The sequence below is a fragment of the Chrysemys picta genome, chromosome 4 (assembly GCF_011386835.1).
Source record: "Chrysemys picta bellii isolate R12L10 chromosome 4, ASM1138683v2, whole genome shotgun sequence".
NCBI classification, from domain to species: domain Eukaryota; kingdom Metazoa; phylum Chordata; order Testudines; family Emydidae; genus Chrysemys; species Chrysemys picta.
The window spans coordinates 32,540,044-32,612,132 of NC_088794.1; the positions used below are offsets into that span (position 1 = coordinate 32,540,044).

General features: G+C 41.1%; 1 protein-coding gene across 4 annotated transcripts; it reads right to left on the reverse strand.

Annotated features, from left to right (window-relative positions):
* Window positions 1–4,134: 4,134 nt before the first annotated feature.
* On the reverse strand, window positions 4,135–57,116 carry KMT5B (lysine methyltransferase 5B). Of its 4 annotated transcripts, none has more exons than XM_005307298.5 (10): window positions 55,067–57,116; window positions 42,325–42,567; window positions 40,573–40,720; window positions 23,808–23,973; window positions 19,289–19,398; window positions 16,859–17,025; window positions 16,201–16,220; window positions 15,920–16,056; window positions 12,747–12,943; window positions 4,135–6,811 (listed from the first exon to the last, which is right to left on the reverse strand). In XM_005307298.5, exons 2-10 carry the CDS (start codon window positions 42,482–42,484, stop codon window positions 5,340–5,342), a joined length of 2,577 nt encoding a protein of 858 aa, XP_005307355.1. In that variant the 5' UTR covers window positions 42,485–42,567; window positions 55,067–57,116; the 3' UTR covers window positions 4,135–5,339. The 4 variants fall into 4 exon arrangements, with proteins under 4 accessions (XP_005307355.1, XP_042718088.1, XP_065448058.1 ...); XM_042862154.2 differs by lacking the exon at window positions 55,067–57,116 and adding an exon at window positions 54,927–54,999; XM_065591986.1 differs by lacking the exons at window positions 42,325–42,567; window positions 55,067–57,116 and adding an exon at window positions 41,374–41,510.
* Between the last annotated feature and the right edge of the window lie 14,973 nt (window positions 57,117–72,089).

The following is a 72,089-nucleotide window of genomic DNA, read 5'->3' on the forward strand; positions in this document are numbered from 1 at the left end:
AAGCAGATCAGCCTTGTTTCTCTCTCCATGTCAGGACACCTTCCCATTCCACTCTGCAAAGAGCTTTGGGGGAGCACTGCTTTGAAGTGGCTGACAGCACATGACCCTGGGCGACAATGAGCCCTTTTAACAGCTGCCTTCTCTAAGCCTTCAGTGCCTTCATGAGCAATTTATCTGCCAAGATCATCACTGCCTGTAGTAAATTTAGCAGTCTACTACACGATCCCTAGTGTTACCCAGGCTTCCCAAACCCTCATAGAGGATTTGAGAAGTGCTCCCATATACTCCCCATGGTATGAAGTGATAGCAATTGAGAGTCTGTCCATATTTTTTATGGGAAAATCTATAAAGGGCAAAGTTTTACAGAGTTGTATTATTTATCTTTTGCTATCTGCTAATCCCTTAAATCTAACAATGTTTATGAGTTTATCATTCTTTATCAGTGACTTCAGCTGGGGTATCCTTCTACACCTGCAAGACTCACCATGGTAAGGAAGAAAAAAAGTGGACAACAGAAGACATGTTTGCAGAACTGCTCAAGACTTCCAGTTCCGGAGTCTGACACCTGGGAATGGAGGGACCATATGCTGGAGGAAACACAGAAGGACCAAGAGGAATACCAAGACAACACGCCCCTCCTCCTACAACAAAGATGCTCCAAAATATTATGGAGCAGAACATCAAAAGGACTAAATCACAGCAGCCACTCCACAGCATGGACAATTCCTTCTTCCAGGGAGTAGGACCATGCACCATCCCCATCAGCTTCTTTAGGGCACCAGCATTCTCAGCAGCAGCTTCCCTTCCACTATACCCGTGGACAATAAGGAGAACTGTTCTGAATACACCTACATTGACCTGTGACGCAGCCCAGATGTCAGCAGTTATTACGGAGCAATTATTATTGTATAATAAAAGTTCAACTTTATGAAAACCATGATTTTCTTTGTCTTACAATACAGAGATTTAGTCCCCCACATCAGCAGCCCTTCATCCATGAACAATTCATGAACCAGCTAACTACTGTATGTGCAATAAAGTAACACTGTCTGGCTATAGCAGTGGTTCCCAAACTTTAACAACCCGTGAACCCCTTTCACTAAAATGTCAAGTCTCACAACCCCCCTCTTAAAAATGAATATTTCCAGGGATTTTCTCCTTTACCCGAGTATAAATTATAAAAGCAGTGACCTTGGAAATATAAAATTTGTTTTTATGACATGCTTATTACACACTATTTATTACTCAATCATTATTTATCATTACAGTATTTTTATTACATTATGAAAATGGCAACACTCTTCCAAGACCTCACTTTTGCAGATTGTATCACTTTGAATAAGCCTGTTATAAGACAAGGCTCCTATGTTTCATCAAGGAGTATCAGATGTGAAACAGCATGAAGGTATTTAAGAAACCAACTCAGAGTTCATCCTACACAAGCATTCAGGCCTCGAGCAGTCCAGGCAAACAATACACGTTACAACAAAGTTTAAACTTGTTCTTCATAATAATTTTAAAAACAATACTGGCTGCCTATTTAATTTTAAAAACAGCAAAAAATATCCACCTCCCTTTCTTATAAGGAATCTTGAAGTTTAAATCTCCTCAGTGTGATAGATATGTTTGCTTTGATCTGCTTAGCTCTTGGAAGTCCAGGGGCTCCGGGCTGCTGGCCCCGTGCTGCCCAGGGTCCCTAGGGACAGCTCTGTCCACCATTAGGGAATTTCTCCCCCCCCCCCCCGAGAACCCCCTGTAGCATTTCACAAACCCGTTTGGGAACCACTGGGCTATAGCAAACTCTCAAAATGTGCTCTTTAGGCTTTCCTCAACTGTACAGCACCTTGGTGGGCTCTAGTAACTGGCTTGGTATCATGCTGCATGAAACCAGCAAGCAGCCTGTCCACCTCCACCCTAGTGGAGGCATTTCCCTTCTGACCTCACAGATATTATGCAAAACGCAACATGCAGCAACAACAGTAAGAATATTTGGCTCGCTGAGATTGGTATCCACTAGCCCTTTGGTACACCACTGGCATACTCCATGGTCATCCTGCACCTTCTCAGGAGATAGTTAAATCTTTCATTGTTGCAGTCCAGGTTCCTCATGAGACATAGAAGGGTAGGCTGGGTCCCTGATAATCACAACCCCACCAAACTGAATATGCTGGTCTGGGAAATGTGTCCCTGCTTGCAGTTTTTTCAAAAGTCTGCCTTCCTGAAGATGTGAGCATCATGCACCTTTCCTGACCATTCAATGTTAATGTCAGTAAGACATCCAGGGTGATCCACCAATGCTTGCATAAGTATGGGAAAGTATCCCTTTTCTCTTTATGTATATGGAGACAAGGTGGGGAGGGGAAGGATCATCCATTTAATTGAATCCATTTATTTCCTTCACATTGCCAGTCTCACAATCCTGTGCAGCAGGACATACTGAATGCCTGGCACATCTGGATGATAGCCACCTCAACGTAGATCTTCCCCACACCAAACTGACTGCCCATCAGCCAACAATATTTATTGGAAATCACTGGAAGCTTTCAATCTGTTATCTCCACTGTCATTCATTCATTCGTTATGTCTACGTACTCTTCATTATTCAGTTTCTCTAATGCATGGTTGGCTGCTGTGGCATTGTTTCCTTTTTATGGAACCATAGCAATTATCCTGCCCCTAAAACAGGCAACAGAACTCTGTGGATCTGTTCAGCATCCATGCTTCTGATGGTGAATTGGCAGAGAGATTGAAACCCAGCACAAAAAAGTAAATTATGGGATGGACCATTGGAAATTTGACCCCAAACTCCACAATTCCTGAGAAGAGTGATGTCCCACAATACCCACCCACATTTTTCCACAAGGTAATGTGCTGGATGGCAGTGCAGGGGACACTGGGAAGACTACCCCCACTGCTGCATGTCTTTTGCCTATACAATCTGATGCTGTGTGAGGACACAATGCACCAGCAAAGGCAGCCAAGCGTCAACACACCGTGCCAAAGTAGTTATATTGGTAGCTGTATGCCAACAAAACTTTTGCCAGTAAAACTTTTTAGTGTAGACAAACCCTTAGTAATCCCATTTTTACAATAACCTTACCATAATGATACAATAATCTTATTCTCATACAATGTTAAAATGTGAATGCAAAATAGTTCATTGTAGCTGACCCATTAGTCAATACAGTACTTACCACAGAGTTTACTACGCAGTCTCAGGAACCAGGAATCCAATGTCTTAGCTACTGGAGGCTGGGCATTACATAAGACATATCCACTTCTGTGATTCTATTATCTGTTCCACTTAACACACTGCCTGATCATTTATCTCCTGGAGAGTTTAAATTCTAAAACATGGCAGGGAGGAGAGAGTATGCAGCAAATACTCATGAAGGGCTAAATATTAATCTGGGCTAATGTCTAACTCTCCTTTGAGAATAGAAGAAGCTGATATTCTACTGTTTCATTTGCAATCTACTGAAAATAAATTATGACTCCAAACTATTTTGAAGAGTTAATTTGAAAAGATTTTGTTTTCCTGAAGACTGGAAGCTAGCTAAAACCAGCTACAGCATGATCATCTACTGTGCAAATTTACTCACCCGCCTCTGCTAGTGCCCCTAAAATTGTGATCTGCAGCCACCTTGTCACTCCAGCTGGCTTTTCTATGCAGACACTAGAATGTGTCTTTAACGGGAACATTCCACGCATCTTCAATATGTCGGTTACATGGATTAAGTTGATCCATTAAATATGTACTTATAATCTATTCTGATTTCCCCATGTCTCTAGAAACTAAAGCGCCCTAACAAAGTACATTTGTCAGAATCTTCATCCACTGTTTGGTAAAACTTGTATGACACAGAACATACAAAAATCTGCCACTTAACTCAAATTGAAGACATTTAAAAAGATCTATGTGCTAAAATAAATAGTTCATCTGTTAAAATTTATATATAATTTCCATTTCCTCCCTCCCTCCCCCCACAAGGGCTGTTCCTCTTCCTAATGGCCTTATATAAAAAACTAAACCCTGAAACTTTTCACTGATTTTTTTTGTTTTACTGTTATAACATATCCAGACTGAAATCTTAAAATATAAACTAAATAAAAGCAAAGAATTCCCATTGATGCAGAGTTTAAAACTAGGTTTATAATTTCCTATTTTATTGGCATGAATGTAATTCTAAACTTAAAAACCCTTCTGGTAAGTTCTCAATTTCTTATGACAAAATTTCTCACAACACACAAGTATTTACAACATATACATATTTTTTCAGTCCTTTACACTGGATTTCAAAAAGACAAACATTTGTATAGGTTACCACAGAACAAAAGCTGTGACTTAGGTTTTTTTAATTTCATAAAACTATCATAAGTTAAAGTGAATAGATTTCTTTAAATTCCTTGTAGCATTTTACAAGTGCAACAGAAAACTATGAAGAACCAATTTAGGATAGCTGCAGTTCATTGGATAAATGTTGCCTGTTGTAATCACATTGTTTCACAGCAAATTCTTGAAAAAATAAGCACCAATCATTCTTGCAAAGAACAATTTTTATCTAAAAGTATTGAAAAGTGTTAAATACAAGGTGTTTAATTTACATAACAAGCAATAAATACACCATATCCAAACTTTTATTCTGCATACTGCTACCCTTGTACATATAATGTACTAAAAAGTCAGCAAACTGTCAACACCTTTTTATTTCTTTTTTCTCTTTTTTTAAAGAAATCAATTTGACTTCCAACCAACGGTTTGCTACTATAACAAAGGCCACAAACAGTACGTCTGGGACAGCATACAGTGTTAAAACTGACAAACTTCAAGGGGGAAAAACATCTAGCAAATAAATTGAAAAGCCGTAGATCATTGCTGGTGATATTAACATATACTAGAAAACTTTAATATGCTGCTACTATGATTTTTTTAAATTATTGTTTAGTCAGATATTGTAAGAGCAAACTAATGCCCTTATAGGTTAAAAATAATTGTGTAGCCACATTGTGTTCTCATTGTCCTGCATGGAAAGTTTTGATGTAATTTTATAATTTTGCTTGAGCCTTTATTTTACAACAGAGCATTACCTCTTATTCTAACTCAGAATTGCACATAAGGAGGCTATTAAAAAGTACAATAAAAATCTGCACAAATCAGACTTAAGAAGAGTCAGTATTCTGTACACTTTCTACAATAGTATGTTGATAAGTGAATAAACAATAAAGAAGTGCTGTTACTAAAATTTTCAGAAAGTTCTTCGGTTGAGGAATAATTGAATGGAATTTTTTTGTTTGTTTGTTTAAAAATGGACATCTTGGTCAGTTGAAGACCTATAAGCTTATGCATTGAGCCTCAAAGACTGATCTTCTCTTCTTCTAGAAGAAATATCAATGTCTATTGAATCCTTGCCAACTATAAGCCTTAATCGCTTAGCTGGAGGAAGAGGAATAAAATCATCTTCAAATTCATCATCATAGTCCTCCTCCTCCTCCTCTTCCTCTTCTGATGAAGATTCATCTGCAGTTTCCTCTTCATACTGACTGTAATCATCCACTTCCATTCTTGACTCCAAGAGAGAGAGAGTATCACTACAACACATGCCATTTTCATGAAGGTCCTCAGAATATGTCCCTCTGTTTTCTTCCTCTCGTTTTAGTTGTATCTTTAATTTTGTTGAACTGTTGCCTGATCCTGAGTTAAATCCATTATTTAGCTTTGCTACATACAAGTTATTGTCTTTTTCATGGTCTTTACTTAATTTGATGCTTATTTTTGAAGAGTTTATTCCATCATTTTCTTGGTCGTTTGCCTTGCTGCTGCTATCATGACGCCTACGCAGGGTCAGTTTGGGAATCCCAGAACTATTTTCTAGGATTAATTGCGCATCATACCTTGTGATTCGTCTTTTCTTTTTACTTTTAGCAGTTCTAAAGCTGTCCTTTGCTTTGAAATTGTCAGATGTAACAATGGAGCAGCCACCAGACATAGGAATACTATCCTTATATCCAAGGGCCGTATCCACTACATTACTCCTTTCTCCATGTTCTGAATGAGAACTAATCAAATTTGGTACTTCATCTTTGCCAGGTGGATTATGTGTAGGATCAGCTTCTTCTATATTTGCAGATGATTTCACAAGTTTTCCTTGTCGTGATTTCTTTCTGGACATGCCCATATCATGCTTCTGATATCTAACCTCCCCTTTATGTGATGTTCCATGAATCAGTTCATTTTCATGTATCACATGAGACTGATGTTGTAAGATATCAGATCGAGTTCCCGTCAAGTTGTTTCTATAGGTATCCAACATATTTGGTTCAAGCTTTATATCAGAGGTCTCCTTCAAATTCATCCTTGTTCTCATTGACCTCCTGGTTATGTATGTGCAGGGTGATATTTCACCATGCTCATGAGCACCTTTCACAGAATTCAGTTTATATTCTCTTGCTGCATGTCTTGTTAAGCATCCACTAGAGACTGCAACTTTAGCTGGTCCCTCTATTTCTTTATCCTTTTTAATAGGTAAATTTTTATATAGAACTACTTTAGGCTCTTTGAGAACTAAATTTTCCATTTCAAGCTTTCTAGAGGCATTCTTTTGCTCTAGCCTTTTGCACTGATTTCTCAACTTTATCTTTGAAAGTAAAGGCTTTGCAGGCTTTTTCAGTCTCTTTGGTACCCTGGAATTATTTATATGAGTTAGTTTAGATGAGGTAGAATTTGATGACGCTGGAATTCTTGACATAGACTGTCTTGTTAATGCTCTACTCTTGCTGTTCTTTTTTACACCAATTGAAGATTTTCTGTTAGCTGCAAAATAAAAATAAAAAGTTAATTATTTTTTAAAGACAAGTTAATTATCTGGCCTTTTGCAAGTATTGTCTAACTTTTTACTTAAGAATTAGGAACACTTAATATTAATATAAATTTACAAAAATCAGATTTAAGTCAATGTAACATCATATAGTTTTCGAGCAGAAGAGAAGTGATTCAGACCCAAGGTACTGCCTTACAGTTACCAAAATACATCTGAATTCCAAATTCTGGTGACCCTACACCTAAAGAGATTATTTGTAGAGAGTTTCTTGATGGCTTTATAGAAATAATCTGTGCATGTCAGTGTCAAGTTTTGCTCTACATTCTCCAAGCACAGGAGAGGAGCAAAGCTCTTTGTCTTCCCCCACCCTTTTGCTAGGGAGCTCAAATGACCACCTTTTCTTTCAGTCGTTTTGGCTCTCATCTTCTCAGGTGCCACACTGTCTGTATCCTATACTTGGGTGAGCGTGAAGGGATCTGTCTGCCTAAGGATAACATTTCTAAAGCACTGTATTTACACATATTCTATGATGGCGGACACCACAGTTTTCTGGACTCAGCATATTTCCTGCCTTTTCTTTGTACTTTGATTTTCATAACAGGGAGCAATTTAAGGAAGTTAACAGGAACAGTGCTGCTATGACATCCCAGTAGCAAGTGGGAGCAAGATGGAACCTAAATGTTTTAAGCAATTTGATGTCTGCTTGCTAGTCAAGTCAAACTATTTAGCAATTTATGTCTCACTTTTAGAAAATAAAGGTAGATATGAATGCTTACTGTTACAAGAAGAGGATCTTTCTAGTACTTCACTGAATAAAAATTCTTCTGAATTTCTTTTGAGATTATCAGCTGTCTGCATTTACTTCAGACTAAACTGAATTGACCAGTCACTTTACTGATAGCAACAAGGTATATTATTGTCAAATTCTAGAATAGGATTAATGGTTTCTGGAGATATGAGAAACTGTGTCTAAAGAAAAACGACCATCGGTCTACATAATATAGATTCAAGTTATCTATTAATTTGAACACCATTTTTCCTACATAACGGTCTGTGAATGTGTAATTCCATGGGCAAGTTAGTGATTGAATCTTCTTTATCTTTCTATTTGATTAATGAAAATCTACAGATTCATAAATTTCAATGGCATCACCCTCTGCAGCATTGCTGGGGATATTCACTGTTCCAACTCCCAACTCTATATCCTCCAGTTGGTGGAAATGTTGATAATACAACAGTGTCAAAAATGGATTGAGTTGGGTGTCATTTGAAAGCATTTTCTTCCATGAGCACAATGGTACCAAACATGACAAATCTAGAACAATTATGTAGCGATCTATAACAGGAAATGTTTAAAAATAACTTTTTAAAAAAATGACAGGTTTCAGAGTAACAGCTGTGTTAGTCTGTATCCACAAAAAGAACAGGAGTACTTGTGGTACCTTAGAGACTAACGAATTTATTTAAGCATAAGCTTTCGTGGGCTACAGCCCACTTCATCAGATGCATAGAATGGAACATATAGTTGCCATACCTGCTGATAATAGCTTATCTTAATTAATTAGCCTCTTAGAGTTGGTATGGCAACTTCCACCTTTTCATGTTCTCTGTATTTATATACATCTTCTTACTATATGTTCCATTCTATGCATCTGATGAAATGGGCTGTAGCCCACGAAAGCTTATGCTCAAATCAATTTGTTAGTCTAAGGTGCCACAAGTACTCCTGTTTTTGAAAAAAATGTACATTAATACAGGCATGTCAAACATGCAGTGCTCACAAAGTTAAATTGTGGCCTTTGACTGATTGTAATGTGCTATCAGTTAATGCTCAGAACAGGATACCTGATTAATTTTGTTAATGTTACAGATTCTGATAAATGGAAAGTGTGCTTCAAGGTGTTTTACCATCATCAGCCAAACAAACAACAACAACAAAATGGTTTAGAGGTACTGATTATCAGCTCTGTTCGTTATGCCAAAAGACTTATAATGAGGCATTGGTTAAGACATCAGCATCCAGTCAGAAATTGCTGGAATCCATCTGCAGACAGTATGCACATAAATACGTAACACCACATTAGATCATTTTTAGGTATCAGTGGCGAGACAAAGAGTACTGACTGGTAACTGAACTTTTGGAGAATACCATCATGGAAAACCTGGTTAAACACAATGCTCGATGGCACCTTACATGCAATAAGAAGTGCATTCATAAACTGAATTTGGCAAGGTTGGAGAGGAAGTACATCAAGCACCAGAAAAAAGTTGAAAATGCCTGGACAAGTGTCAGCTGTAGGCAAGACTCGCCTTATACTGGGTATCATGGCATGCGTTTCGAGAAGAACACCTGTCAGTTCTGCAGTAAACCAGATGCCCAAAGGCATCTAGTGAGAACAGTTTCAGTTTTAGCATGAGAAACTATGAAGCAGTCACTCATAGCAAGAACATTGCATGGAAAGTAAAGTGGATTCACTGACCCAAGAGAGACCATGCAAATAACACTGCATAATCACATTAAGAGCTACACCAAGAATGCACTGTACACTTATATTCTGTGTTGTAATTGAATTCAATATATTTGAAAAATGTAGAAAAATATTTATAATAAATTTAAATTGCTATTCTATTTTGTTTAATGGTACAATTAAAACGGCGACTGATTTTTTTAAAATCTTGTGATTATTTTTTTAATCGTTTGACAGCCATAAAATATACATCTGAGGAACTGAATCAAAAATGTGTCGTGACACTATACATGGGCCTTTACAGTCCTGTTCAACAGCTAATAATGTCCCATGAGGATCTCTGTGGGCAGTGGATTCTATGTCCTGACAAAATACACATGTTCTTCACAGTGATATGTGCAATCGGTTCCTTTGCTGATTTCACTGGTATTCCTAAGATCTGGGTGATTTTGTATTGTGACAGTACTATGAACCAAAATCTTGCAGGGAAAAAGCAGTAATGCGCTATAGATGAATATACCCAAACACTTATTGTCCTTCAAAAATTCTACTTAGATGTCTTCTTTGAAAAGCATACTAATGTGTTTGAAGTTGATTTCCAAAGGGTACAGGATTTGCAAGACCAGTTCCACACACCCAACGTATATTCTGCTCTCAACGACCTATTGTGCGGGATGAAAAGCTGCAATATCACAGATCAAACCATTTGATCAGCTGAATAGATGACAAAGCCAACTTTCAGGTTGGTGTGGTGATACATGAAGATGGTTGAGTCTTCGCTGCTCTTTATTTGATTTGTCAAGACTGCTAATTGGAATTTGCACCTAGCAGCGCTGGAAGACTTCATGAAATACTTCTTTGCTTTAGATTTATCCAACTATTCTGCGATGATTGCCTGGTACCTCGCTGAAAGAAGAAGCTTAAAAAAGTCTGACCCCAACATATGGGATAAATTTCAAAAAGGAAATTGAGCGATAAAAAGGTCACCAGTTCCCTTCTGTGCACTTGGTTCAGACAAAGCTCTAGAACACAAAAACAGCAATGAAAGTAACTGGGGAGTTGGTGGGCATAACAAAGCATCCAAGTGCTCTTTCCCAGTTTTTCCTGACAACACCAGAATGCCATCGAATTTCTAACAAAACATTAAGCATGTCTGGGATGACTTCCCCAGAAGTGACCAAGCAACATCTAGACTCATTAGGTGCTGTTAAATGCCAAGAAAGGGCAATTTTAAAGCTACAGGAGAGCTTACTCACATTGGCAACCCATTCACATATGATGAACTGGAGCTCATTAATATCATGATGAAGGCAGTCTTCAGTGATGAGATCTCAGCGTGATGTTGATCTATGTGAGACTTTGGGAAAGTACAAGTTCTCCAGTGTACTACAACAGATATTCAAATGTGATGTAACAACACACACGTGCCAGGTGAAAAGCAAATTAATGCACATGGTCTTCCTAAGTAATCACCTACTGACATGACCGATACCTCATGAGAGCAGAGGCCTTTCAGTGTAGCAATCAGATGGTATGGTTGAGGTACAAACTCTTGACAAACAGAAATAATTAATACCTGCCAAGATTTGGCTGAACACTTCCATTATGAGGCTAGAGAAAAGACTGGACCTATGACAAAAATCTACCTCATGTCTGACAGGTACGCAGAGGAATAATTTAAAAATATTACCATAAAGAAAAGACTCCATGATATTGCACTTATCCAATACAAAATCACTGACTCTGTAAACATCTCCAATGTCACAATGAAGAAGCTCATACTCACACGAAGGATGGGGCCAACTACATACCTTGCAGGAAAAATGCTGCAGAATGCAAAGAATTACTCAAAGAATTTCTTTGTCACATGGCGTAATGAAGCTGCTTCCTTGCACTGTTCAGTGGAGTTTCTCTGTCGTTCCCATGAGGAGGCTGACACTAAAATTATCTTGCATGCCATCAATGCCAGAGAGAGATACTACTAAACTCCAAATTTTGGCACAAGACAGCTGTTCTAATGCTCTCTGAGACACAGTACCCAAGACTTCTGCAGGATTCTGTAAGATTCTGTTTCTGCGCTTGCTGTTCAGGAACAGAATCACTGCATGTCCCTTAGAGATGTGTTTCTATCACTCAGCCCATTAAAAGCCACTGTACTGCCAGGTTTCCACAAATGTTCAGGATGTGACACTGCTGGAAAGGTATTTGATTCAGGTACTTCAAATACCTTCAAATACTCTCTCCTCGCTCTGAAAGAACTCGAAATGACTGAGACAGCCACAGATGAGGTCATAAATGCACTGGAGATGTTCATATGCCGAGTTTACCACTTGAAGACCAACATTACAACACTTGCAGAGCCACGTTGGTGGATGTTTTCCAAAAAACAGACAAATGGAGAAAAATTGCCACCAACAAGGGGTGCATTTATACCTGCTAATAGGAGGGCAAATCAAGCAATGGAATGGCTCTGGGATGATCAAGCTTATCCAAAACTGCCCAACCCTATCGTGCATGGATGAGTCGAAGGATGGACTGAAATGCTCCCAAATCAATCATTCAGCTACTCAAATGCTTGTGTGTAAAGACCAGATGCTCGTCACCCTGCAAATGTTTGGCTAGCAACCTGCCTTATATGGAAGTGTGTGAGTTCAGCACGGATGAGGATCAGTATGACATGTCCAACAGCTGTGCCCTAGATGGAGATGACACTGATGATGCCTTTGATGAATAAATGTTTTCAGTTCAACATGTCAAGGCTAGCTTCCCTAGGATTATCACAGATCAATGCATCCCTGTGTTACAGTATCAAAATGTCCACTAACTGAAGGACCTGGGAGACGGGGATGGGATAGACGCGGAACAAGTCCCCACTGTCTCGTCACTCTCTGCGGCACCACTTAAATTATGATTCTGTAGATTTTTATGAATCAAATGACACCCCCTCCTTACCATTCTATCACTAACTTGCCCAACTAATCAGATTTTACTACATTATGCTTAGATAATACTTAATCCTGTCTTGAGTGCAGGAGACTAGACTAGAAGACCTCTCAAGGTTCCTTCCAATCCTACGATTCTATGCTCCCAGACTAATAATGTGGATTTCTTTACCCGCTTGAATTTCTCTTACTCATGATCACTCATATTTCCTGAAATATTCTACTGTGTATGTGGTATTTTGAAACTGAGTAAATACATACAGGCATACTGAGACATTTTATACTGTGGTATGGTTTGAAACAGGAGACCTATAGAAAATTCTGGGTACAAATACAATCTTTATTTCTTAATCTTTAGTTTATATATATATTATTATATATAATGAACTATATATTATATAATGAAAAGCCTAGATGTTATTGTGTCTCATCAATATAAGACTGAATTCCACTGAAGTGAGAATTTTCTAATATTATGAAAACAAAGCCTTTTATAAAAAAGTTTTCCCTTTGCTTACTTGCATTAGCTTTTTCCTGAGTGGTATCTGCATCAGTGTTAGAGCTGACAGACTGGCTGTCTGAGTTTTTGCTGCTGTCACCCAACTTTTTAAGCCTGTTTAAACGTTTATCTGTTTCTCTCAGTCCATATTTGCTATTGATCACAGGAGTAGGTGCTGGAAGTCCCACTCTTGATTTAAAAGCACCAGTTCCACGTCTATAAAAGAGAACAATACATATTAACAACTCTATATAGTAGTAAGGCTCTGTTTGATGGCATATAACATTTGAATCCCAGGTATATTTAGAGAAGGTAAGTTGATGCAACTGTTGCCAGTTTTTTGGTATTTTGTGGGCCATTCTGCTATTGATACTGTAAAGAATTTGTATGCATATTTCACTTCCAATTAGGGATGAAAAGAAACTGGCATCTAATTACTGAGAGAATAGATACTTGTCTTTTGCAATTACATTTTCCTTTTTTAAAGAGAGTAATTATCTACAAAAAACCTGTTTCAATACCATTTGCATAATCCAACTTTTATAGAATGATAATTAAGTACAGAAGTTCAAATGGTATTTGCTATTAATTCTGTTATGAAAATTTCAATGAGAATTAACATTTCCCCCTCACATCTGCCTTAAAAATAAATAAATAAATAAATAAAAAAGGACAACTGCGATTGTAGCATTTGTTATTTTCAAAGTGATGTCAGGAACAGTTACTAAGTAGATAACGATGGTATTTTCGTAATTATGATTGTCCCTTTCACACTTGTATTTTTCTTCCCTGTAGATGGATACAAACTCAATTGATTTGTTCATCATTAAACCCTTACTGTTGGCCAAGCAGAGATTGTCCCAAGAAGTCTAGAAGGGGATGGAGATTTACCAGAGCCTTCAGGCTTCCTACTTTAGGTCTCATGTCACCATCACTGTCCATGCAGCAGAAAACTGGTAGACTCCCTTTTGTACCCTTACGTGATCAGAGAGGTCGCTTTTCAGAGTTAGAAGACAACCTCACTTGGGGATCCAGTGTAACAGTTGTGTCAAACAAATCATAACAATTAAGAGTACAAGAGACAACAGAGATGAAAAATAAAACCTTGGTCTCTCATGCATTGTTGTGCTAAACACTAGGCCAACCCAATGCTTTTTAGTTAAATTAACTGGTGCTACTTTGATAGGGAATATTAAGTGTCCTATTAAATTCTGCAAATCAGAGAGACTGACTGAGCTTTTGGGGTCAGTTGCTCTGCCACCTGATGGAACTGTGCCTGAGAAAGATACAATTTTTCTTTTGCTCTGCAGTTATAAGAGTGCAACTTACAGACCCCACTTCCCTGGTTATCTACTCCGGCCAGCATAAAGGATTTTGAGCGGAGCTTCTTCCCATTCTCCACTCATCTGCTCACATGTGGAAACAAAGGAAGAAGCCACTATGATCAGAGCAGCAACCTGAGCAGCCAATACCAAGCTAAACAGGAGAGCAAGGGCAGAGTGCATCTGAAGAAGAATTAGGGACAATCCAGATCTAAATTTATATGCACTTCCCAGCATCTTGGTTTACATGTCAAAACCAATTCAATAGCTTCTTAGCAAAAAGGTTAAAAGGAAACTAAATTCCACCAAAGCAACAGAACCCTCTGTTGCTTTTTATAAATTCCACCAGACCTTCCAAACATTTAATAATTTAAACTTAGATACTTACCATTTCCAAAAAACTAGAAGATTACTATTATTATGCAATTTATTTATTATAAAGAGGTAAAGATTCAGATAGTGCAAGTAACCAATATTCCTTGGAGTCCCTCAAATCATTACGAACAAACAGTACCTTTCTCATTCATATATAAAACTTTTACACAGACACATGCACACACCCATATGAGTGTGCACTCTCCTGTATACACATGGAGTGTGCATATATGTATACACACAGACATGCACACAAAAATGTGTAGAGCTTACAAGATCAGTGTAGTTTTTCCAACAGTTTATCCAAAAAGGCTCTTAAAGGATATGTCTACATGGCAGCCGCGGTTTGAAAGGCAACTTGTGCAGATGTACTTGCTCTAGCTGTACTCTAACTATCTCACTAAAAACAGAGAGAATGCAGAGGCACGGAATTATGACCAGCTGCATAAGTGAGTGAGAGAGAGAGAGAGAGAGAGAGAGTGTGTGCGCGCGCGGGGCGGGGAGGAGAGGGGAAGGGAAGGGAGGGAATGGGTGTCAGATGGGCTCCTGCAGCCGGTGCCATGGCATCCTCACTTCTATTTTTCCTGACCTAGAGTACAGATAGTGCAGTTATGTCTGCACACTGCCATTCAACTCCCCAGCTGCAATACAGATATATGCCCCTGCAACACTTCCCCTAACTCCCCCCCCAAAAATAAATCTAGATAAAGTTCCCAAGAGGGTACTGGAGCGGTCTCTCCTATGTCCAGAATTTTTTATTTATTTATTTTTTAAATGGAAATTTCATTAAGGTAGAAGACAAAATGAAGACAAAGGGGAGATCTCTTGAAATTCTCTAGATAGATGCAATAAGAAGTTCAGCAGGGACAGTGTAGATAAAAAATAAAAAATAAAAATGCAGCCAACTTGCCTCTGTTACTATGAAATGAACTGGTGTAAACAGCAGTAGCACCGAATCAGATGTCTATGTTTAAAATATACAAATTCTAACAACTATACAGACTGTGAGAGGTACTACTCCCATTCTCACCAAAAAGCAAGACATTTGAGTAACAAAAACTGAGTGAATGAAACGGTCTTACAGGGTTGTCCCCCATTTTCAATGATATCCCTGAAAATGAGGACAATAGTTTAAAAAAAGAGTTGTGAGAATTCTCGTAATATTAGATGGCTAGGAGGTTGCGAATGCTGTTTTTCTGTCCAACACATGCACATTTTAGTATCCAATAAATTTCTGAAGTCTGCACTGTTCTATCTTTTGGGTGGGGGTGGAGTGGGAGGAACTGAGCTATTAAGAAATTTTGGAAAATATGGTGATAAAAATTGGAAATTAAAAACATTTTAAAAAGGTAACATTTTAAGAACATGATTATACTATATACCTACAACTCTTGAATAGCACTTGCCCTTCAGCTTCACAACATGCATGTAATGTGGGCATCCAATATGCCCACATGCCTTCTTATAGCTTATTGTTTACATTGTCAGCACATACCTTTCACAGGTGTAACATTCGCAGTATTCATTATTTTCTCCAAAAAAACCATCCCCGTAGTAACAAGAAATTTCTTCACCAGGTTCAATATCCCTTAGAGCTTTCACACATGCTGTATCTCGACCAGTTGATACAAACTAAAAGAAAACAGATAACCATTAAGGTTAATTTGGTTGTTTGAATACAAAACAAGTATACATATATTTGATGGGCATGCTTTGGGCAGGATTTGGTGGTTTGCTCCCCCCCCTTTATTTATTTATTTTAAGTTTCATGCTTACCTTACAGTTAGGTCTGCAATCTGAAAAAGGTCCAAAAGATAAAGTCAATTAACTGTTGATAAGACCTGAAACATGAATAGTTATAGATATCTAAAGTAAGGTTTTGCTCTGACTTCAACATCTGCTAGAATCTCAACTAAATACTTGAGGATATATGTTATTAAACAAGAATGATTTATATACAAGTGGACATCTTAAACAGCTTTAATACAGTTTGGTTTCTAAGCTCTTTATGTTAGGAAGATTGAAAAAAAAAACCTCCCCATGGAAATGCACATCTCTTACATGCCTGTGCCCAACTCTGAGGAGATTCTCTGAACATTGTCATGCAGTAGGGATTTGGGGAGGGTTGAAATCTGCAGTTATGCAGATTCAGCAGCCATTCCCCTGTACGTATGCTTGGGAAAAGTGGGGGGTTGGGGGGTGGCCCTTCCCATAGCTTCCAATTAATTTCCCAGTGCACAGCTCAGCAGCTGACCAGGATTTAGGCCTTAAACTAATAAAGTATTCCAGATTATGTTAATTTTATCTCAGATACATAATTCAGAGTGAATCCAAGCAGCATTTCCACTTTGAGGCTGCATGGCATAGCTTACACACAGGAACATTTAAATGGAGTACCTTTTGTCATCTTATACTTCCTATCCTTGTTGCTTACCGTGGTTGATAAATGCAGCGGGACCAAGCCATAGCTGAGCACAGTTTTTCCGTGTGGAATACATGACACTAAAGTCATTCTCTCCGTGTCTGAGCAGCATGTTCTCTTCTATTTCTGATAGTTCAGCAATACAACCCACCAGTAGTTCTATTTTGTCATTTCGTTTCCTAAGTGTTAAAAAATTAAAGACAGAAGTTCCAACAATTACAAAACAAGTAACAAAAACATTCCAAAATCTTTCTTCACCAAAAAATAGTTTTAAAAGATAGAAAATGTTTTTAAAACTGTTTAAAAAACTTTTTTTTTTCCTGTGAAAACCTTAGTTCAGGGATCTGTGTCCCCTGCAAGAGTTAATTCTTTACACATTAGTAGTGTCAATTAACACAAGAAAATCTGAGACTTGAACTCAAGTCCTAGCAGTTAAATCAGAAAAAAAAAATTAAAACTTATCTTAATATATTTGTAATTTTTAAATTTATTCACGCAATCTGTCAGCAATTGTGGATCTTAAACTATTGTCAGTATTTAATTTTAAAGCATTTCTGTTCACATCTAAAAGATTACATTCCTAAACATTTTTAAGGAGGTGTTTATCTTTGCTGAATAGGGATGGATTAGTCAGATGCTTAAAACAAATGCTAAGTGTAAGTGCTTTGCTGAATAATGGCACTTAAAATGCGTAAATTATGTAGATATAAAATATTATACATTCATTTTAGACATATAAAATGTTGTATGTGCTTATGATTTACAAACAAAAAACTGGAAGTGACAAATAAGTGGGGACAGCATCAGGGTACTGTAGAAAAGGTTCTGGGGCCAAAGCCTGGAGCAGAGTTACAGGGGAAGGATCCTTGCTCAGGTCAATGGATTTTGACATAAGCTCAACTGGCACTGTTTCTGCACTCTTCCCAATGTTAGAAAAGGCAACAGCAAAAGGTTGATGCTGAAGCATATACAGTCCTCAGCATGGAGGAGAGCAATACTAAGGCTTCATCTATGCTTGTCTGCCTATTCTGCACTGAAAAGTTAATGGGAGATAGACTGAAAGTTGGTGCCCTGTCCTCCCCAACTTTGTAGATAATAAGCGGGAGTGAGGGAACCTTACTGGCACTCTGTCTCTCTTGATTCTTCCACTTTTCCCTCTGGAGAGGAAATGTAGCTTGCTGGATGCTGAATTGGAGTCTCATGCCTGCTTAACAGGACTCAGTAGAGAGAAGCTCTCCACTAACTCATGTGAGACAGGGATTCAGATGCTACCTTTGCCCTCTATGGTGAGAGGGTCTTTAGAGTCAAGATGCTCCTTGAAATTGCCAGTGCTAGAGCTCTGGAAAAAGACTCAGTTGACCGGGACCTTGAAGATGATGGTGTTATCTAGCACTCATCTATAAAACCAGTAGATACAGAAAATCCTGATACCCTTATGCATGATATACAGCCATTCTGCCAATCAGTCTTCAGTTATTAGAGGCTTCTCAATGTAGACATACTGGACATACCCCATGGCAATGAACTCTACCAACCTAGACAGAAACCAGGGACTTTGATACCCCACTGTTGGGCACAGAGTCTCTACTAGCAAGCTGTTCTTTGGAGTGGACAGTTCCAGATGCTCTTCAACCAGATTCTGTTGACCCAAATGAATCTGGGAAATTTAAATCCACTTATGCCAGGCACAGAGCCACTCTGGAAACAAGATCTCTGAATCTGAGTAGCCACTCAACGTAGACCGTGCTGAATACCCTGTACCAGTGTTGGGTCCGAAGAGCTTCTCCCACCGTAACAGGGGTTTGAGGTAGTCCTCCTGCCTTTGCAGGTCTGGACGATACCTGGAATGGCAGAGGTGCTAAAACAACTTTTAATTTAAAAAACACAACAACAAAAAACTTGACTACCCAACTAAATAATCAAAAATATCTCCCAAAAGGAGAGTCTGCATATACCAGGCATGCTTGTCTTACAAACTGGAATATGCAGAAGCCATCCCTCAAAGGAGAAGCTCATTTTTCCAATTGTAAAAAAATGTTACCTCATTTTTTTCCCTGACACAGCTACAGCAAATCTGGCTATGGCTGAATCTTGACATGGGCATGTTCCTCACTGAAGACTAATGCTTTTTTTTTTTTTTTAATTAAATTAATTGACAGGATAGGATTATTTCAAAATTGTGTATAGAACATGTGGCAACACAAAACATTAAATCTACAAAGTTTACACTTTGATGCATGACAAGTACGTGTGATTAATTTATTGTGTGGTGATTGGTTTAAATAACCTGCAAGCTCTGAAAAACTGCAAACTTAAATTTCCACAATTACTGGCTGTAGTTTTAACTCCAACTCTTTTATTACATGTACATAGTTTTTACATTTAATTTTTTTTTTAAATGGGGATATAAACAATGACTTAATTTACAGTTACAATGCTTACCACTCTTTTGTTGCAACAATTTTGGCTCCATTCTGCTCTGAAGAATATCTATTGCAAGGCAATATCTCAAATCCGCTGTCAGTTGCAAACATTCGTAAATAAATAAATACCTGAAAGGGAATGACAAAGACGACAGAGTACTGCTGTATTAAGTGCACACAAAAAAAAGTAATGAAAACTTCTGTATCTTAGGAGTCAAAAATGTCCCTTTACAGTATTTGTTGCCTTTAGTTTGTGAACATTCTGGATTACGGATTTTAACTGCACATATTACCATAGAGAGGTTTATTTATTTAATCCACCCGAGTTTGAAAGATTTGTAGATACACATAAATACCCTCCACACACTTTAGTGTCTTAATTAAATATATAAGAGTACCTCAGGCTGCAACAAAGACAAATTGGAAGGATAAAGTTCAATTTTTATTAGGAACTTCTTATGGGAGTCAAAACTCCTTAGTTCTTAAGGGGAACAGACAGCTATGTTTAGCCTTTGAGAACAGCCTCGTTGTTTCTTTAAGGGAGAGTTCAGCTTTTTGGTCAACAGGCCAGATAGAGATACTACCCACAAGAGAACAAGACGACTAGCTACTGGATTTTTTGATTCCTGGGTCAGTTCTATGGGAGATGTTCGATTTGTCAGTTTTATCCAAAGGAAGCTTGTATAGCTTGTCGGACACTCTGGGAAAGGAGAATTTGTAATATGGCTCCTTCCATGCTTTACTATTTTTCCCAGATTTTGAGGACAGGAAACAATTCCATCTTTTTGGTTTTAACCCAAAAATATTTCCCTCTCTCTGGTCAGAACTTTCTCCTCCTTGGCTTCCTTAGTCTCCCTAATCTAGTTTAGGCAGCACTTTGACATCTGTCACAATGAGGTGTCCAATGAGATTTCTCAAGAGGCAGCAATGGCTTCTTTTTCCAAGAAAGAGACATTCAATTGTTTGCCCTACCTCTTTGTATTCTGCAATTTGGTTTGCAAGAGGATACAGGTGGAAATCCTCCAGAGAATGCAAGGAAGGGAGCAACACCAGGAACTCCCAAAATGGTCTTGTCTAACCAATTACACAGGTCTACAATTTTTGAGAAGTCGCCTGCTTCAGAGATAAAATGTGCTATTTATTATGTATTTTGATGTGCTGAATTCAAATATGACAATTAAAACAATTGATTGGCTACTATTTCTAAGATATTTAAGTTTTTACATTTTATGTCTATGTATACTGTGTAGATAGAGTTTTAATCATAAATTGTAAACCTAGGTCTTTTCATGTGTTTATGGTTGCTTTACATGATATTTCACCTGTCCTGTTTATGTAACACTTTAAAAATCAGCAAAAGGGATATATAAATAAAATTTATTATGAAACAAAAGGCAAAAAACTATTATGTACATAGTTAGTCCTATTCAGTGTCTACTCGGCGCTTCTTCGCTGGTCTCTTGCATTCATTAAATGGAGCATCTCTTGTCACCGTCCAGCAATAGTCTGCAAGCATTAATGGGCTCCATTTGCCCTGATAGCGTTTCTCCATTGTTGCAATGTCCTGGTGAAATCGCTCGCCGTGCTCGTCGCTCACTGCTCTGCAACTCGGTGGAAAAAAATCTAGGTGAGTGCAAAAAATGTATCTTTAGTGACATGTTGCAACCAAGGCTTTTGTATGCCTTGAGGAGGTTATCCACCAACAACCTGTAGTTGTCTGCCTTGTTGTTTCCGAGAAAATGTATTGCCACTAACTGGAAGGCTTTCCATGCCGTCTTTTCCTTGTCACACAGTGCATGGTCAAATGCATCATCTCGAAGAAGTTCACGAATCTGAGGACCAACAAAGACACCTTCCTTTATCTTAGCTTCACTTAACCTTGGAAATTTTCCACGGAGATACTTGAAAGCTGCTTGTGTTTTGTCAATGGCCCTGACAAAGTTCTTCATCAGACCCAGCTTGATGTGTAAGGGTGGTAACAAAATCTTCCTTGATTCAACAAGTGGTGGATGCTGAACACTTTCCCTCCCAGGCTCCAATGACTGTCAGAGTGGCCAATCTTTCTTGATGTAGTGGGAATCTCTTGCACGACTATCCCATTCGCAGAGAAAACAGCAGTACTTTGTGTATCCAGTCTGCAGACCAAGCAAGAGAGCAACAACCTTCAAATCGCCACAAAGCTGCCACTGATGTTGGTCATAGTTTATGCACCTCAAAAGTTGTTTCATGTTGTCATAGGTTTCCTTCATATGGACTGCATGACCAACTGGAATTGATGGCAAAACATTGCCATTATGCAGTAAAACAGCTTTAAGACTCGTCTTCGATGAGTCAATGAACAGTCTCCACTCATCTGGATCGTGAACGATGTTGAGGGCTGCCATCACACCATCGATGTTGTTGCAGGCTACAAGATCACCTTCCATGAAGAAGAATGGGACAAGATCCTTTTGACGGTCACGGAACATGGAAACCCTAACATCACCTGCCAGGAGATTCCACTGCTCTGCCTTACTCTTGGGTAGTTCCAAATCCCTGACAAGGTCATTCAGTTCACCTTGTGTTATGAGGTGTGGTTCAGAGGAGGAGGATGGGAGAAAATGTGGGTCCTGTGACATAGATGGTTCAGGACCAGAAGTTTCATCCTCTTCCTCTTCCTCGTCTGACTCAAGTGAGAATGATTCTGGTGCATCAGGAACCGGCAGTCCTTCTCCGTGGGATACTGGGCGTATAGCTGATGGAATTTTTGGATAATGCACAGTCCACTTTTTCTTCTTTGACATACCTTTCCCAACTGGAGGCACCATGCAGAAGTAACCATTGCTTGTATGATCTGTTGGCTCTCTCCAAATCATTGGCACTGCAAAAGGCACAGATTTCCTTTTCCTGTTCAACCACTGGCGAAGATTTGTTGCACAAGTGTTGCAGCATGTGTGTGGGGCCCACCTCTTGTCCTGATCTCCAATTTTGCAGCCAAAATAAAGGTGATAGGCTTTCTTAACCATAGTGGTTATACTGCGCTTTTGTGATGCAAAAGTCACTTCACCACAAACATAGCAGAAGTTATCTGCACTGTTCACACAAGTACGAGACATCTCTGCTCACTTTGGCGAAACAGAAATGTGCCCCTTTGCAAAAATCAAACACTGACAAATAAGAGAGCACGACACTGTATGATTTCTAGAACTGATATAGGGCAATTTGTTCAGCAGAGTGATGTAAGCATCATTATGATTGCATCATCCATGACTTCTAGGAATAACATGATGCAATTCATATCATGTATGATGCAATACCAGCTTCAGATTGCATCATTCATTGTTTTGCCTAAAAAGCAAGTACTGTCCAAACCCAGTCATAGATTTATTCATAGATCCAGTCAAAGACGTATTTTAGTCATTTCTGGTTTAAATTGAGATCCCTTCCCTTTATAACTCACTTATCCTCCGCCATTCCCAAGTCAAGGGTCGTATATACTGACCCAATAGCATATCTTGAAAACTAGAGCCAATCAACAATTTTAAGCATCATTTTCGTTCTCAGTGACCCAGAATTAGTAAAGTTTGACTACATTTATTTCAGAAGCATTTGGGCTGTAGAGCAGTGTTATAAGACTTTAGGATAAAACTCCGGGCCTCCAGAAAAGGAATGCAAAGACCTCTGGCCATGAGACCTGGGGGCTTTAACTTCCTGAAATACCTCTTCAGGGTGAGGACCAGTCACTGATTCTCTATCTGCCTAAGCAAGGGGAGCAGAGGGAAGCACCGTTCTTGCGTCTTTGGAATCTGATCAGCTATGCCCAACCTGGTTGTAAGGAAGGCAGGGCAAGGGCTGCATTACTCCATTATCACTCGACTAAACTGAAGTGCTGGGAAACTGAACTTCACCAGCAGAGGCTTGAGGAAATTCAGGGCGGGAAGTCTGAAAGAATATAAGCTGATATGTCTGAGTAGCACTTGAAGCACTAGGCTGCCAAACAAAGATTGTATTAACACAATCTGTCTGAGAACAGGAAAAAAAACAAAACTTTAAAACCAAGAAGAACCCCCTATCAATTCACGAAGAAGTAAGAGGGGCAATCTTAGAACTTGCCAATGAAAAGAGTCACGTACAACAACATTGGAAGCATTTTCTCTCCCTTGACAGTCCTCCATTAGGAGCAGGAATGTCTGACTTGAATGGGGGGAGAAAACAAAATGATGGCCTTTGACAGACCCAATTACAAAAGGAGACCACACACAGCAGGAAAAGCTTGACATCTAGGTATGTCTGCCTATGTGTGATTGCAGCAAAAGGAAATTCATGTGTACTTTTATTTCTGGGCAAGTTCATTAGATAATCTTATTTTACTTTTTTGAAGTTTGGGTTTTAAAAATCTAAAGATGAAAATGGGTAGAAAGGTAAGGCTACACAGTGGCTTTATTTTCTTTACTTCTCCTGTTCCCTCACTTAAGTAATATTCAAAATACTCCTTAAAAGGCTACGAAAGCATATGAAATACATATAAGTAATCTGAAAACAATTATAAATAAACCTACATGTTCCTTGAACAACCTTTCCTGCATTTTGTTCTTGTTAAGAAAATAGTGCCGGGCCCAGTCACCTGACGTCAAGGACTTGAAGGCTTTTTCTAAGTGCTCATCTTTCTTAAAACGTTCAATCACCTCTTTCAACTCTTCCTGCCTTCCTTTTATAGGTCGAAACCTGAAATAAAAATAAAACCACTCTAAATCAACTGTTATTCATCCTTATTTAATCCTTTCACATATCTCATTCCATTGCTGACAAGAAATTTTGCAATAGGATTATTCAACTCTTAGCATCAAGGGGGCTACATATCATGTAGTCATGGTTAGGTCCCTCATTCCCAGAGCTCTGAAGCAGCTTAATGGGAACTTTAACAAATGTTTAATATGGAGAAAATTATAGTTTCCTAACTATACAGCAGATCTGGCTGAGGAAATTTAGATCCTGTAACGAAAAAACGTTATCATTGGTCATTCAGGGAGCAATGATCAAACAGGAAATATGATTTTAATGCTTTCATATCCCTTCCCTTGCTACCAAACAAAACAAATGCAAAAAAATCCAACAAAACCAACCAACCACCATAACCCTTCTCCTCCCTCCCCCCATAATATTAACACTAGGAGAACTACCTAGGATTTTGGTTTGTTATTGTATAATTTCATCCCTCTTTCTCCATCTTCAGATCTACCACTAAGAGTAATGGGATGTGAACTGAAGTTAACACAAGAAATACAATCAGTTATTCTAAAGGCACAAATGGAAGAACACAATTACTTCAATACTTGGTTTGAGGATGGAGATTACCTTAACCCAAACTTAGTGTTAACTGGTGCCTAAAGAAAATATGTAGTATATTGACTCTATAAAGCCCACTATAAATCCTACACCTTATTTTGCTACTAAGTGGTGAATTCTCTACCTAATGGTATCCAGCCCTTTATCCATCCCTTTTTTTAGAAAGCAATAATGCACATTTCTATGGCTTTATGACTACACTTGCACACACATGAAGAATAAATCTCACAGGAGATTATATATTAAAAAAAAGTATCCCACTCCAATGATTTTCAAGATTTTACTTTGACCTAAGCTATGGCGTGTCCACCCTTAGAGAAAAAGTCTTTCCAAAGAAAGGGAATAAAGGAAACTGATTAGCCAAATCACTAAAACACTGAATCTGAAAACCAATGTTAAACAGGAAACTAGGATAGCTTTCCCCCTAAATATTGAGGATTATAAGAAAAAGAAAGGCATACACCAAAGAGCAGTGGTTCCCAAACTTGTTCTGCCGCTTGTGCAGGGAAAGCCCCTGGCAGGCCGGGCTGGGTTGTTTACCTGCTGCGTCCGCAGGTTCGGCTGATCGCAGCTCCCACTGACTGCGGTTCGCTGCTGGAAGCGGCGCGGGCGGCAGGTTCAGCCGCCCGCGGCTCCCACTGGCTGCAGTTCGCTGCTCCAGGCCAATGGGAGCTGCTGGAAGCGGCAGCCAGCCCGCGTCGCTTCCAGCAGCTCCCATTGGCCTGGAGCAGCGAACCGCAGCCAGTGGGAGCCGCGATCGGCCGAACCTGCGGACGCGGCAAGTAAACAACCCAGCCCGGCCCGCCAGGGGCTTTCCCTGCACAAGTGGCGGAACAAGTTTGGGAACTACTGCCAAAGAGAAATTCCTGGTGATAGAAAAGGCATTTTCCTCTGTATTGGCTACAGGAGGCTGGGACTGTAAATGTCCAAGCAATACAAATGTTATCCTTAGTAGCAAGTAGAAAACATCAAAGTTCATGCAGTCTCTGTAAGTGATTTCTGACAACCAATATGCCATGCAGCCCAAATTTTTGAGTACCTGGTATATGTCAGGGGACTGTTCCCACAGAGGCCACAAGAAAAAAATTCTTTTGCAGGTTTTTTGCCTCTAAATATCTATTTGTTTATATAAGACATCTCTGTTGCATAAGCGATCTATTAACAACTGTTGACTGAACCATACCCCTATGGGGCAGAGGACTTTCCCTATAGGCCAGCTAGAGGACATAGATATCTTATTTGAGGCTCATGGTTGTTTCAGAGTCTTCAATGGGGACCTACTATACTTATTTTTGGTTTAGCTACCACTCAAACGGCATATTTCACGTCAAACAAGAAAAACCGTACTCTGAGAAAACTCTTGGAGCTAATTTGGGTTAAAACATCACCAAGGCTAGGTGAGACCATAACATCCCATTAATTCTTTGAGGTGGGTCACTGAATTACTTGCACACTTCATTTGTGTCAAATAAATAAATAAATAAAATAAAAATGAAATGCTGCCAATCATGTATTCTCCAAGTATGCTTTACTGCCCATTTGCTACTTGCCTCAGAACAGAAGACATCAAGATGCTCTCCTCTACGGTACAATTAATGAAAAAAGTTAAATCAAAATCAAACAAATAATAGCTTGAATCACTTTCTGCCTCAGGAAAAAAACAACCACCATTCTTGTGTCCTTGATACAAGTGGGAGGCAGAAGAGGAAGACTTCATGTTAGTAATGGCACTTCTGCTGGTACTGGAAACAACCAAACCCTCATGGTTCTTTTATACTAGTGTGCTTTTCACTGGGTCTCCATTTTGTGCTCTCTTGAAACATACTGATCTTTTTGTAGTATCCAAAAGATCCAAAGCCCAGAGATTCTCACTGAGCAGAGAACTTGGCAAATGACCTTTTGTAAGAGAAGACACATCAGACTGACTAGCTTTGTAATGGTTGGGATGAAGTCTGATAAGGTGGCAAGATTTAGGTAAATACAGATGCTCTCCTACAAAAAAAAAATCAAATTATGCCATTTTTGGTTTATTGTGCCAAAATTCTGGAGATGGACCTCTCATACAAGGAATAGCTCCAAACGGGGGTCGGGGGGGGGAGAGAGGAGGAGGAGGCAGCTGTCTCTTGAACAAGCTCTGAAGAGAGACCTCAATTTGGAAGAACGATGTAATCAGACTACTGAGGATATGCTTTTGCTCATTTTGTACACTAGGAAATTCTCCCTCAATACACATCTCACACAGAAGATGTTAAAAGGATAATTCATTCCAGTACTCCCAAGATGCAAAAAGGGGACTACACCTGGATTTAATAACCATACTTAACTGAGCCTTCTCAGATACAAGCATCAAACCATTCCAAATGGAGGATCCTAAATTGAAACAGCCTCTAATGTTAGAGTAGGACTTCTTGCTTGTTTTCTGCTTCATCTTTCCATTGTCTGATCAATTTCCTCAGTAAGCAGTGAACTACGCTTACTTGACCAAAACTAGGAAGGACACCTAGCAATCACATTACATGAAACACTGTACAGCAACAGTTTGTGTACACCTTTAGTTGCAATGGATATGGCAGTATCTTATCTGGTTTTCCCTGTGAATTAGTCCTCAACTTTTATTGTTGAGCTGACTAAACGGCTTTAGCACCTTTATGGTTATTTAAACCAAAAACATAGTTCCCCTCACAAGAGGCATCTGTAGAATTGAGGACTACAGATAGAAGGGAAAATCATGAGTACTTACCTTAAAATTCTGTTTCTATGAAGATGACATCATGCAGGAGTCTCAGTCTTAGATCTCCAACATGAGTTATGGAGGGAAAATCCCCTAGTTCTTAGGATTTTTGGTCCTCTGAGGCACTTATAGACCAGTTCAAAGACACTGCCTTACTAATTATGCTTCAATGCCCTGGAGGCTCCAGAACATTCCAGCCAGTTCCTTTTAAGAGAAGGAAGCAAGTAGTCCCCTAAACTCCAAATTGATAAAGCCAAACAATTCATTTACTCATATGCTTTTTAAAAAATAAATATATATCAAATAATACCAAAAGTCAACCAGATAGGAAATGGAGGAAAGAGTGCCCATAGGGCAAATGCACAAGACATCCTCTCAATATTTAAAAACTCAAATTCAGAGGGGAAGCGGGTGGCTAGGTGAGTGAGAAGCCTGCATAATATATTTAGAGAAGCAGCATAATTTTCCCTTCTCTGAAGATACTATCAATGTAAGATTTTCACTTTTGGGGAGTAAATAGTTTGAGGGAAGTCCCAATACTCATGAAATAATTAAATACTATAATAGGCAAAGCAAACAAGGAAAAATCCAAATCAGTAAGTGAGAATGTGACTATAAAAAAGTCACAATGAAGTCTGATTTCTTGTAATTGGGAACATATTTAAAAAAAAAAAAAAAAAAAAAAAAAAAAAAAAAAAAAGGCAAGCCCTATAAGCAAAGAGTTTGGGCTCTTCATACTACAAAAAACAGACTGAAGTTGTAGTTCCATCCTCAAGATCAAATCCGCTCAAAAATACTTGAAAATTTATGGATATATGTAAAGCAACCACATGATCCTATGCCCAGGACTGAAAATCTTCCTATAGTAGGCAATGGGAAGTATTCTGTTTAGGACTGGTATCAATTGAAATACTGTCTTCAAGACACAAGACAGCTTCCCAGACAGTCTTTTAACATGTTGCTCTAGCGACAGCATTACCGAGGAAATAAGAGGTAAAAAACAGAAAACTGATTGCATTTCCAAGGCTTTTCATCTGCTCCAAGAACCCCCCAGAGAGTCTTAAGTTAAGGGCTTGGAGAAGGGCCACTTTTCTGGGTTGAGCATGCAGGTGTTGGGGAAAAGTTAAACAAAACAAACACACCACACGGGAAGTCTCACAAAAATAAAACACAACCCATCTGGGTTAGGAAATGTTGTATGAGTCCATAGCAGCACCCTTTATTGTAAAATCTGCTATAAGGTGAGTCAATCCCTAGTGTATGAAGCATACTAATTCTAGGAGCTGAAGTCACTCCCATGTGGAAAGTGATCTTGTACACAAGGCACCTTAGCTCACAAATACAGAGTTAATCAAAGAAGCCTTCAACAGTTCTGTCTGAAACATAAAAGGGTGCCTTTTAACGCTGAATTTGAAGTGTCGAGATCTGATAGTTGTCTCATGATAGGCTGACAAACATACAGTGCCAAATTAAACTAGGATAAGTATAGGAAATTATATTCCAACAAGTGGAGCTATTTAAAAAGGAGTCTATGTGCAATTAAAAAGTCACCATAGATGGCCGAAATCTCTTTGTAGCCTCCTTCTGAGATGTTGGGAGTAGGGAGACCTGCTTGAGGACATCACATACTTAAAACTGTATCTTGAATGTAATTAACTGTCAGTGAGTGTGCATATCACTTGGCTTTGATGCATCTGTTTCCTCCTGGGATGGGTTTGGATTTTGAATATTATAATGCCACCCAATGAGACCAGCACTGGATGTGCAGAGAGTCTTATAAGAGACTCCATCTTGGTGTGCACAGAGAGAACTCTGGCACTTGCTAATCAAAGCAAGAAAACTTATTCTAACCTCATCTCAAGGAAAGGAAGGAAGGATAGCAGACAGACAGTGACACCAAACATTGGGTCCAGATGCAAAAAAGGGAAACAAAAACCTCAAGCTTCCAGGAACCATGGGAACAAGAGGGAGAACAAGTATGTTTTATAGTCCAAGAGGTCCCCACAGATCTGAAATTCCCTATGACATCCTGACTCCACAGGCAGACTAGGAGTCTCATCTAGGGTGCTGACAAGTATTCATATTGTAGTGAAATGCCCATACCTCCTCTGTGATCATAAGTAGCAGAGAGAGACAGTGTTCTACTGAAGTAAGAACCTGGGATTTTGATTTGCCAAGGAAATTTCCCCAGTAGGTCTGTAAAAAGTGTTCTTCAATTAAATAGGGGTGCATTAAGGAATCCAAAGGTCTTGAAACTCAGAGCCTCCCAAAAGGACGAGTGGGGAAAAAAAAAAAATAGAAATCCTGAAACAGATCAGAGAAATATCATGCTGTGCATAGTCTCCAAAATCTGAAAATGGAAGTAGGGCTTTTGAGGTGCTGCACGCCTGTAAAACCATAATGCACAGAACCTGTACATTTGGGTAAACTCCAAAAGATTTGCTGGTTCGAAAGCTATATCAAGGCCTCCCGAAGCACATGGAGAATCTTTTCAGGATGGTGACAAGACTCAGATGATAGTAAACAGTGCACAGTCATGATCCCCATGGATACACTGAGGGATTCTGGTTCCAGCAATATGAATCCATGATATTATAGAGATAAACTGGGTGAGAGAATATCTTTTATTGGACCAACTTCTATAGGTGAGAGAGACAAGCTTTTGAGCTTACACAGAGCTCTTCTTCAGGTCTGGGAAATATACTCAGAGTGTCACAGCTAAATAGAAGGTGAAACAGATTGTTTAGCAGAGTGAACATATATTTCAAGGAATCATTCAAGGTGAAGTGACCAGTTAACACCACTCCAGTCAGAGGGAAAAACCAACACGGCTACAACAGCACTGCATACAATGCATGACATTATGGCATGTGGCACTGACTTCAATGGTGCCAACATGACGGAATTTCTAAACACATTCTGTAAAAGCCTATGGCCCAAGAATGTTCACAGACCAATTGCGTAGGTACTGTCAGAACATGGTGATGTAAACATCATCATCTAGGAGTTGAGAAAACTGCCAAGAGTCCTGGACTCCAAAGTGCTGATGAAAGGCACCAACACACTCAGAGATGTTCTTCCACACATACCCTAAAGGTGCTGATTTGCCTCAAGGTACTGCTGCTTCAAATACGCCAAGGAATCCTAGAGGTATAGTCCTCCTTAAAACAGCCTGAGATCGTCATACTTGAGAGGAACCAAGGGTCTTCACAAGTAGTGTTTTGACTTAGCACTGGGTCACATGACAGTTTTCAACCAGCACTTTCTGCCAGTCCAAACAGCATCAGTAAGAGCCTGAACTCCACACCTCAGGTGTTCTCTCTCTCTCTCTCAATGGCACTTTCTGCTAGAACCCAGATTTCATCCATTGGAAATAGCAGATTGAGAATTCCCCAATAATGCCGAAATCTGAATTTAAAAGAACCTAAAAAGAAAATCTTAACATACATAAAAACGTGAGCTAAAGGAGAAAACTTTACTGATTCAAAAAGTAAGTGACTAGCTCAAAGCTAGATAACAGAAAAAGATACCCAGCTTCTAAATAGAGGCTGCAGGGCGAACCAGAGCTGTGCTGGTTAGAACTTTAGGGCAGCTCCTGCAATAAGCTCCTTTGCCAGCTTTAGTCAGGGGAGAGGGGGAGAAAAAACAAAATGGAATGTTCTGGGTCCTTTGAGGCACATGATGTTGAAGCCTGCTGATTAAGACAGTCCCCTTGAGACAATCTACAACTGCCTCAAAGGGCCAAAAATCTCATGAGCTAAGGAGATTCCTGCATGACTCATGCTGGAGCCAAGAGAGCTAAGAATGAAAATTCTGCATTGATAACATCTTTAAAGAAAGTCATTTCCCTTCTTTTGATGTGCTGGAGAATAGTAATATTTCAAATTACCCTGTATAGTAAGTAGTTTTTTCTCATCAATGAGATCCCACAATAGCTGAGGCTGTTGGAATATGAGATCTAGCTAGATGATTGTCTTGTCCCAGTTTGGCCCTTATAACTGAGAAGGCCTTATTAAGTAAGGCTGTCAAGAGAACAGCTACAGAGAACCAAAGCTCTCTCTCTCTCTCTGAAGTTTCTCTTACCTCGGGGTTACTTAAAGAATCTTGAAAGTCCAAGGTATAAAGCCAAGGGTCAGTGAGATGCTTGCCTATAAAGGAAGTTAAAGGAGAGGTTCTGGTAAGTTCAGGAGTACAGTACCTTGATTAATTCAGTCACTGAGAGCAGTGAGTTTGAACAAAAAGGGTAAAATGATCCTGCAAGAGATACAGAATGATGCTCCATATAGTGCACATATCTGACATGCTGCACCGGTGAATGAGGAAGTTATAAAATGCTACAGCTGCTTCTTAAACTTAGACTAAGGAAAATGAAGAGAAAGACACGTTGGAGGTTACCAAAAATTGCATCCCAAAAGGTCTTTGCTTGAATGACAGGCACTTTATTCAGAAGATAGTTTGCTTTGGTGGACGTGAAAACAGAATCTTATATTACATCAGTAGCACTATAGCATGAATATAAAGACAAACAGTGTAAGGCTCTGGAGCATTGAAGACAATGCCACACAATGAATACAAAAAATTCAGTTCCAAATATAACCAAACAGGAAATGTTTTTTAATTTACTTTTAAAATACATATGAAATAAAAAGTAATATAATGCATGGTCTTCACACAGACAATATTTGTAAACTTTATAGTTTACAAAAGCTAGTGGGTACTACTTTGGGTTTTTTTTTTTTTAAATCAAGTCTATTTCTGCACTTAATCTTCAATGCTGTCATTAAGAAAAGCCAGCTTCTTAACCTGTATGCCAAAACAAAAACTATATCTTCAATGGATAACAAGGGGGAAACACCCCAATAATGTAGTCAGTTTCAGTTCAAGAAACCTATTGCAAAATTAAAACTCAAACTTATATGTCCAATCTTTAAATGTGTCTAAAATTTAAGCAGAAAAAGACCCTCAGCAACATCATTTCATTGATCAGGGCAGCAAGTAAATGTTTTTCTGTTTTGGCTAAGATATTCAGAAGTTATTTCTCTTCCTCCTAACCTCCATCTCCACTTCATAAATACAGTTTATCATTTCATTCTACTGTTATCACTCCAGTCCAGCTACTGTGTGGAGGTTCTTTTGAAGTTGCTATACTCCACTGAAATTCAATTGAATGTTGTGATGTACCACTTATATAGGACAGCCTGGGGAAACATTTTACCCAATGCACCCGATACCTTAGACAGCAGCAAATTAGTTAAATCCAAAACAGCCATGTCGTCTTGCAGAAGAAAAAAACCCCAATAAAGTCATGGAACTTATTGTTAGCAAGATAAAACTAAAGAATCAAAAAATTGGACAATGCACAGATTTTAGACCACAGTGGTTTTTCAAAATGAAATAAAGTTAACTTTCAGTATCTAGATATTTCTAGGAATCTGGGTCTCAAGAATGCAGATAAACTTTGACATGAAACAGTAAACTGCTCTATAAAGGGGCTACTTACCGATTGTAAACACATGTTTTCCAATACATTACCGCCACAGAGCCACAACTTAGGAAATGTGTGCTTAATTACATGACCATAGAATCATATTTAGCAAGCCTTCGCAGTTTGAGCACGTGCGCAAATTCCATCACATTCTAGGTTTCACTAGTCAAGGGTATAAATATGCCAGCCCTCTAGTGGTTCCTGGAATTCCTCTACTTATAGAAGCCTTATTTAGAGTTGGGCTTTGAAGTAGAGGGGAGATTCAGTGTGGTTCTGTGGAGGCAATGAATTTATAGAACAAGATTTACTGCTGGTAGCCCATCCACTTTGCTTCTCTATGCTGCTATCTCCATAGAACCCTGCTGTATGAAACATTAACAAGCAGTGAATTCCTTGAGGAGGTGGGAGCTGAGGTGCTCTGCAGAGTTAAACAACAACTGAAGCACTGCTCTCCTGAAATCAGGATGTGTTCTTTATGCAATGATGAGAGAATGTGTGGGTGTGAGGTGAAGTCCACATAACAGCCCTAAAGATTTCAGATAAGGGCTTGCTGTGGAGCTATACCATTTGGAAAGCCAGCTACCTAGCCCCGTAAATCCAGGAGGAGATCTTCAGATGCAATGAGCATCAGCTAGTTCATAACATTACTAAACGCAGTCTTATCCATTTAGAAAATCTGACCTCTAGCTTTTTCTCCAATGGACAAAAATTGTTTCACTTTCCAAATATCTTAGTTCTACCTAAAGTGGTAGATGACAGCTCTCCGCATCCAGGATGTGACTCACTTCCCCAGGAACACCATGGAGCTTTGGGAAAGATAGGCAGCAATACCGACAGACTGAGAAGACAGTCTAATACCATTAATGTGAAAATTTGGGATGAGACTTAAAAACTGCCTTGTCTTTGTTGAATGCTGTAGAACAGAGGTTCTCAAACTGGGGGTCAGGACCCCTCAGGGGTCACGAGGTTATTACATGGGGGGTTGCGAGCTGTCATCCTCCACCCCAAACCCCGCTTTGCCTCCAGCATTTATAATGGTATTAAATATATAAAAATGTGTCTTTAATTTATAAGGGGGGGGGGGTCGCACTCAGAGGCTTGCTGTGCGAAAGGGGTCACCAGTACAAAAGTTTGAGAACCATTGCAGTAGAAGGTGGGTTGACTGCCAAGGCTTGTAACTTCATGAAGCTCATGGCCAAGGAAGAGGCCACCGGAAATGATACCTTCAGTGAGAGGCGGTATAGTGAGCAAGAATCCAGATGAATGGGCCCTTCTACAGGTTTGATTAACCCCAAAGTCAAGTCTCCCATATCAGTTAGGTTTCACAATGGGAGGATACTAGTTTGTAAGACCCTTTAAAAAAATGTTTCACAAAATACCATGGACCATAAGCAGACCTTAGCCATAGCTAAAAATAGGATAGCCTTTACAGCAAAGAGAAAGCCCAATATAACTGGACCCAGACAAACCTCTTAAACTGGCTCAATTGGCAGCATAACACTTCCTACCACATGGCTTTTTGGACTCCAGTAGGGCAACAAGAAGACATCTTGACCTAGAAACCCATCAACAATATTGCCAAGTGAAACCACTTGAGGTCTGGGTGAGCTACCCTACCATTCAGCTGGGACAAAAAATCTTCACTCTGGAGAAGTGACTAGACGACTTCTGGACAGGGCCAACCTGACATGCCTGAGATCAATGATCCTGTTGAACCTTCCCCAGTATTTTGGGGAAAAGAAAAAAAACCAAAAGGAGTAGAGGAGTCTTCTTTCTTATTACAAAAGGCAGAACACCTGATATGCATTGTGATCTCAAGTAGCATTTCAGACACTTGTCTTGGCATACAACAAGGAAGCCCATATCTGGACGACCACCAGAATCTGAGTGATCTCTTATGCAGATCTGTACGATGCCAACTCAGATTGTCAAGTGAGGTATTGTTTGTGCTAGCCAGATGCAGAGCAGAGTGTCCCCGTTTGTTTCAGATGCACCACTCTCACAGACGGATTGCCTCCTGACTCAGAGGTGACACAGCACTACCCTTTCTAGTTCAGAAGAGTACAGCCCAGATTAAAGGCTACAGTTATCTCAACAGCAGGCGAAGAGAAGGGGACCCCCTTCAAGACACTCTCTAGCAGTGTGCTCCATCAAGAGTCTGCTGAGGGAGAAGGATATCAAGCTGAGAACACTTGTTCTGTACAGATTCCATCACCCTTGCAAGGAGCACATCTGCAGCAACACAAAAGAAGTGACAACATGCAGGTGACCCTCAGGCTGAACATTTTCAAATAAAAATCCCATTGACTGTTTTGGGCTGGATTTAGCTGGGTCTACTGTCTAGATCGGATCTCTGATATTCTGAGAATCAAGCTAGAGCCCTTGCAGAATCTACTGTATCCCCTACAAAGCTTAGAGCCTAAGTTGAGACCAAGATTTATTTACTTTCAGATAAATAGAGAGAAAGCAATCCCCCTACCCGCCCCATAGTAGAAGCTACCCTGCTGTACAACTGAGCTCCTATGAGCCAGACAAGCAATAAATACATCTGCACGTCTCAACAAAGCAGGTCAGTTACAACCACTATCAAGCACTTGGTGAATACACAAGGAGTTGCTGCCAGCCCAAAGCTCAACACCTTATACTAGTAGTGCTTGTTGCCTGCCATGAATCTAAAGTACTTCTTATGTCTTCCTTATTGAGACAGGGAAACGAGAATCTTGAAAGCCAAGGCCCCTGAACTAGTCCTGAGAGTTGATGATAGGAATTATGCTCCCTAACAAAACCATGTGGAATCTGGATTTCCTTAGGTATTATTCAATCTGCAAGTGGCCAGAACAGGGTGCAGGCTACTAAGTCTTTCAGAAAGTGAAAAATATCAGGAGAAAGGTTTTGGCACCACATCTACAGAGCTCCCATTTTCAACAGAGAGTCAACACTACTTTTTCCAGCAGTGTGTGAGAAGGATGTCTAAAAAGGGTACGGAACAGAGCTTGGGTTTTGGCATGGTTTCAAACTAAAGGTGCATCCCTGTTTGACCATGTGTAAGATTCAGTCTGAAGAAATGGCTTGCCCACCTCCCCCAAAAAAGGAACAGTTACCAAACAAGAGTAAAAGAGGGAAAAGGGTGAAAAATCTAAGTCTTACAACTGGTTATTAGTCCCATCCTCAGATACTGCCTAGATGCATTGCATACTGCTGCAGCGTAGAGGAGAAAGCTTTTCCTCCTCCAACGGGGATGGAAAGACTTCCAAGACTGTCTGGGCCCTGTGCCAGGCAGCTCCAGAAGAGTACTCTCGAAACTGCAACATTTGGAACCAGAAGGCACCTTTTAGGAGCCAAGTGATTCAAATTTAGAAACCTGGCTGTGGGTCTGGTGGCCTTCAGTTTCTTTAAGGCCTCATCAGTCCCTTAGAAGAGTGAATCCATTATGTTGCCTTCAGCCTGTGCCAAAAGTTCAAAATTCCACAGCCAGAAAGATCTTCCGCAAGAAAGACTGGCATGGTCAAAACCAAACAGCTTCACTGGATATGTCAAAAGGGATCCTAAGCAAATGCCTACATAGACTTATGGGTCCTCAAAGACCTTGAGGAACTCCTTTTTTGTCCATTAGAATAAATTGGGCCTAAAAGGCCATCCTAAACTATAATTAGGACTTACATAGGGGCATAACAGCCTGGCAGCAAGAGGCCTTGAGCATCAGGACTGCAGAGAAATAACCTATTAGGCATACCTAACTTCTGGATGTTTTGTTTCCCGGGGTAAATGCCATTTTCCCAGCTTCCGATTTATCATTTGCAACCAAAACCACAAGTGAGCGTGTGGAAGAATATTGAGAGATTAGCTCAAATTCCTCCCTAGCTCTTGGTCCAAAGCATGTGATTTCCTAGAAACCAAGGCAGCCAAGACAGACTGGTTGCAGACCTCTTCAGCCAGTTCCAGCAGACTTTAATTGATAGAGAAGACTACTTTCTCTTGGAGATTCAAGATGTTAAAATAATGTGTTATTTCTGTGCAAAGTCACTAAATGGATCTCCAGAGCGATCAGTCCATCAAGTCCTCAGTAACACCAGGGCCTTCAGAGGAAAGGAGAAAGTGGGTAAGAGCCTCGTCAGAGGATGTGGTAGAAAAATAACCTCAGGACTGGCCTTCCAGTTTCTCTTTTAGAAGCATTTGACATCATCAAGCAGAACTACTAATTGTGAGGGCTGAGGTAAGGGAACCCAGACAAGACTGCCTTCTACAAAGAAAATGACCTGTTTCATCATCACTCCCTGGAGAAATCACTAACTCAGGAGGCAGAGGATCAAAGGCCTAAAAGCCCTAAGATGCACAATACCCATATGGAGAAAAGCCTAGGTAAGATTTAAACTCTGAAGCTGCCTAAGATGACATTTAATGCTCCACAGATGCTCCAGTACAGAAAACTAGGCTCCTTTTTACATAGCGTTGCAGTAGAAAGTGGAAAAGAAACCTGTTTTTCTTGGTTTCAAGAAGTTCAAATCACCAAAATTAGATTCAGTAAGAACTGTGATCCAATGGATTTGAAAGTGATACCAGCTTGCTCCAGAAACATGGCTTTCATAGCATCAAGGTCCTATTTGCAAAGCTCTAGGAAACGCTGAGGTACAGAGAAAATCTCACTTAAACCATTTTGATAGACCCTGAAGGTGAAGTAGTAGGAGCTTGGTACTATGATAATTTGAGTCTCCAATATCCCATCTATTGGAGTATTCAAAGGGCACTGACTTCTGGTGCTTTAGTCAGATGGATCCATCTTGCCATAGATGACCAGTCCACCTGCTTCTATTCTTCTTGTGATCCCAGTATAGGTGACTTCTCCAAATTCTAGGAGTCTGGTGGGATGCTTACCAGAGCACCCCTTTATCTTATAATATTTCCTCTTCAAAACACCAACCAACTACTATTCAAAGGGATTTGGTGATTCACATGGCACATGTGGGGCTCTGAGGAGGCATGGTCATGAGAATACTGCATTAACGTGATTAAAGTTTCTAACTAAATCCAGGCATATTATTTCAGATGTCATATTCTTTCACTAATGTTTCAGAGACAATAATAAAATCACCAGTAACATACAATACAAAATTCACCACACTTATTTTCTATTTGACAGCAGTAGCTCAGTCAACAGTAGGTGGAGGAGGGCAAAAAGAGGAAAGGGAAAATGTTAATTTAAATGTTTTACTAAGAATTTTAAAGAGGTCTTGTCTTGCCCTGCCTAATGATTTCTGTGCAAATAACAAATCCTTAAAGAACCTTTAACTGCTAAATCAGACCCACAGAGAAAATTTGTATATAACAAAAGATATTTGTATATTTATCCAGTTGCAGCAGAAAATAAGATCTTGGCTTCCAGAGATGTAAGTGAACGTTGACCTTCAGTCAGCCTTGTGCTGGACTGTTGTTTACATAAATACAAACCTTGTAACCATATGCAAATCAGCAGATACAAACATCTTCAAGATTACTGTAAAATATTTGTGACAACCATTTGCATAGCAGCCTCCTCTCAACTTGCCTGAAGGAAAAAAAGTGCATTTTCTACCATGACTGGATGTTTTGTTTTAGACACACTTCAATATACATGGTGAATTGTTTGCAAGATCTCTTAACACTGAAGCTGAAGATGTTCCAAAATTAAGAGTTGTGAAACTAAATTTAATTTCTACTATCACGTCATGTCCTGGTACTAGTGTTTGTTATTCTCTGAACAATTATCTAGTCATTCTGCATCTGAAGTTTTTTACCTCATAAGATAACGCAAAACAAGAAAAACACCTTACTAGATAAAAGCAACAAAATCCAAGCTGTCTGGCCATGACAATAACCAGATGTGACCAAGAGAAGCGAAATAAGAACTATGCTGATGCCTTTATTTTAATTCATTGCAATAAGATACTCTCTCAACAGAATTGGGAAAATGTGTTTTTGATGGAAGCTTTAAGCTTCACCAAAATATGTTTCCCACACTGCTTCAAATTTAATAACTATTACACTTAAAGTCTAATTGTACACTGCCTGTAACATTGCTTTACAGGCCTGAGAAAGGAAGAAATACATAGTGATAGTCTTTTGTTTCACAGCCATTTGTTTGAAATCAGTAACATCTTAAAACAAACAAAAAAATGAAGAAATGTAGTTTGCTCGTTGTAGTCTTATAACCAGAAAACATTACACATTTATGAAGTTGGCATGTCAATCATAAAACAAAGAAAGGAGAAATAATTTCTCTGCTTGATCATTGCCTTGACAGGAAGCTACAGAATCACATATACACCTATCTCCTTCATCTGACTTCCCATGCAATAGAAAGAGGGCTCCTTTAATTGCAGTAGCATCGGTAATCAGCTGGGCCAACTACAGCAGATGCTCAAATACTGCAGTAACAAGGACCTTAAGAATACTTACCTAAATAGGCAGTTTTATTGTGGACTCAAGAGGCTATTCTAACCAATACCCTGAAATACACCTGAAGAATGAAAGCATTCCTTAAATGAATGGCAGAAGGATGGACGCTGAATTCTGAAAATGCAGCTTTTTAGAATGGGCCTGCAGATTTCAAGTGTTTGTTAACGCACCACTGCACCAATGTAACCCTAATGTGTAAGGCCTTACTAGTGCATTAATTTTATTGCATGACAACATGAATTAATTTAGCAATCGGACTGGTCAACCTGTTTTTCTACATCCAAGACCTACTCGACGTAGTAAAATACAGCAATGATCTACTAATGGGATTGTATATAAATAGTCGTGCTTAGATAAAAATTATTCTAACATAATAGTCAAATATTTTGGATCTTCAATAAATCAAAACAAAACTTTATCCAAGGAAATATTAGTATGAACTGGTTGAATTATCTGCTTATTATTTTCTATTTGTAATAAGGCTCCAACTGAGATCAAGGCCCCATTGTGTTTATAATGCCCAACACAAAATAAGAGACAGTTCCTCCCACAATTATATGCATTTTTGGTAAGCATATAGAATTAAACTACTGCAATAAAAGTCCATACACGGGCAATTTAATTTAACAGGATGTTACAGACTGTGTATAATCTATAGTATTTCTGAAAAATAGGAATAAACACTCAAAAACCAGACACCGATCCATACCAATTTTAGGTTCAAGTTTTCAGGAAGATGTGTGTCTAAGTACAAACGTATACGCCCGACTTGGGTGCGCAAGTCCCAAGTGTGTACATGTATATAGGCATATATACAGACAATCTGAACTGAATCCCTCTAGTGGGATTTTGCATACACTTGTTTGAGATTGTTGGCCTTAGTGCCAACAACATTTAAATGGTCACACTAAACCTTTTAATAAATCAGAGACTGAAGGAAGTCCAACACCTGAAGTAACAAAAATTTTACTTTTACCACCAAACATTATTTCAAAAGGCTAATAATATAACCCCTTCTGAACTGATTAACGTAACTGTTACTTAGATTAAGAAACTTTCTATTAAGTTCCTGCTCAATAATGGAACTTGACAACAGGGTTTAATGGAAATACCAACTATAGTGGTGCAGCTACATGTTGCTACCATGCTCTGAGTCCCATTTACCAGAGCAGCACCACTCTGAAGGCTAAAGTTACCCAACAGAACAAGAATATAAAAACAGATATTACCATTTTGTAAATTTCTACAGATATGCAAGAAATTCCTCATTTACCCTACATCATTATGATGATTATTTCTCTGCTAGGTAAATAAAGGCAAACAAAGTTACCTAGTATTCATTTTGTGTGTCTGAAAACCTAAATAGGGATCAAGAACCAAACTAGTTGCTAGGTCATCATTTTCACACAGCTCCTTGGCAGACATTCCAGAGGAAGGCACGTAGCGACTTTGGCCCTCAAATCCTGAAGCACCACTACCTGCGAAAAGCAAACACACCAGGGTTACTTAAATAGAAAACTATTCAATCTTATAGTATCCTCCCTTTAAAAGGGCAACGCCACCAAGGATACCAGCAGCAACAAGAAGTGCGAGGCACTGCACTAGTGCAGCTCTGGCTTGGATGCCCTCAATCAGCTGGGACACCAGCTAAAAGTAAATCCCTTTAAGAGAGACCACTCTGCTATCACCAGGGATTCCAGCAGCCTGTTTTGTTGATTGGAAGTATAATGGGAGAGGGGAAGAAGCGAGGTCCATGAGTGTGATCTCTGCCCTGTGAGTTCATGATGTAGGTTCTCATTCTTTCGTTTTATTTGATCTCCTTTGGTCTCTGTGGCAAGGGGCCATGAAACAATTAGGATGCTATCTTTCTTGGACCGGGTGAAAGACCAGATGAAACGGCAGCTTTCTCTAATTCTAGGCTGACCTAGAATTTGGTTTAGATGATCTCCTATTATTTAAATATGGCCAGGAAACTGACATTTCTTTCAGATGCAGACCTTGCAAACAGTCTCACATACCATCCTTGCCTAGAGGTTAGATTGTTGCAGTGTGCTTCACAAAAACCTCCTAAAACCATTCAGCAAATGAAGCTGGGGCTAAGTTTGGAAGCATGCTTTTTATAGTGGTATACCTGAACTTAAGGTTATTGTAACAGTACTCCAAGATCCGCAAGAAAGGGGATTGCTGGTAGGACGTTCTCCTTGACCTTGGAACTTGTACCATTTCACCCAGAATGAAGTAACCCAAATCTGTTAACATTTCAGACGTGCAAAAGGCCCATCTAAAGAGGATAATTAGGAGAGTAATGAGTCGTCAGGAAGGGGGAAAGTGAGGACACAAAGGGAAGATTGTTTTTCCTAGCTATTGTTGGTTAGTAGTGCTACGCAGAATGGATGGTGTAATTTGATTTTTAAAATACTGTTAAGGGTGCCTAAAGATATGTGCTCATAAAATCATTACCAGTACAAAATTCAGCAATATTTGCCTCAGATTTTAAATTAACAACATAAAAGTAAAGCCTGATTTTCCAAACTCCAAATACCAGTGTTACCTGAAATTTGTATCCGGTTCTCTACTTGAAATCCATAATAAAAATTTAAATTTGTTTTTAAGAAACCTCAGTTTTACAATGGATTACTGACGTAGGTGTGACTAATAAAATTGGGGTTTACCTATACAAGCATGATATTTATGTAACTTTCACAACTAGTTCCACAAGATTAGTGGACAAATTATTATTTTAGAATATATCTAAAGTCCACTCTGCAACCATGTTAGTTCTTAGCCGTCACATATTAAGGATGTTTGCTGTATGCAATTTTTTCCCACTGAATTCAAAATAAATCAAAGTTAAATCATTTGAATTTAACTTTTCAATGGGACTTAATAGAAACTTATTTCTGAAATAATCACGACTGAATTACAAGTATAATAAAAATATTCTACTGCTAAAAACAGCCTTCCCAGTTAACTAACCATGTATCTCAAGATTTCAGAATAAGCAATTAAAAAGCTAACAAATCAGTAAGCAAGATGCTACTATGATTCACATCACAACCCAACCCCACAAACATGTACATACATCTGCTTGATCTTCTCTCAACTCCATTTTTGCTAGTCTTTGGATTCTCCTTTCCAGTGTGCTGCAACTTGGACTCATTCTGCTGATGTTCATTAGACAACTTTCCTCCATTTTTCCTGCCATTCACCACCATGTTCTTGGATTCTCCCAGCCACTTCATTCCCACAGACAGCCTGACCCAGTTGCATTTAGTCACTTTTCAAAAGGCTTGGAGAAGTGGGTCAATAATTTCAGTTTCAATTCCTAGTGGAAACAAAACACCAAAATATACAAAAAGATTAAAACTAAATGAGAAGCCATTTTCAAAGCACAGTTTTAAGACAAAATCTCAGAGGTGCTCAGGAATGGTAAGAATTATTGTAAAACTATAACAAATTACAAGAACCATAAGCTTTAAAAAATAATAATCAAGAAACCAACTGAGTACTTGCTAGTTTGAAATATTTAAAGGACTTATACTTTGATACAAACAAAAGTTTCACTGATCAGGATGCACAACTGGAAGTTATGCATGTCAAAGCACCATGTCTTTGAAGAGACAAGAGAGTATCAGCAACTGGGCTGATTAATGCTGAAAGGCATTATTACTTCTACATTACCATATGGTACCATAAGCGTGTGAAGTACTTTATAGACATAAGTAATCCAAAAAAGTTTCTCACCCCAAAACAGTTTACAATCTGAGTTGGTCTATGGAGCTTGTAAATACTACGAGTCCTATTTTTTTTATTTTTAAAGATGAATCTTAAAAGTTATAAACTTAACCAGCATAGGTGATGGTGATTATCATGTCAACTGGCATTATGCTCACGGGGTTTATAACTTTCTGGCAGCACTCAGGGTACAGAAAGAAACAAAACAGATTTCATATGACTCAAACTAGGAGCCCTGGCAGAAGCCATCACAGACACCCTTATTTATTTGTGATCAAGTGCAACAAACACTTGATCCACAGCAGTGGAGGTTCTGAAACAGGGTAAGAAAACTTGACACCTCCATATCAGAAAATACTGGGGGAATGCTACCCAATAAGTGTTTGACATTTCTGATGGAAACAATGATTCAAAGTTTCATTTTAAATCATGTTTTCAAACACACACAGTTCGACCACTTATAAAAATAGTATATACAATAGGCCAGAAGCAGCTCCAGGCGTAAAATGTCTGACAATCATGCCCTCCCCAAAGAAAGCTGTAGCCCAGCTGCCTGTGATGGACTCTGGTGATGCACTGCTGCTGTCCACCCCATATTCAACTGTAAGCACTAGAGCATATTTAGAAGGCACTTAAAGGATCCAGGTCTTAGATGGTTTCTCCTGTTTGTATAAGTCTTTCACACAGCCATAACTTAGGCTATGTCTATATTAGCACTTTTGTTGATATCACTTACGTCGCTCACGGGTGTGGAAAAAACCCACCCCCTTAAGCGACATAAATTACACTGACAGAAGCGCTGGTGTCGACAGAGCTATGTCAGCGGGAGACACTCTCCCACTGACACATCTACCACCGCTCACTGGGGCTGGTTTAATTATGTTGACAGAAGAGCTCTCTCCCGTGGACATAGCGCAGCTACATGGGAGATTTTACAATGACGCAGCTGCATCGGCACAGCTATGCCACTGTAAGGTCTCTAGTGTAGACATGGCCATAAGCTACAATATTGACACAGGGATCACAGTGTTCACTGTAATCGTGAATTTGAATGAAGTCTGTGACCCCCACAGCAGCAGCTCCTTACCCATTCAAGCATTGCAAGCTGGTCCACATGGTCACAGGAGGTGCAGAGGGTCAAATTTGACTGGTGTTGCAAGCTGGCCCACGGAGTCACAATGCCAATCAAATATGACCCACTTCCCCACCATCTCCATAGGGGCAGATGCGCCAAACCTGAGTGGTGCAGTGACTACATGGGCCACCTTGCGACACCTGGAGCAGGGAGGGGGGCCCAGCCCTGTGGGATAAGAGCCGTTGCTGAAGGGTAAGTGTGGAGTGGGCTCGCTGTCCAACCACAGCTCCACCCTATGAGCCCCCCATTCCCTGTGACATATCCTGGTTTTCCTGCACCTCTGCTGGGACAGTTATTAAAATTTTTCCTGAAAAAATTGTAGCCTTAAATATAACAATCTAAATCAGCTCTGAGTGATGATGCTTACATTTAAAGCCAATGTTTCATTTGGACAAAATTACCAAACAAGTGATGGATATCATATGGTGCTCAAATTCTTTGGTTAATCATTCAGTGCTGATAAATACAAAACACTTCAGTTTTGAAACCAAGTTCAGGAAATCCCCATTAAAAATTAATGGTCTCTGAAACATCTGGATAAATGGAATTTTGAATGACTATGTAGGGATTAAAAATTACATTAGACCAAAATCTGGGATTTGCTATATTCATCCCTCAACTGGTAACAAAAGAAAACCAGCTAGATTAAGAGAGCAGTGACAGGTATAATTCAAACCATAATGACTAGCAAAAAATTTTTGTACCATTATCATATGATTTTGGTAACAGATATTCTTTACATCATTAGTGCTAGAAATCAATGACTGATAATACTGAAAAAATGAGAATCCCAATTTTTACATAGTAGAAAGCATTCACTTCTACCTTCATCAGTTTGTGAGACTCAGATACTCAAGTGTTGAAATTTGAGTGGAAAATGGCAAAGACAGTAATGAGAATGATGTGACTTTACAGTTAAATATCTCAGTTTGCCACACACATGAAAGACTAGTAAATGTTTTCAAGCTATGGTCCTGGAGTAGTAAATAAAAAAGAAAACATGTTGATCCCCGATAGGGAAATATTCCATTGCAAGCACTGATATCTGAGGGAATAATATTGCAGCACAGTTAACTACAGCTTCTGGAAGCAGAGGAGACAGAATTTATGAGTTCTAAAGGTCCACTTAAAAGTTCTGAGTGTGCCTAGTTTCTGAGTAGAATACTCAACTGTCAGAACTGATGGAAACATATGCGATAAAGTAAGCAGATTATTTTCTAGTATACCTCCTGATAGACAACTGTATTTCTATGTGAAAGAACACTAACTTGTTTTGAACTGTAAAGCACAACTTGACATTACTCTAGGAAGAGCAATTAAAACAGAATGAACTAATAAGGAACACAAACAGCAGAGACAACTGACAACATTATAAATGGATTGGGGGGGGGGGGGAGAGACATCAAAAGCAAAGGTTAAATCTGTTCATTTAAAATTCAGAGTTTAAAACTAGTAGTGATCTAATGGCCTGAGGCTCTCTCTACATCTACTGGTCCATGTAAAAAATTATGTCTAGCTCAATGGGCCAGTAGTAAGTAGTGTCACAATTAGAGCAGAAAATCTACAGTATGTAAATGACCGGCAAACCTCACTTTTTGTTCACAGCCTTTTGCACAAATAATTATAATATCAGCAACCCATTACTGCTTCTGTATACCACTGTAACTTGATCCTTGTGATCACATGATTTGTAGAGAAAGTGATCTAGTTCTAAACAATCTGAAAATTGCATTTAGATATTGTAGGAGTTAAATTGAAAAAGCAGGGTCCGTTTCATAGCATCAAATAAATGAGTACACAATGAGTTTGTCACTCAATTTACAGTATTACCAGTTGAAAAGTGTTGTATCCTAGCAGATTAGATTGCAAGATTTTTAGTGACCTAATCAGATATTTTAGAAAAATCTTTGAGTGCAATACATATAAATTCTCAACGTTTGGGAAAAGTATGCCACATTGTTCAGTGTATGTTTTCATCAGTTAAAAATAATTCTATTAGGCATCCTATGCCTCCAAAGTGCTCAGTGACATATAATAAAGTAAATGTTTGTAATACAGATGGCTAGAAGTACTGTCAAAAGACTGCAAATAATTATTCAAACAAAAGATAAAGGAAAAACATGACAAGTATGGACAGAAGTTTTAACAAAACTACAAGCTCCAAAACCTACTAGAACGCTAATCCAAAGATCTAGAGGTTCAAGAACCTTTTCTGGTAATTGTCATATCATAAAACAAAGTGAAATTATTCAGAATGCAATGGAAAGCATATGACCAAAAAAAAAATGGTTTGGAATTTTCCTCAGAAAAGCTATGCAGCAGGAAGTTTTGGTTAAACCACTGCAGCTATGGAGGCAGATTATATGTATTTCAATTAAATCTGTGTTAGCAACTCTTTGCTGTGAAGAGGTAACAAATATCATGTGGACATGAATTCAGTCCAGCATCTTTTACTGAATTTTGCTAAGCTACAATAAAATGAAGTACAGGCAATTGAAGTCTGTTGGAAAGGAACTTTTTATTGTAGCAGATGAGTTCTAACATAGCCACATTAAGTGTTTCTGTCCAACTGTGACATGTGAAAGAATCACATCAGTTACACTTCAGCCAGGAAAACAAACACGCTACATGAAGGAGGAAACTAGGCTTGAGTCAGTTTAACTCTGGTTCTGCAGATGTCACTGAAGAAACACTATTTGTAAATTCAGAATAGGTACAATTTTTTTGGGGGGGGGGGGAGAGAAGAGGGAGAGGATGGAGGAGGAGAATAATACATGACAACAGTTTGGATAAGACAAGAAAGGAGGGAAAGGGGGACAGGAGAGAGATCCATGGGGGAGAAACAAAAGCAACGCTAACTTGCTAAATTTTAAGGTAAAGACGGTCTCTGTAGCCAAAAATTAAAAAAAAAAAAAAAAACACAAACAAACATACAGCCAGAGAAGTATCATGGCCCCCAATGGTAGATTTTATGAGGTTTAAATTAAATTCTGAAATAATTCTCTAACATTCTCTAAAATGTGGTACATTGTGCAACACTATTTAATTTGAACAATTAGAGAAAAATGTAATTTCTCTTTAACACCCAGAGATCTAGCTAATGCTGTCGAAAATCAAGTGCTACTATGAAAGAGGCAAAGTGCAAAAGCTACACTTTCTAGTGTAGAATGTTTTACAGAGCCAATAAAACACAACAGGGGCAAGCAGATTTTTACAAGTCCACTCTAGCTCAAAACTATATGAAAACATTACTACACAAAAACACAGACACACACTCTAAAGTGGCCTCTGTTTATCTTGTCTTAGGGTTTTATACTGCCACCCATCACTGTAATAGCCATGTAGCCACATTAGAATGGCAATAGTGAAGTCCCCAGCATATCTGATGGAATCTCAGGCTCTTCTTCCTTTTCAAGTGGTAGAAACCTCTGCTTGGGGGTAAATTTTCACCCCCCACATACATTTAAGGGTCCTTGTTAGTCTTTCAAACTAAGTAACCCTATAAACTACATAAATAAAATCTAACTTGGGCTTCTCTGCAGGAAATTTACTAGCTAATTACACCAGTGTAACTCTTATTCTGGAACAAGAGTGTCCACATGGTGAGTTACACAAGTATAACTATGGTATAATTATACTGGTAAATTTCACCATGTAAACAAGCCCTTAGTTTCAATGTACAGCCTAATCTCACTCCACATCTCTCACACTTTGAGTGCTGACTTCAAGATGATAAATTCAATTACATTTATCAGCTTCTAAACTCTGTTGGAGATCTATTTTTATTTTTTTTATTAAACAGAGCACCTCTTAGTGTGCTCTCTGAACACCCCCCCAAAACTATAAGGTACACAAAGATAAAGTGGCTAATCATATATGTAAAAATGCCATATTTACATTACTTCACATCCCTAGAAAACACAGTGTAAAACGTAAAGTGCTGTGGTTAGTCAAAGAATTAGATCATCTGGCAGAACCCTATTTAAAAAGCATTCTTGCAGTACTCATTTCACTAAGTTTTTTTCATGTCACTTGCCCACATTGCTTAATACAGTATTAATGAAATCACGCCACCAATATTAGGCCTAGTCTACACTTGTAGCAGAGTGTAGGGGACATGTAGCTACACACCACAGTGAAAAACAAGCTGCATCCACACTCACTGTGCTGTGCAGCTACACGCAGCAGTAAAAAGCTCTGGAAGGGGGGAAACTTTTCCCTGGTACCCACCCCCTGCCAGAGAATTTTCCACCTGAGTCTTTCATGGCAGCAGGGAAAGGCTCTGGAAGTAGAAAACTATATTGCTAAAAATAGCAGTGTAGATGTAGGAGGCATTGCTTGGGTAAGTAAAGCACCACATAGGACACATTCCTTAAGATTCAGGCATGTAGGGCACTCTCCTCACCTAAGCTGTGCCTCACCGTCTATACCGGTATTTATACCCACGCTACCTAGGCATGCAGTGTCTGTACTCTGCACACCGCCATAAATGTAGACCTACCCTTAGAGTGCTGCAATATACCTCTGAATGTACTTTTTATAAACTTCTATTTTCACATAGTTACAGCTTCTGTAACAGTTACTTTTTTCTCTGAAGTTTCTTGTACTTCTGAACCAAAGGTGAAATGTTCTGGGAAGTTTATAACGGTTCAGTTTGGCCAATTCTGAGATCTCAAATGTATTTTTCAAAAGTTTGTAAGTTTTTCAGATACTCTTTTGTGATGAAATATCTCAGAAGACAACTTTTTTTTTTTTTTTAAATGGAAGCTTGCTATGGATTTACCCCTTAACATAGACAAATGTCTTTGATAGGTTTGAAAAAAATTGGCCTAAAAATACTTGGGTAACACACATTACAGAAACTGTAGACTGACTAGTTCCATCCCTCAAGCTCACAAAGGAATTACACAATCTTCAACATTTGACTGTTCTGGACCTACCTGTAAACAAACCATACCTCCCTTGAATTCCCTACTGCGTTTATTTAGATCACACATTAAATACAATTTTCATACAGACTGGGACTTTACTACAGAGAGCACCAAGCTCTAGATCAGGGGTGGCCAACCTGAGCCTGAGAAGGAGCCAGAATTTACCAATGTACATTACCAAAGAGCCACATTAACATGTCAGCAGCCCCCCCCCCATTAGCTCCAGCCCTCCCTGCTCCCAGCACCTCCCACTCCCTCCCCGCACCTCTGGATCAGCTGTTTTGTGGCATGCAGGAGGGGGAGTGGGAGGAACGAAGGCTCAGGAGAGGGGGCAGGAAGGGGTGGTGTGGGGGCAGGGCCTGTGGCAGAGCCAGGGGTTGAGCACCCCCCGGCACATTGGAAAGTTGGTGCCTGTAGCTCCAGCCCTGGAGTCAGTGCCTATACAACAAGCCGCATACTAAACTTCTGAAGAGCCGCACGTGGCTCCGGAGCCACAGGTTGGCCACCCCTACTCTAGAAAGCGTGTTTTGAAACTGGCAGAACATCCAGCAAAAAAGTTGCCAGTTATGCTGGACTCTTGTTGATTGGGTGAAAGGTAGGCTTGACGGCCTTTCCATTGAGCATCCAAGCTACTAATTTCAAGTTTTGCATGCTCTTTAGGATGCATTGCATAGAGCAAGGGTCGGCAACATTTGGCACGCGGCTCGCCAGGGTAAGCACCCTGGTGGGCCGGGCCAGTTTATTTACCTGCTGACGCAGCAGGTTCGGCCGATCGTGGCCCCCACTGGCCGCGGTTCGCCGTTCCGGGCCAATGGGGGCGGCAGGAAGCCGCAGCCAGCGCATCCCTCGCCCACGCTGCTTCTCGTCGCCCCCATTGGCCCGGGACAGCGAACTGCGGCCAGTGGGGGCCGCGATTGGCCGAACCTGCCGCGTCAGCAGGACTATTACCTGTACTGCTGTACTACCAAGAGGCATCATTGTGGTAGGGATGATCTAAGGCATTGCAGTGAACACTATATAGTGGCAAGACATACGAATTATTGTTGCAGTTAGAACCATAATGGAATTTCTTTAATTTTAGGAAAGTATCACTGTAAAGCCACAAAAATTGGTAAGGTGGCCCAGGCCTTTGAGTGTATGGTGTTCAAAGAATGAAATCAAATACGCTGTGGACTCACTTCTGCAATATTCACCATATCAGAGATGTAGAGCTTAATTCAGTGTAAAAGGAAACTTTAAAATAAGCCTCAACACATCCACAACAAAGGTGATATAAAGTATACAAGTGGCATTTACTCTAATCTGCCATACTAGACATCCCTCATTAGTAACTGTATTATTTAAAGCCAACAGACAAGTTTCTCATTATAGTTTGAATTAAAATAAGATACAACCAACCACATCCATAGAGCCTGTTTTGCTTTCATAGCAGTCACAATTCAAACTGTTTGGGAAATCTTATGGAAAACCAAAACCATCTGATTCATCAGTTCAACCACTGCAGGCTTACAATGGGATAAAAACCCAAAGTTTCTTTTTGCAAAGTGGAAAAACCTCAAATGACAGCCACTCTTTTTACTGTATTAGAACCTCCTATGTAGCACTCAACCTTAACAAGGAATCCACTTTGTCAAAAGAGGAATTTCTGAAGAGGGAAAGGAAAAAAGAGGGATTTGGGAAGCAGCACAGGATGAAGTTAGATTACACACTGCAACACCCAGAGATCAGTAGTAATTCCACTTTACACCACAAGAAAGATGTCAAATAGTCTCAGAAAGGAAGACAATGAGGACAGAGTTAACTAATTAAGATTGGGACTAGGCTCTCAGGTCAATTTAAGGTTGGGTAGGGAGAAAAATGAACACTAAAGAACCATATCTGTTTAAAATTCCTCCTCTTACCCTCCCTGCCTTTTTAGTTTGACACAGTTGAGACTTCTGGAGAGAAGGGTTAAAGTGAAGCAGTGGAAGGATCTGGACAAAAACTACATCTGCCTATGTTGGATAGCCCTAATGATTGAACAAGAGACACAAACTTCATCTTCTTCAGTATCTCATTGGTCTTTCTACTGAATAAGGTCTTCACGTTAAAGGAGAAATCCCCGATTTTGGCATAAGATGCCTAGCCTTGATGCAGTGATGCCAGCAAATGCAAGCAGAGCATGATGTCAGATGCAAGTTATTGATGACACAGAGGGCATACTTAGGAACCACACCCCTCAGCAATGATGTCTTTCACTTCCTTTTCTTCTTACTTCAGGAGATAATCAAGTAAAGGGAGCATCATGTACCAAAGTCTGATTTGATATTGGGGCACAACAGCCTGATAATTATCAACATAAATCTCCGCCAAACAAAAAGTACACTTCTACCCAATACATCTTCTTGACTTCTTTGTCAGATGGAGCAGAACATCCAACCCTAGAACCCTTTGGGCCTACACAGCAATGAAACAGCCCCGCAGCCTGAGCATGAGTTGGGTGGCATGGGCCAGCTGCAGGTTTTTCTTTGTTGTGCAGACATACCCCAAGATGTGGGATGTTTCAACATGAGATGGATTAAAAGGGGAGGCATGGAAAAGGAATCTGGAGAAGACTGCTCAAGGATCCTGAAAACCTCAAAGACTCATAGCAGAGACCAAAAGGGAATGAGAATCTGCCCAATCAAAGCTCTCTTGTGAATGGAGCTGTTCAGGAGAGCCTCCAAGCCCATCTCAGAAGTTATGGTGGCCAACACAGGCAACTCCCCTCCCCCCGCCCCCCATATTAGAGACTCTGAACTCTCAGACCCTTGTACACTCCCAGATTCTAAGGAGAACTCACCACAAAATACCTCTGAAGAGGAACGGGATAAAAATGCACTGCCACCAAAGAACTAACACTACCCCCAAAACAAAAAGTCTTCAATGCAGAAAGGGGCATGTTCACTAGATCAGCTGGTCCCTGTCTGGGAGCAAACACTGTCAGAGCCTTCAGAGGCAATAAAGCTGGCTACCTCAGTACCAACTCCGCCTCAGAAGAGAACACAGAGCATTCTGCCATCATGGAGCTGGATGAAAATCTTGGGCCTGACATCAGAGGTTTCTGCTTCCCTACTTTAAAGGGGTCTGAAGCCAACAAAGATTTACTCTTTCCCTACATAGATATGGGGCACTGAGGCAAGGACAGATCCACGGATCTAGTTAATAAGGCCTCTATAATTAGGAAAACAGGAGGCTTAGTGCGAGAGCCCTTCAGGCCCAAGGAATGAAGGTTCAGCATTCCGAACAACCACCCAGGCAATGACCTTTTCTCCAAGGCACATTATACACGGAGTTCGTGCATCCAACCCTAGGAGGACAGGGAACCATGAGATAACGCCACTTAGATCAGACTTTTCACACCACTGATTCCGTGGGGTCCAGATCAGACATGATGCTTCAGAACCCAGATTTTTGGACTAACTCCTACACACGTAAACCCTAAACCGTAAAAAAGCTATTTACATTACCAAAAAATATTAGTAATAAGCCGGGGAAAACAAACTAAGCCTCTGTACATAAAGCAAAAATCCCTATGCCTGTAAATGACTATGGAAAGGAAACAAACACACACTAATGGCATTGCATATGTCTATCATTTTGGCTCCAAATGTTCGGTGCCATGAGGGAGCACTCATGCAGTCCCAAAAGGTATTACTTTTCTAAAAGATTTATGAAGCTCAGTGACACTGGAAGGCTATATCCCACAAATGGGAATATGCAGAGGCTACCTCAGAATAGCAGACCGACACTCATGGTAAAATCATGCGAAATAACATAGAATCCTTACTGTGCCTAGCATGTGTCTTAGGCTAAACCAGTGTACTGTAAGAACTGAAAGGAATACTGGGAACTGCAGTCCAATGTATCAGATTAGAACTAACATATATGAAACCTCTTCAAAGTTTATAATGAATACACATGGATCTGTTCTATCATGACAAGCATTTAGAAAGATCACAATATATAAAAATTCATGTACTAAGTAAGATAATGTAGCTTCATTAAACAAATGTTATTTCTACTCGTTAACTAGGTGTTATTTGATGAATAAACCAAATAGAATTTAGGACTCGTATGTCTTGTAACCAAAAATAAATAAATAAATAAATAAAAATCTTATTTTAGGGTAATTTAAGTACGTTTCAAATGCATTTTTACTACCATTATGCTTCTGAGACATTAGTCTATTTCAGCTATCTTAAGCAATCTTGAACAAATTCAGCCTAGAGGTTAACAATAAATGAAATTGAAGGATGTGTGTGTATGCATGTTCGTACACAGCTGTATTATGAAAACGCATTCTAATAGTTCTAATTAATTTATTAAACTTGAAATAACCCCAATCTTATGAATTTTAAATTTGAGTGCAACTTTATGAAATCCTTTCTATAGTCAATATATAATCTGATGCTCATTTGGCTCAAATAAAACTCACCTTTAATTTGCTAACTTACAATGTAATCAGTTTTTTCAATGTTTTGTTGAAGGCAGAATGCATGTACTTTCAATTTACCCTAGATTTCAATGGAAATATTATAAACATACATGCGATCAATACACAGAAACCATTAGGTAATTATTCAAGACTATATATAAAAGGATTCTGTCACAGATTTGTTAAGACATCTCCGTAAAACTTAACACATTTTCCCCATGGTTTCTCTTTCAGAGAGGAATTTCTTAAAAGACCATTTAAATTCAAAGTCCCCAGTACAAGTTTGATTCTGAATGAGGATACACATTTTCCTTCCTCATGATCCCTGTTGTAACTTCAGAACTTTTGGTCTTTCATCAACAGAAAACAGGAGACATTTCAATATAATGGCAATGTCTTCAGAACCAAGAATGCCCATTCAAAACAGAAACAAAAAGAAGTCTTTAAGGTGCCACTGGACTCGTCATTGTTTTTGTGGATACAGACCAACACGGCTACCCCGATACATTCAAAACAGGTTTGATAAAAAGCCAACTAGCAGAGATTTAACACAGATTAAAAGATTGTAATATTATTTATTCACACATAGCAACAAAGGATGCAAACTCTACAACTGAACTCTAGTGATCAGATCTCTTAATATCTCTTAAAGTTGCCAGCACAGTAACGAGCTTCTGTCCTCAGTTTCCACACATACCCAAGCAACTACTCCCCAAACCCTAACCGCAGAGAAGAAATGGATTAGGGTGAAGCTCCTTCAGATCGCCAGGGAAGATGCAACTTTATGCTATTCTCCTTTCTGCCTCTTCTCTAATCCTGTGCTGCCCCCTTGAGGTCGCCTCCTGCCTTCTCTGGACTATGTGAACAGACACCCCTTCGAAGGATTCAAAGTCCTCATTCTTCCTGGTCACTGCAGCCAAAGGTGTCACGGTCACCCAGCCCCCTCTTTTCCTCCATATCCAACGAGGAGACGTAACACCCAGAACCACTTCCCTTGTCAATCAATTCCTCCCCGGCCGACGGAGCCGCCATGGGTCCCTTTAAATCCCCTAGAACCAGAGGATGTCAGCTGTCAGAGAGCAGCCCATCGCCCGCAACATCCCCGGGTGGGACCAGGCTCTCCTCGCTGTGGCACCCAGCCGCACTGCGCTCCCCCGGGGAAAGACACACACGCCCCCACCCCAGCGAGGGGGACACACGGCTGGCACCCCCCGCCCCACACGTCACCTCCAACATTACCCCCCACACCATCCCCTCCGGTCCTGGCTATTACACTCCCCCCGGTGCCCGACTCCCCCCCGGGATCCAAGCCATGCCCCCGGCGCAGCCCCCACCGCCCCAGCTACTGCCTCCCGCGACCCCTCCCCCCAGCCCCCCCGACAGTCACCCCCACATTAGCTGCCCCGTCTGTCCCCGTGCCAGCTCACCATGACTCCCCTCCCACAGCAGCCGAGGACCCCCTGGGCTGGGGACCCCTCCCCGGAAGGGGATCGCCCCCTTGGGCACGGCCCCCCCGAAACGGGGCCCTAGGCCGCTTGGCAGCCCCCCCACCCCACTGAACACTTACCGCCTGGCTGCCCCTCCGCGCTGGGGTCCCCGCCGCCGTCCCCGGCCCCGCCGCCGCTGCCCCGAGCTCCAACCAGAGGAAAATTAATCATAAAAATAATAATAATAATTCCAGGGGGAAAAATGGCGGATTAAAATCCAAGATGGCGGCAGCGACGGCCGAACGCTGTGGGGCAGAGCCGCCTAGAGATCCATCCGCCGGGCCCCGCGACAAAGAGTCCCCTGGGCCCCCTCGCAGAGACCCTGCGGAGCGGTGGCGAGACAGTCACCGCCTCCTGCTTCTCCGCGGGGAGCCCCCGGCACTTGGCTCACACACTCAGAGCGGCCTCCGCTGCGCGTCCGGGTCCCTTCTCTTCCTCCTAGCCCCACTGTCTCCTCACACAGCCGAGAGAGGCGCCTCCTGTCCGTGTGCTCCAAGGCGGCGGAGGGACACGCCAAGCCTAGCCCTGCTAGATCGCTCCTCGCGGCGGAGGAATACGCCTCAAAATAAATCCCTTCTGTCTCTTCACGCTACTTCACAGAGCGAAGGGGCAACGCCGAACGGGTCTCTTCGTTTGCGCCTCACCTGTGGCGGAGCAACAGTACGGCGAACGACTCCCATGACCTCTCACACGGCTCTGAGCCGAGCGGAAGAATTCAGACAATCACACTGAAACAAGTTCCGGCCACACCAGAGATTTACGGAGCGGCCGCGGCGGAGCACGAAAAGAAGTCCTGGACACTAGTGGAGTGTAAAAGATCCTTCCACCGCCGATTGCCCTTTAAATACCAGGCACTGGCCGCGGCGGAAGGAAAATGAGCCCCTCGCACCCCCTACACAGGGAATGAGAGTCGCTCGAGACCCTATGTTCGCACACACAGAGGAGACCTGTCCGCCTGCGGGAGCGGCCAGCGGGGTTCTGAGGGGGATGTGTCCCCCCCCCCTTCCAGTGTTCCCGCCCTGGCGACCCCGAGGAGTTCTAACCTCCTCTCCAAATACCCACCTGTGTGTGTCAGTGCATGGAGGGCATTGGGGGGGCTCATCACCTCAGTGCATGGGGGTCGGGGGGTTTCCAGGGTTTACTTTGGATAGCTGCCTCTCTGGGCTACTTGTAGCCTGAGGAGCCATTCCTCCCGTGCTGAAGGGGAGGCTCTGCTGAGGCAGGGGCTGGCAAACACAGTATGTGTCCTTTGGTGCTTGCCACTGTCCTGCTTTGGCTTCCAATCAAAATCCCCAAATCAGGGATGGGTCGTCACACCCACCAGGGGCAGCAGGTTTATATAATTTTTGGTGGTGCCCAGAATGGGTCCAAGTCCTGCCCCACCCCCACATGCCTTGTAAGTCAATATATATATTTTTAAAAAAATGTAAAATGGGCTAGAAACAGTAATCATTTAACAGTTTCCCTGTATTACACAATGTGTGGGGGGATGAGGGCTCTGGCTGGGGGTGAGGACTCTGGGGAGGGGGGTGTGGGGTGGGGCTCAGCTAGGGCAGAGGGTTGGGGTGTGGGGGGATGAAGGCTCTGGCTGAGGATGAGGGGTTTGGGGTATGGGAAGGGGATCAGGGCTAGGGCAGAGGGTTGGGGTGTAGATGAACTGCTTTTCCCTAATACACAGTTACCATCTTTAATGCATGTCCTAACAGTTTTCTAGGGTTAACTGCACATCATAAAACAGAACCCCACTGAAGACAGGCTACAATTATGAATCACCATTAGTTTATAAATTAATACTAGTATGTGCACTAATACACGTAATTTATCAGTGAAATGTCATTTTGAGCTGTTTGCATGCCAGAATCATTTAGCTTCATACACACATGCTTGTGTATTGCACCTTAGCTTTTTTAGTGATCTTTCTTCATCAGAATAGTTATTTTTCTGTCATTTAAAAAGAGGCAAGAAAAAGAATTCCATGGGCATTTCTGAAAATTGTTCCTCCCTCCTCTAAGCAGAAAATGTACTGCAATTTGGTATCCAATATAATTGAATTGAAAACCTATGTTAATGCAATAATTGTGGAAAATTTTATATTTACAGAAGTAAAGAAATTCAAAAATAAAAGTTCTCACCACATTAGCTATATTGCACTTGTGTAATATTTTAAGTTGCTCTTTGTGTTTCTTATCATAGGATCTATATACACAGCATGACTGGTTTTTAGTATCACCAGTTTTATTATTTTTTACAAGCACTTCAGGTGGCCTCTGCAGCATTGAAGCACATTAAGAAGTCAAGATAAGATAGCAAATGCATTTCCCTCAAAAAGGGAGCATATGCCACAAAACCTCTAGCCAGCAACACCTCAGCACATGTATTGAATGCTTCATGTTCTACTAGTACTATTAAAAGATGTGAAATCCAAGGATTTTTAATCAAATCTCATTGCGGAATTTTGTTTTAAATCACAGTTTGAATTATACAAGCAAGCAAAAAATGTGTCTAAAACTAGTAAGTGACTTGAGTAAAAAAAAATTCCTTACTAAATAGATTTTACTGAAATTTAGTAACAAGTAATTGCTTCCAAAGCTGAGAATATGCAGCCAGCTGTTAGCCCAGAGGACAAACTTTTACTGTCAAGCTGCAAACCTCTGAAAATAGTGATTTTAAATCAGAAGCGATGGCTCATACTTAATATCATCACAAATGGTGATACCATGATAACATTAATAACTGAATTTATACAAGGACCCAGAGTGCTCAGTTTGCTTTATGAACTTGCCCCCTCTGAGTTAATTGCCATATTGAGTTTTACATATACAGGGATCACCTCAGCTTTCACTGAATTCCAGCTACTTCTGGGCTGGAAGCTAACAGCCTTTGGCCTTGTCTTCACAAGTGATTTGTTTCAATTCCAGCAATGGATGGCCAGCTGTTGGTGTAGCTAAACCAGTTCAAACACAATGAACCTTGAGAACACCCCTACCATGGACCCTTGCAAGCGAGCTGGAGAAAGAATCAAGGTTAAGCTGGAAAGGATGTCAACTTCTGAAAATACACTTGTCTAAAAAGAGTTTTCCCTGCAACACTCCAAAATTATTATAACTGAAAGAGATTAAAGAAAAGCAATATTTTCAGTTTGTTTACATTGTGCATTTGAGAGCACTTTGTGTTAATCAACTTTACTGTTTTCCCTCTGTACAGTAGTAAATCCATTTTCCTTTTGTATGGGTATTTCACACAGCAACATGGATAAGAAATATTTTTTTAAATAGGAAAGTTTGATGGTAAAAACCACAAAAATTGGCATGGTGGTTCAGGAGCAAGTTTAGTGCATTAATCTACTTTCAACTCTCTTTAAAACTGACTAGACTTCAATATGACGAAATGGGTATTCACCCACGAAAGCTTATGCTGCAATACTTCTGTTAGTCTATAAGGTGCCACAGGACTCTTTGTCGCAATATGACTGTGTCTCTTTAAGGCTGACTGGCTGATTTACATACATTTATGACAACCATCATGCACACAAAGCCCAGCTCCCTGGAAGTGCAAGCTCAGAAATGTAGTGAAAAATTTCTATTGTACAGGCCTCAAATAATTTTCAATATTAAATTTTGTTACTTTCCAGCCAAGTATTTTCTAACTTGGTAATAGGCATAATGCTCAGGAATATAGGGAAAGTTTCAAATCTGAAAATGTTGCTGGTTTTGGAGTTAACTATCAGGGAAGAGGAAGGTGAAGATGGAATCATTTATTCTTTTAAACAGACAGAAAAGATTACTTTATTCACACACTTGTTCAAAATGGCTATGACAATTTGCCACCTTAACTAGAAAATTTGCTCTGAAGCTATAGGATTGAAAGGTTTAGGACCCTTACCACTGAGTTGAGGGGTGATAGGAATTTCAATGGACAGTGACAAGATAAAAATAATTTAAGTGACTTTAATTCTTTAGCCGTGTGGTTAACAGATTAATTTTTTTCAGTTTAATTGAATTTAATAGTAGCCACTTGTGCTGTTTGTTGACTTTTTACACTTTTCTCACCTTGGGCAGTGGAACTTGTGTGAGATGGAAAAAATAAAAATGAAAAAACAATAAAATACTGTGTTTAAATGTTTTGTTTTTGTTGTTTTGGCTAAACAATTTTCATTAAGAAATCATACTTAAATATTTCTAATCACGTTAGTTTTTGTAAAACCATTTCTTTTTAACAAAACCTGCTTTTGAGGCCCGAACTGAGGTCCCAATCCTTACATACTATACGGTCAGAACCTTGCCTCTCTAAGGAGTTCCACTGAAATCACTCAGGCTCTGTGCAGGCTAAAGGGTGTGTCCACTCAGCCCCAGTTTCAGGATCAGGGCCTAAGTTCACAGCCTGCCTCTGAAGAAAAGCTTTCTACTACTATCAAGCCAAAAACTTGTTCACCTTAGCCTCTAAGGATAGAACAAGAAGCAATGGGCTTAAACTGCAGCAAGGGAGGTCTAGGTTGGACATTAGAAAAAAGTTCCTAACTGTCAGGGTGGTTAAACACTGGAATAAATTGACTAGGGAGGTTGTGGAATCTCCATCTCTGGAGATATTTAAGAGTAGGTTAGATAAATGTCTACCAGGGATGGTCTAGACAGTATTTGGTCCTGCCATGCGGGCAGGGGACTGGACTCGATGACCTCTCGAGGTCCCTTCCAGTCCTAGAATCTATGAATCTATAAATTTAGCTTTAGTGGAAATGAATACATTTCCAGCTAAATTAATGGTGTGTCCTCTTACACCAGGACTGAATTTGACCAGCTTGGTTTATTTACAAATCTAACCTTAAATATTGTGGTAATGGTAATTTCAAGAGCTATGAACATGCAACAATAATTGACAATCCCATTTCCCGTTGACAATTTAATGAGGCCATATAGGTGTGGCAGGTAGGTATGGCAATTTCCTGCAGTGTCCTGGACAAACTTTATTCAATTAAGTTAAACCTTATCAAATTAAGTTTAATAGCTTTGGAGTCTGTTGTATTAAGTGACTGGTTTATGTATCTTTGTGAGTCAGGGATTGTATGTATTTCCATGAGAAGGGGTAGCTACAGTTCCACCAGTGAACAGTGGCAGTTGTTTAGGCAAATTCATTCAGGTTGTAACACCTCCAAAGAAGCAGCACTACCTGCAGAGGCTCACATATACTGATTCAGATTGGATTTTTTACAGACTAGCAGACAAAGAAAGGACTTTTGGTTAAATAGCCTGAGTTTAAACTGACTCTTGGCCTGCTTTCTGATTCAGCAAACAGACAACACCTCTGGTGCAAGGGGGACCCCAATCCTTAGGGAAGGATTGGAAGGGTTACTTGCTGTGTGCTGAGCTTGTGTTTGTCAGTCTGTTTGTTTGTTTTGGTTGTTTGAAGGACCGTGTGCTGTGCTGGCAGTTGGAAGCCGTGAGCTTCAAAGGAAGGTTTGAAAGCTAGAAGCCTCTGGTAAGTGGCTGAGCCTTCATCAGTGGGCGGGGCATTCATACAGGCCAGGGCTTTATAAAGCAGCGCACAAGCGACCAGGGAGCTTTGCGACCAGGGGCTGCTAACAGGGAGTTTTGCAAGGGAGTTTGGAAGGGGGGCGAAGGTCCCTTGCCAGTTCCATCTGTTTTCTCTTGATTCCCCTTAATACCTATAAAGCAACTACATTCATAACGTTTTGCTTAAACAACCCTTTCAGCTGACAGGGGGCTGCAGACGGGAGTTTGACAGAGGGAGGCTTACGATGGTTAGGAAGACCCGCAACACCTGTGCCAGCACTGCTACTGTCTCCTCCACCTGTGCCTGTAGCCAGACAGAGCGCCTGAGCATGGATGCCTCTACCCAGATCCTGGTGTGGTTTTGCAAAGACTGTAACTTGCAATTTCCACTTACTGATATCCAGGCTGCGGGGACCATCCAATGTGAGAGGTGCCTGCTGGTGGAATCTCTCAGGCAGCAGGTGGGAGAGCTACAGGAGGAGGTGGCTAGGTTGAGGAGCATCCGAATCCACGAGCAATTCCTCGACAGTGTCCATGTGGAGACAGCTGAGGTAGCTGTCCCAGTACACAGGACTGCTGATACACCACTGGTGGAGGAGGAGATGGCTCAGGGTGGACACTGGCAGCTGGTTACTTCTGGCAGCAGGCAGTGCTCCACCCTTGCTCCGAACCCTCCTGCCATGGTTATAGGTAACCGTTATGCTCTTCTTGATACAGGAAAGAAGAAATCACTCCCTACAGTAAGGGAGGAGAAGCCTCGTACCCCTAAGGCTGGAAAGTCTGCTGCCACCACTGCGAATAGGAAACGTAGGGTAGTGGTGGTCGGAGACTCTCTGCTGAGGGGGACGGAGGCGCCCATCTGTCGCCCTGACATTTCATCTCGGGAGGTATGCTGCCTGCCGGGGGCCCGTATCCGAGACGTTACGGAGGCATTGTCGAGGATTATCCAGCCCTCTGACTACTACCCCATGCTACTCTTCCATGTGGGCACAAATGATACTGCGCGGTGTGACACTGAGCGGATCAAGAGTGACTACAGGGCTCTGGGAGTACGGGTGAAGGAGTTTGGAGCGCAGGTGGTATTCTCTTCAATTCTTCCTGTCAAAGGTAGGGGCCCGGGCAGAGACAGATGCATCATGGAGGTGAATGCCTGGCTGCGAAGATGGTGTCGCCAGGAGGGCTTTGGCTTCCTAGACCACGGGATGCTATTTGAGGAAGGACTGCTAGGCAGAGATGGCGTTCACCTTTCGAGGAGAGGAAAGACCCTATTCGGACACAGACTGGCTAACCTAGTGAGGAGGGCTTTAAACTAGGTTCGATGGGGACAGGTGAGCAAAGCCCACAGGTAAGTGGGGAACATGGAGACCGGGGAGATGGGTCGGAAACGAGAGGGAGTGTGGGCTATATTGGCAGAGAGAAAGGAGAGTCAGGACAAAACTGGGAGGAAAGATCAAACCAGTATCTTAGATGCCTATATACAAATGCGAGAAGTATGGGGAATAAGCAGGAAGAACTGGAAGTGCTAATAAATAAATACAACTATGACATTGTTGGCATCACTGAAACTTGGTGGGATAATACACATGATTGGAATGTTGGTGTGGATGGGTACAGCTTGCTCAGGAAGGATAGACAGGGGAAAAAGGGAGGAGGTGTTGCCTTATATATTAAAAATGTACACACTTGGACTGAGGTAGAGATGGACATAGGAGACGGAAGTGTTGAGAGTTTCTGGGTTAGGCTAAAAGGGGCAAAAAACAAGGGAGATGTCATGCTAGGAGTCTACTACAGGCCACCTAACCAGGTGGAAGAGGTGGATGAGGCTTTTTTCAAGCAACTAACAAAATCATCCAAAGCCCAAGATTTGGTGGTGATGGGGGACTTCAACTATCCGGATATATGTTGGGAAAATAACACAGCGGGGCACAGACTATCCAACAAATTCTTGGACTGCATTGGAGACAACTTTTTATTTCAGAAGGTTGAAAAAGCTACTAGGGGGCAAGCTGTTCTAGACTTGATTTTAACAAATAGGGAGGAACTCGTTGAGAATGTGAAAGTAGAAGGCAGCCTGGGTGAAAGTGATCATGAAATCATAGAGTTTGCAATTCTAAGGAAGGGTTGAAGGGAGAACAGCAAAATAGGGACAATGGATTTCAGGAAGGCAGATTTTGGGAAGCTCAGAGAGCTGATAGGTAAGGTCCCATGGGAATCAAGACTGAGGGGAAAAACAACTGAGGAGAGTTGGCAGTTTTTCAAAGGGACACTATTAAGGGCCCAAAAGCAAGCTATTCCGCTGGTTAGGAAAGATAGAAAATGTGGCAAAAGACCACCTTGGCTTAACCACGAGATCTTGCACGATCTAAAAAATAAAAAGGAGTCATATAAAAAATGGAAACTAGGACAGATTACAAAGGATGAATATAGGCAAACAACACAGGAATGCAGGGGCAAGATTAGAAAGGCAAAGGCACAAAATGAGCTCAAACTAGCTACGGGAATAAAAGGAAACAAGAAGACTTTTTATCAATACATTAGAAGCAAGAGGAAGACCAAAGACAGGGTAGGCCCACTGCTTAGTGAAGAGGGAGAAACAGTAACAGGAAACTTGGAAATGGCAGAGATGCTTAATGACTTCTTTGTTTCGGTCTTCACAGAGAAGTCTGAAGGAATGCCTAACATAGTGAATACTAATGGGAAGGGGGTAGGTTTAGCGGATAAAATAAAAAAAGAACAAGTTAAAAATCACTTAGAAAAGTTAGATGCCTGCATGTCACCCGGGCCTGATGAAATGCATCCTAGAATACTCAAGGAGCTAATAGAGGAGGTATCTGAGCCTCTAGCTATTATCTTTGGAAAGTCATGGGAGACGGGAGAGATTCCAGAAGACTGGAAAAGGGCAAATATAGTGCCCATCTATAAAAAGGGAAATAAAAACAACCCAGGAAACTACAGACCAGTTAGTTTAACTTCTGTGCCAGGGAAGATAATGGAGCAAGTAATTAAGGAAATCATCTGCAAACACTTGGAAGGTGGTAAGGTGATAGGGAACAGCCAGCATGGATTTGTGAAAAACAAATCATGTCAAACCAATCTGATAGCTTTCTTTGATAGGATAACGAGCCTTGTGGATAAGGGTGAAGCGGTGGATGTGGTATACCTAGACTTTAGTAAGGCATTTGATACGGTCTCGCATGATATTCTTATCGATAAACTAGGCAAATACAATTTAGATGGGGCTACTATAAGGTGGGTGCATAACTGGCTGGATAACCGTACTCAGAGAGTTGTTATTAATGGTTCCCAATCCTGCTGGAAAGGCGTAACGAGTGGGGTACCGCAGGGGTCTGTTTTGGGACCGGCTCTGTTCAATATCTTCATCAACGACTTAGATATTGGCATAGAAAGTACGCTTATTAAGTTTGCGGATGATACCAAGCTGGGAGGGATTGCAACTACTTTGGAGGACAGGGTCATAATTCAAAATGATCTGGACAAATTGGAGAAATGGTCTGAGCTAAACAGGATGAAGTTTAACAAAGACAAATGCAAAGTGCTCCACTTAGGAAGGAAAAATCAATTTCACACATACAGAATGGGAAAAGACTGTCTAGGAAGGAGTACGGCAGAAAGGGATCTAGGGGTTATAGTGGACCACAAGCTAAATATGAGTCAACAGTGTGATGCTGTTGCAAAAAAAGCAAACATGATTCTGGGATGTATTAACAGGTGTGTTGTGAGCAAGACACGAGAAGTCATTCTTCCGCTCTACTCTGCTCTGGTTAGGCCTCAGCTGGAGTATTGTGTCCAGTTCTGGGCGCCGCATTTTAAAAAAGATGTGGAGAAATTGGAAAGGGTCCAAAGAAGAGCAACAAGAATGATTAAAGGTCTTGAGAACATGACTTATGAAGGAAGGCTGAAAGAATTGGGTTTGTTTAGTTTGGAAAAGAGAAGACTGAGAGGGGACATGATAGCAGTTTTCAGGTATCTAAAAGGGTGTCATAAGGAGGAGGGAGAGAACTTGTTCACCTTAGCCTCTAAGGATAGAACCAGAAACAATGGGTTTAAACTGCAGCAAGGGAGGTCTAGGTTGGACATTAGGAAAAAGTTCCTAACTGTCAGGGTGGTTAAACACTGGAACAAATTGCCTAGGGAGGTTGTGGAATCTCCGTCTCTGGAGATATTTAAGAGTAGGTTAGATAAATGTCTATCAGGGATGGTCTAGACAGTATTTGGTCCTGCCATGCAGGCAGGGGACTGGACTCGATGACCTCTCGAGGTCCCTTCCAGTCCTAGAATCTATGAATCTATGAATCTATAAGGACTTTGGCCTGCTGAGGCCTATAAGACTGGGGGTACTGAGCGGTGGAAGCTCCCTAGAAAATGGAGGGGCCACCAGTGCCACAACCATGGCCTCGCTTCTCCATGCTGCCCCTTCCCCCAAGCCTCCAACCTTGTGCCGCCCCCCCGCCCCTTCTTCCAAAGTCCTCCCCCACGCTGTCCCTTCCCCCCAGATCCTGCCTCTGCTTGCTCCTCTCCACACCCTCCTGACTTCATTGCTCACCCCTATGCAGGGGTGAAAGTAACTCAGGACACTTATCGGGCCGGGGCTGGGGCCGGGGCCGGGGCCGGGGCCGGGGCCGGGGCCGGGGCCGGGACCAGCTCTGGCCCCCAGAAGGGGTGGGGCCGTGGGCGGAAGGGGCAGGGCTGGGGGTGGTCAGCATCCCCCAGCCAGCCAGCCCTTCCAGGCCGCCTGGCCCGCACCACCCGGGGCTCCCATGGTGATTTAAAGGGCCTGGGGCTCCAGACGCCCCTTTTTAAATCACCGGCCCCGGGGCAGCTGCTCCCTTTGCCCACCCCCTTGCCCATCGGTGGCGGGGGGGGGCGGCAAAAGGGGCAGGGACATTAAAGCGCTGCAGGGTCCTTTGCCACAGCAGTGCTTTAATGTTGCTGCGCCCCCGCCCCCCCCGTCATTAAAGGATCCTCAAAGCACTGCCACAGCAAAGGACCATCCTTAAAGTGCTGCCGCAGCAGCACTTTAACACCCCTACTCCTTTTGCCTCCCCTGTCGGCGGCTCTGCCGATACGGCCCTACCAGCAGGGCCGCGGGCTTTGTACAGGCTGGTGCGGGTTCTTACCGGTACGCTGTACCGGATCACTTTCACTCCTGCCTTTACGGCTGGTAAAAAGTGAAAATCACTTTTAAAACTGATGGGGCCATGGCCCCTCCCCCTGCCCCACTTCTGTTGCTTGTTCTGAAGTTGTGATGAACACGTGACCACAGGATAAACCCTTGTGTGGGGTTCGAAGGATTAATCACCAGCCAGCACCCTAGTTGGAATGAGGGGATGATCTCTGGTAAGCTTATTACTAGGGCTGTCAATTAATCGTAGTTAACTCACACGATTAACTCAAAAAATTAATCAACAGAGGGTCCTGTGGCACCTTTGAGACTAACAGAAGTACTGGGAGCATAAGCTTTCTTGGGTAAGAACCTCACTTCTTCAGATGCAAGAAGGCTTGCATCTGAAGAAGTGAGGTTCTTACCCACGAAAGCTTATGCTCCCAGTACTTCTGTTAGTCTCAAAGGTGCCACAGGACCCTCTGTTGCTTTTTACAGATTCAGACTAACACGGCTACCCCTCTGATAAAAATTTAATCGTGATTTAAAAAATTAATCGCGATTAATCGCTGTTTTACTCGCACTGTTAAACAATAGAATATCAATTGAAATTTATTAAATATTTTTGGATGTTTTTCTACATTTTCAAATATATGATTTCAATTACAACACAGAATACAAAGTGTACACTGCCACTTTATATTATTATTTTTTATTACACATATTTGCACTGCAAAAATGATAAACAAAAGAAATAGTATGAATGTACTTAACATTACAGTGTGAGTAGCCCCACTGAAGTCAATATAACTCGCTCTACTGAAGTCACATAAGTCATTTTTCACTGATATTTGCATACAGAAAAGTTAAAATGAATAAAATTGAGGTCACGTTATTGAACTGTAATTAATTTATCAAAAACTGCACATATTCTAAGTAACAGATGGTCAATAGTAGATGATAGATGGCCTCCTCTATGTAAATAAATGGCTGTAATTCACTTGAGGGGTTCTGCTGATGTCATAAGCTGCCAGAGTGCAGCTTGAGTGATTTATTAACAGCTGCAGAAATAGAATCTTAGAGTGAATCACATCCTTGTATTCACGTAGAGTCTACACAGATTGTTATTTATAAAATACAGAGATTTATTTTTCTTCATTATTACAGGGTTCTTTTATATGAATTTAGTCCTGGTGGACCTTCAAGGCTTCAAGCATGAGGAGGGTCCTATGTTAATGAAAGGAAGCATCCAATTGTCATTCCACTCCTGTTTGTCCCACTGAGGGAAGGGAGCTGGCGGATTTGTGCTAAGCATGAGTTCCCTCATCTTTCTGTGGTCTCCGTCTTCTAGGCTGGCCTCATCTCCTGCACCAAATGGCAAGTCAATGCAGGAATGTGAGGTTGCAAGAAATGATTACTTGCCCTGTTTGTGCTTAATGCTGACTTTTCTTCTCCTTGTTCAGTAAGCAACACAACAGCCTAACTGAAACTCTGCCCACCCCAAACTTCTCTATTCTATGCTGCTGCAAAGACTTTTAAGACTAAATGTGCTACTAAAAGGAGCAAGACACCATTTTGTGTTTATGGATCCACTTCACTTAAAAAAAATACAACATACTGTATTACTGGCTTAATGACATTGGGCCAAATTCTGCTGTGCAGCCTCTTTAGCTTTTGATAGATTTACACCATTGTAACTGGAAGAAGAATTTGACCGATCTATTGCAGATCTCTATATCTAAAAGAAAAGTACTTTCAGCTGTGCCAATGAGTTTTCTCCAACTAGATGAATGAAAATATAGTGCTCAAGTTCACACAACAGAACAAAATCGTGCTTTCTAATTCTGCAAGCTAAAAAGGTACTGAAAACCTGATAAGGGACACAGGGACATTTTGTTAGATTTCAAAGTTCTGCTTTACCTCCAGTACAGTTGTAGCAAATAGACAGCTCAAGGTATTATTTGTCCATATAGAGCACATATCAACCCTCTCAAATGTGGGAATAACAGTGCCTTTTCCCCCAAAGTTGTCTGATAAGCAAGGGTTAAGCTGCCTACTTCATATTCCTATCAGTAGCCTTTCCTACACTAATCTTCTTTCTTTTCAATGCCTGCTTGCAGCATCACAGCAATGATGTCTTCTCAGTTAGCACCTTCTGTTTTATCAGATAGAGATGGAATTATTTAGCCTTCTCTCTCTCCCACTAGTATTAAATGTGCCTTCAGCCTTCCTCAGAAGCATGTCATTTTTCCAGGTGTGAGAACTGTTTCTAATTCATGGGATGCTCATTCCCATTACTCTACATTAGAACTTATAGTTAGCCAACAACCAGTGTTGGATCCATCTGTGAATCCTATACATCCTGTACACTACACTTGCACATCTCAAAGAAAGTAAATTCCATGAGAAGGGCATTAAGGGAGCTTGTTGTACATGCACATCTTCTTTTGGACCTCTCAGACTCCCAGCTTTGGTCCATTGTGTCCAGAGTCTGTTCTACACAGGGATGGTGCAGCGAGAAGACTGTAATTGTAGGGTGGGCGAGTGGGTGTACTTTTAAATGCACATTGTTGGGGTGGCATATCAGGTTTTTTTTTTCCTTTACAAAAGGGAGATTATTAAAGTAATGGAGGGGTTTTGGCCAAAAAATTAAGTCTGGTACTTCCCTGGAGTGTGAGCATGAGGTATAGTGGAGTTTACTGAGTTTCTGGAGGAAGTTTGTCAGTCACCAGCTGGTAGTGACTTTTGAGGAATGCAAGAGGACAATGCTTTAGGGAAAGGGCTGGAAAATAAACTCATTCCCTCTTTTCTCCCCATCAGCTTGGCTGAAGAGATGAGCTAGCTGAAGTTTTATTATAAAAGGCAGGGGTTGAAACAAAGTTTGGGCTAGGTATCATATTGACACCCGGAAAGAGGGAGAAAGGGCTCGGACCCAACATTTAAGCAATTGATCTTCTTTCTTGTTATCAGGTCAGAGGCTGATCTCTGCTGGATGCAGTTCTGACAGCAGATTAAAGAAAGTACTCTTTAAAAGCCAGTCAATTTTTAGCTAGTTGGACGCTGTACCAGTTATCGCTTCCGTAGTCAGAACACTTGTATTTTATTTGAAATTGTAATAAGCACTCCAAACCTGGGGTTTTGTCAATGATCTTATGTCTTCTACTGGTGCAACGTGTCTCCTTTGCTGCTACGCACTGAGTTCTCATCTTTCCAGTTCGGCAGATAAGGAGGGTCATCTCATCTTAATGGGAAAATGGTCCTTTTTTGGAACATTTGCCCAGCTTTGGAAGTTCATAAAATGTCAGGACAACTGCATTGTGTGTTGGGGTAAATTTGCTGTACATTTTTCCTTTTCTTCTCCAAAGTGACTAGTGGTTTTGGGTGCCCAACTTGAGGTGTCTTACAGGGATCTAATTTTCAGAGAGCAGTTGTTCTACACTTCCTGAAACATCAAGCACCTTTAAGTCATCGTAAGTTGGGCATCCAAAAATGGAGGCACCAAAGTAACTAGTCACTTTGGAAAATTTTGGCCTCAGTGTCTAGGATTACCAGATAGCAAGTGTGAAAAATTGGGACACTTTTTTTTGGCAGGGGGTGGTGGGGGGAGGAGGAGGAGAAGGGATGGTGGTGGTTTATGGTCTTATAGTCTTATAGTATAAGACAAAGCCCCTAATATCAGGACAGTCCCAATAATATTGGAACATCTGGTCACCCTATTAGTGTCCAACTAAGTGTTCATTTATTTGTCTTTTATCCCAGTATAGTGGGGTTCTGCCAGCATATCTGGGGCAGAGAGTTCCAGATGTCAATTACTCTCTGAGCAGAAAGAAACAGATCATCTGTGAACATTTGCTCTTAAGCTTTACATAAGCTTACATCTCCCATGTCCCATTGGTATGGAAGTGTAGCTTTGATAGCACTCTGTGAATAAATATAGTAGAAAGTCTCATTGGACTCCAGAAAGTCACATAATAAATCTGCTGCAGTTGTTATTACTTCAGGAGTTGTAGTAATTGACCTGCTTCTTCATAACCATAAATTACATAGAAATACATTCTGTCTTGCTTCTTGCAATCTGAAGGTTTTTTTGCCGGTCCAGTGTAACATGAGATCAGGTCTGCTTAGGACGTGCAACAGAAGCATGCCACTAGAAATGCCATTGCCTTTCTTTCATTTATGTTTTGTTCAGAACTTGAATTTGGAAAATGTTTGTCTGTGTGCTGTCACTAATGCATCTGGAGATACTTGGTTTTAGTCTGTCCTGACTTTTGAACTAACTTTGCATTATCCATCTACGCTGGATGGAATTTAACATCTTGAATCTGTTTCACTGTGTTTTGGCCATGTACATTTTTTCCTACCTGTGAATGAGAAATTGCCAGTGCATCTGGATAGGCTTTGGCCTGGCAACAAGTTTTCTTTGGCTTCTGCTGCGGAGTTCGCTTTTGCTGTCTTTATGGGCTCCATACGTCTGACTGTGTTCTTTCTGCAATACTGCAAAATGGCAGGTGTAAGAAGTGACTGCACAGTCGGTACTGGGTTCTTCATATGCATATCTGATGTTGTTGGTTACAGAGAATGAGACTAAATGGACTTTCTGAGGGCTGGGAAATAACTTGTTGCCGTAGTCCAGTGGTCCCCATGGCGCCCGCCGAGGCATTTATGTGCGCCCGCCTACTGACAAGGGAGCGCTTCCGCCAGACAACCCGCCACTGAGGAGCATGGCCGCCAGACAACCAGATGCCGAAATGCCGCCGAGAAGCGGCAACGCCAAGAAGCGTCGCCGCGAAATGCCACTGCTTCTCAGCGGCATTTCGGCGGTGGCACTTCTTGATGACTCCACATCTCGGCGGCATTTCGGCAGCTGGTTGTCCGGCACCCGCCACACTCTTCTGGGAACATGAATATGTATTGCAACAGAAAGGTTGGGGACCACTGCCGTAGTCTAACTGTTTCCCTGGATTTGATAGACAGGAGGTATATTTCCTTTGAAAACAAGAGGAGATGATGCCTGTATTCTCTACCAATAGGTTTAACAACTTGCTAACGGCTGTACCAGATCATAGTGTGTAAGATCATAGTCCAGCGTATATCAGAGGCAGTTGATAGCCTTCTCAGAAAAGGGGAAGCTGGTTTTTGGAAAGGGTGTGGATGCACAGACCAGATTTTCACTCTACAAAACATAATAGAACAGTGCTTAGAATCATAGGCGCCGACACCATGGGTGCTCCAGGGCTGGAGCACCCATGGGGAAAAATTAGTGGGTGCTCTGCACCCACCGGCAGCCAAGCTCCCCCCCACCGCACCCCACCTCCTCTTCCGCCACCTCCTTCCCTGAGTGCACCGCGTCCCCGCTCCTCTGCCTGCCTCCCAGCGCTTGCTGCCGCTAAACAGCTGTTTGGCAGCATGCTTGGAGGGAGGGGGAGGAGCGGGAACGAGGCGGCGAAGGAGGGGCCAGGGCGGGGATTTGGGGAAGGAGTCAGAATGGGGCAGGGAGGGGGCGCAGTTGGGGTGGGGACATTGGGGAAGGGGTTGGAATGGGGGCAGGGCAGGGGCAGGAGGGGGCAGGGCAGGGGTGGAGTCGGGGCAGGGGCCGGGAGCAGACGGTGGTCAAGCATCCACCATCAGGAGCAGAAGTCGGCACCTATGCTTAGAATAGCAATGCAAACTTTACATAAATTTCATAGACTTTGAGAAGGCTTTTGATAGCATTCAGAGGACCAGCCTATGGCACATTCTGTGGGCATATGGAATTCCTTTCCGTATAATCAATGTCATCAAAAGCTTTTATTTCAACTTTACATGCAGTGTTGATCACAGTGAGCTCAGTTTTGAAGTCAAAACAGGAGTATGTCAGGGGTGTGTCATCCTCTGCCATCCTCTTCAACATTGCCATCGACTGGGTAATGCGGCATACAACAGAAGACATCCCAAGAGACATTACATGGACACTCTTCTATCCCTTGAAGACCTGGAATTTGCAGATGATGTCGGTCTCCTATCATACCCAACACCATATACAAGAAAAAACAACTCGACTCAATGCATTCAGCCAGCAAATTGGACTGAAAATCAATCGCAATAAGACAGACATCATGACCGTTAATATTGCCTCACCATCACCAGTACGGACAGAGGATTATGTTCTCACCATTGTAGAAACATTCACATACTTGGGCAGCACCATCAGCCAGGACGGTGGCACAAGCCAGGACATCTGGAACAAAATCAATAAAGCCAGGAACACTTTCAGGAGCTTAAATACAGTTTGGAAATCATCAAAATACAACACCAAAACCAAACTCAAGATTTATCAGAGCTGAGTACTTTCAACACTACTTTATAGTGCTGAATGCTGGGGAATGAGAAAGTATGACATGTCCAAACTGTCTTCATTCCAAACAACCTGCCTCAGAAAAATCCATATCTTTTGGTCCAGAACAATCTCAAACCAGGATCTATTGCAGGGGTAGG

Coding starts and splice junctions, on each gene's coding strand:
- KMT5B (XM_005307298.5), bottom strand. CDS start 42,484: ATGAAGTGGCTGGGAGAATCCAAGAACATGGTGGTGAATGGCAGGAAA. Junction 17,026..19,288: donor ATTGTTGCAACAAAAGAGTG/GTAAGCATTGTA, acceptor TTTAACACTTAG/GAAACGAAATGACAAAATAG. Junction 16,221..16,858: donor CGCTGCATTTATCAACCACG/GTAAGCAACAAG, acceptor GACCTTTTTCAG/ATTGCAGACCTAACTGTAAG.